The sequence below is a fragment of the Trichoplusia ni genome (assembly GCF_003590095.1).
Source record: "Trichoplusia ni isolate ovarian cell line Hi5 chromosome 9 unlocalized genomic scaffold, tn1 tig00003240_group8, whole genome shotgun sequence".
Classification (NCBI taxonomy): Eukaryota; Metazoa; Arthropoda; class Insecta; order Lepidoptera; family Noctuidae; genus Trichoplusia; species Trichoplusia ni.
Genome location: NW_020799671.1, coordinates 1 through 57693, shown reverse-complemented (window position 1 = coordinate 57693; position 57693 = coordinate 1). Strand labels below are relative to the sequence as shown.

General features: G+C 41.6%; 6 protein-coding genes across 7 annotated transcripts; 3 read left to right on the top strand and 3 right to left on the bottom strand.

Moving 5' to 3' along the window:
• Positions 1 to 9: 9 nt before the first annotated feature.
• On the bottom strand, positions 10 to 1956 carry LOC113506312. The gene is made up of 2 exons (XM_026889151.1): positions 1564 to 1956; positions 10 to 674 (listed from the first exon to the last, which is right to left on the bottom strand). The coding sequence occupies exon 2, from the start codon at positions 378 to 380 to the stop codon at positions 75 to 77; it is 306 nt and encodes a 101-aa protein (XP_026744952.1). The 5' UTR covers positions 381 to 674; positions 1564 to 1956; the 3' UTR covers positions 10 to 74.
• Positions 1957 to 7780: 5824 nt separating this feature from the next.
• On the top strand, positions 7781 to 17511 carry LOC113506310 (protein phosphatase 1 regulatory subunit 14B-like). The gene is made up of 6 exons (XM_026889150.1): positions 7781 to 8073; positions 12232 to 12384; positions 13736 to 13861; positions 14118 to 14246; positions 14338 to 14379; positions 15929 to 17511. The coding sequence occupies exons 2-6, from the start codon at positions 12265 to 12267 to the stop codon at positions 15968 to 15970; spliced, it is 459 nt and encodes a 152-aa protein (XP_026744951.1). The 5' UTR covers positions 7781 to 8073; positions 12232 to 12264; the 3' UTR covers positions 15971 to 17511.
• Positions 17512 to 25022: 7511 nt separating this feature from the next.
• Positions 25023 to 31259, bottom strand: LOC113506314 (serine/threonine-protein kinase grp). Its single transcript, XM_026889153.1, has 6 exons — positions 31133 to 31259; positions 30505 to 30596; positions 28445 to 28858; positions 27745 to 27896; positions 27351 to 27539; positions 25023 to 25453 (listed from the first exon to the last, which is right to left on the bottom strand). The coding sequence occupies exons 1-6, from the start codon at positions 31133 to 31135 to the stop codon at positions 25023 to 25025; spliced, it is 1281 nt and encodes a 426-aa protein (XP_026744954.1). The 5' UTR covers positions 31136 to 31259.
• A 1011-nt stretch (positions 31260 to 32270) lies between these two features.
• Positions 32271 to 37225, top strand: LOC113506308 (myosin-2 essential light chain). 2 transcript variants are annotated; one of them, XM_026889148.1, is made up of 5 exons: positions 32271 to 32447; positions 32516 to 32543; positions 32999 to 33180; positions 34177 to 34323; positions 36890 to 37225. In XM_026889148.1, the coding sequence occupies exons 1-5, from the start codon at positions 32445 to 32447 to the stop codon at positions 36971 to 36973; spliced, it is 444 nt and encodes a 147-aa protein (XP_026744949.1). In that variant the 5' UTR covers positions 32271 to 32444; the 3' UTR covers positions 36974 to 37225. The 2 variants fall into 2 exon arrangements, with proteins under 2 accessions (XP_026744949.1, XP_026744948.1); XM_026889147.1 differs by lacking the exons at positions 32271 to 32447; positions 32516 to 32543 and adding an exon at positions 32800 to 32912.
• Positions 37226 to 42255: 5030 nt separating this feature from the next.
• LOC113506313 (protein borderless-like) lies at positions 42256 to 52804 on the top strand. The gene is made up of 9 exons (XM_026889152.1): positions 42256 to 43260; positions 46998 to 47229; positions 48203 to 48484; positions 50796 to 50986; positions 51094 to 51312; positions 51395 to 51623; positions 51713 to 51919; positions 52234 to 52500; positions 52572 to 52804. The coding sequence occupies exons 1-9, from the start codon at positions 42835 to 42837 to the stop codon at positions 52802 to 52804; spliced, it is 2286 nt and encodes a 761-aa protein (XP_026744953.1). The 5' UTR covers positions 42256 to 42834.
• Positions 52805 to 53681: 877 nt separating this feature from the next.
• Positions 53682 to 54994, bottom strand: LOC113506309. The gene is made up of 2 exons (XM_026889149.1): positions 54830 to 54994; positions 53682 to 54788 (listed from the first exon to the last, which is right to left on the bottom strand). The coding sequence occupies exons 1-2, from the start codon at positions 54992 to 54994 to the stop codon at positions 53682 to 53684; spliced, it is 1272 nt and encodes a 423-aa protein (XP_026744950.1).
• Between the last annotated feature and the right edge of the window lie 2699 nt (positions 54995 to 57693).

Genomic DNA, 57693 nt, shown 5'->3' with positions numbered 1-57693 from the left:
TGTACGATTGTACCTCACACGTACTACGCCGCAGAATTAACGAAACACTCAGCGATTCTTTAGACGTCATCCGACTAGCGGATAAGCTGTCGGTACTGTACAGCTACCGTTAACAGCGGGAACCAGCGGAGACCGACCTTCTCCTCGTAGACGAACACGTCGCAGGAGTCCGTCTCGCAGCACAGGCGCAGGCACTCGTGGCGCGCGCCCACGTCCAGCTCGGAGAGGTACCGCGCGCCCATCTCGCGCGACTCCTCCGTGCGGATAATCTTATCGTGCTGTACATCGAAGCGCGGCGCACACGCGGCGGGGTCCAGCTCGCGCGCGCCCACCGCGCCCAGCAGCAGCGCCGCCCACCAGGACCAGGCTCGCGCCCGCATGCCCGCGGCTGGCTGGCCGCGCTCGCTCTAGCTCTCGCTCGGGGCTGGGGAGGCGCGGCGCTAGCGGTGCGCGCGGCCATGTACATGCAGCTGCCGGCTGCTCGCGTCGCCGGGGTGCGACGTGCGGCTGTCCAGGTTCCTCACTGCTCAGCTCACTAATTGTTTACGGTTACATTAGCGGCTGCAGATTGTGCGACGCGTGGCGGCCTGCTCGTCGACGATCGATAACTCCGCGCTTGCGCACTGCGAGCCCGACCTCGACCTACGATATGAACCTTTGCACGATGTGGCAAACTTCAACAATAAAAAATACACATTTGCATTCAAACAACACAATCTTGTTCATCAGAAAACTACTTAAAACTATACGGAATGACAAGATAATTACATTAATTACTTATTTACGACCTTATTTATATAACTAGCTTTTCGCCCGCGGCTACGCCCGCGTCGAGGTCGGTTATATCGCGTTTCTGTGAGAACTCTTCAAAAGTCCGGGTTAAAAACTATCCTATGTTCTTTCTTAAGGTCAACTCTATCTCTGTACCAAATTTCATTAAAATCAGTTCCGGTTTAGACGTAACAGACAAACAGACAGAGTTACTTACTTTCGCATTTATAATATTAGTAGGGATTGTTGGACTAATTTCCACTAAAACGATGTTTTTTCAGAGTATATACATATAAAGTGAATAAAACTAACATCTTATAATATCTTTTGTCCTTCAAATAGGATTAATGTTATCACTTGTACTAAAAAAATATATTATAAACTGTATGGTGTCCTTTCTTAGCAAAAGCTTTTGTCAGGTTGTTAAACTGTCCAAAGAGTGACAGGCAATAGGAAAGATTCGACTTTATGTACAGTTTGATTTATAATTTTATTTAAATGAATACTGCTCGGTCTTAGAGTTCTGTACTCAAAGAAAGTAACTTATAACTGAGGCACCTCCGTCTGTACCCAAGCTGATCTCATGAACAATTACCTAAATGCCTATCAATAGTTATATAATGTTAGTAAATAACTAAATACTAATATATCGCTGTAAAGCATAATCCTGTTTCCGTTTAGTAAAACAACCCTACGTTACTTCTAATCCATCCAAGGACATGTGTGCGAAGTTTCATGATTATCGGTTAAGTATTTTTTGCGTGAAAGCGTAACAAACAAAATTACATTCACCTTTATAATATTTTATGTAGGATAGTAATAGTTATTGAAGTGTTTAAGTTATGTAAATATTTACAAAAACGTTCTGAACTCTACCAGTTGCTTAGACTTTTTTGATGCGTGCATATAATGTTTAATTAAAACACCCATGAATTTTCTAGCGTCAACAAACCTCTCAGGTCTCGAGCAGCCGACCAGCAAGACAGAGTTCCGGCTCCAGTTTCCCAATTCCCCAACTGAATTAATAAAAAAATACGAAGAGTGTCAATCCTATTTCCATTCATTCATCGACCATATTTTGGTTGACCAGACGTAATGTGCTGAATGATCATTCCATTGAGCAGGTCTTACAAGGCTGGGCAAGAAAAATAGCAAGCGCAGTTTTTACGCTGGGATAAAATTACTTTTCCGAAATCTGACCAGGGCCCCAATTCTGCTATTTACAGCGACCGATGAATGAATGAAATTTCGCTTAAAATGTCAATTTTCGTATTCTCTTAAAAAAAATCTACACAATAATTAGAAATTCAGTGCAGGACGGTATACTCAAGGTCAATACAATTAACTTCCAATTCTTGTATTGGCAAAATGCTTAAGAGAATAGGAATAATAGTAAATTTAATCCAATTGCCATTCATTCAGCGGCCATTGTAAAATAGCAGAATCGGGGCCCAGATCCGCCATTTCCATCTCCTTTTTTTGTAACTTTCTCACAAATATTATGATTGTTATCAGCAAGCTCCTTTGAGGTCAGGGCCAGGTGCAAGCCTCCCAGCTTGCCCCAGTGTAGCTATCCGGTAGTACCATGCCAGTTCTCTTGCTTGAACTTGGCTGGACCGTGTTCACATTTAATTTAATTGTTACACAGGTAGTATTTTTAACACTGAGGAAGCTTTAACGGGCGGCCGATAGGTGGTGCTGTTTACAATCGTATTTTAAGTTTTTTTAGTACTACTCCGTCTCACATTCACGACAAAACTACTGAACCCAATAGTCTGAGCATGAAAGCTTTTTAACTGGAAAAAGGGTTGTCAAGTGTACACTTTTTTGGAATGACTTTGATATTTGGCTAAAATATTGTTTATGTAATATAATTAAATACGAGCACTTCGGTTCTTGGGTATTTCGTTTTTAAGGGGGAAAACAGGAACTATTACAACAGGAACACGCGGACGGGAGTACCAGGCAACAGATAGTTTTGAATAAATGAAATTTGATTATGATAAAATTACTTTCAAGGTGTTTAAAAAAAAACGCCTCTCGCAGTTTAGAAGTTAATCCCTCGCGGGGGTTTCAGGCGCCCAGACTCAGGATAAGCATTTGTGGATCACTAGGTTTGGCGTGGTAACTTTAACCTCTCGGCTATCCGTGCATAGCTACCTCAATAACAGCTGACCGCAAATATTCGATTCCGCTTTTTGTTAAATCCTCTTAAAGTAAGTATTAGTCCTCTGGTTGACGTCGCTTCATAGTTTTAAAAAGCGGAATTGATTTTCAAGTACTAATATAAGTATAGGGTGATGGTCTGAGGTAGTGGAAGTCGAAAATAGCTCTCGTTGCTGGACATTTCCCGTTTTTATAGAATGAGTTTATTGAACCCTTGAGATTGGACTATTGAAGGAAATTGACCAGCGTTCTCTTCTGTGATTACTCTGTCCCAAGCCATGAGGTCCGAAGATTCGCACTGTTTTGTTGAGTAATCCCACTTTAGCACTGCAGTCCCTCATAACAAGTCTTAGTCGTCCCATTGACAGTGCTATCAGTGTCTTCGTACATATGAAGCCATGTACGAAGACACCGATAGCACTGTCACGGTTACAGATATACATGTCGCGGTCGGCGCATATACATAACTACAATATTTATCAAATACTTCTGACTGAGTTTCAGTACCAGGTAATGTACAGGTACAATGTTTATTATCAGTCTAGAAATGAGAAGGTCATTGTAAGCTCAAAGTTTTCTCAGTGGCGATTCATGGCAGGTCACGGGCCGCGCCGCTCCGGAGGCTGCGAGCCGGTGCCGGGCGGGGCGCAGGCGCGCTCGAGGCTCGCCCTCCGGCCTGCGCGCTCTCTGCCTCACAACAGCGAGCCACAGAAGGGTCACTAGTGCTGCTGCACTTGTCTCAAACATTCAAGCTTCCTATACTGCTCATCAAATAGTGTCGAGTCAGGTACATTCGTAAGTAGGCGACAGATTTTTTTTTTTGCTAAAATTTTGTTGTACCGCTTTATAATAATGTAAATTTGTTGTATGTATGGCGCGGAGGGGTAGTACGGCCCACTACTTGAGGAGTTGGAAGGTCTGCTGCCGCAGCTGAGCCTGAGGCTGAGGTCAACCGAATGTGCGGTGGGGAATGTTCTAACAATATGCTTGCAATTAAAACGCAGCCCAAACCCTGCAGCCTAGGGGCCGTGACGGAAAAAAGTAGCAACTTGGTACTAGTTGGGACCCCTGCAGTTTATAATAATGACTAAGGACGGGACTTAGAAGTACTCACATTCGATCAAACTTTTTTGGCCTTATAATAGGTAACCCCTTCAGGGAGGTCCGTACCCTGGTGAAAAGATATGAGGTGCATTGTTTGTTATTGTGATGGTTCTATATAAACCAATGTTGTTATTGATTTGCGAACTGAATGGAAAGCTTCACCCCTTTTTTCCGTGATGTAACGCATATTACATCAACCAACAATATCCGAAAACACCGCGGGCCCCGAGACCTAGAGTCACAGGATCGCTCGCTCGTTAGAGGGGGCTTGGGCTGTCAGCTTATCAGGTTCCAGGGTGCATTCCCTGCCACCCGAAAATTCGGACTTACGGTGATCGCAGGTCGTTTTGTCGTCCTTGACGTAAAGAAAAATGCTTTTCCCAAGCGGCAAGTGAAAGCACGGGGCAGGTTACCGCCAGCCAAGTCAAATATTTGGCCGCCTGCTCACTTACATTTACGACGATATTGTTGTTGTTGGCATGTTTAGAGCTGAGCCAAGATTCTTGCTCAAAATTTCCAGCAACGTTTATATACGGATTATTGCCGCGTACCCAGAGATCGTGTGGTACCCCCGTATAATTCTAACGGCCAATGCGCGCTGTGGTAGTTGCAGCTAAACAGCTCCGCAATATCTTGACGATCCGTCAAGATTGAAGAAGTGCCTCGAACCATAACAATTTTAACCCGAACCTAATATATCGGAGTAGGCCTTCTGATGGCGGATGCGTGGTTTGGTAGAGGTGCGCGGCGGTCGGCGGCGGGCGCGGCTGCGTGGCGGCGCGGCAGTGTCGGCGCGACCCGGCCGCAGCCCGACGCGCCGCCTTCATGTCGCTGTTCTTCAAGTTCAGGAGCGGCGTGAGTACCGCGGTTGAGCCCGGGCGGGCGACGTCGCACGACTCGCTTTGTTCTCGCGGTCGCCCGCTCCACGGCTCGACCTAGCCCAGTTCATACATCTCACCTCAACGCTTCCTATGACATCGCCGCGCTGCCATCGAAGCCAAACCGTTTGTTGTGTTCTAGTTACGTGAGTATGCAAACGCTGCTCGAAGTAATTATGACATTGTCAACATTTTTCCAAAGCAATATATAAGTACTGTCGACTCGCTATTATGTCGCGGTAGTCAAACTTATTTAAGGTATATCTCACAACATTTAGAGTGCTTCATAGTATTCATACGGCTCTGGCTCGATGCGCAGCCCGGCCGGGTCGCCCCGCGCGCTCCCTAGGTGTAGCCCGGTGCAGGGCAAGCGCCTCGCAGTTGCTACTCTCGGCTTTGCTGGGGCTCGGCACGCCCGCTGTGGTTTACGTGACTCCACCACCACCAAAATCGAATTGCAACTACGAATGTGTCGATATCACAAGTAGATTAGTTGTAATCCGGTAGCCGTAAATTCTAAGACGGCGCGGTTGCAGCGCGCGGCGGGGTGGACTCTACAACCAGACAGCCGACAGACAAACAGACTATTTCCACTTCCGTTGTCAGAATCCTAGATTTTTAAGTAATTTGTTTTTAAATCTTAATTCCAACGATTCTAAGAAAGGGTATCTTATTGCTGCGTTAGTGAACTTTCGCCGGGATTGTCGGCGATTTGTAGAAAACTTAACGTATAAGTTATAACTTACCAACACACACTAGCTACCTCACAAATATGGCAGTAATTCGGTCGCCCCGCGCCCGTGCGCCCTGGAGGGCAGGCCCTTGGCCCTTGGCACTTTAAGTCCTTTAGAAGTGGTGTTAGACCCTCTGATTTCATGAAGGTATTTGAGAGTTATGGGATCCTAAGAGAGTTATGGCTCGCTAAGCATATTTACTGTAAATAGCGAAGTTATCTTCTAAAAGAAAGATGGTCGCCTTATGTACAAATACTATACGACTTCTTTAACTAGTTCAAATAAAATTCCATACTAGTACGTGATCGTTGAAGCTCGACAAATGAATTGCCCATTCATTTCCAGAGCTATATTTGTACTTTTTCTTATTTTGAAATAAACTTAGCGTGCATGTTGACTGAATTACTGTGGCCAACAGGAGTAAGAAGTTATTATTAAATGATGTAACAGTTTACTCACGCGTCTTTATCGGGGTAGCCCGACTAGTTTCGGACCCAACCGGAGTCCTTAATCTACTCGAGTTGAGCAGTTCGACTCGCGACCCCGCCGGTCAGCCTACCCCGATAAATACGCGTGAATAAACCGTTACATCATTTAATAATGAATCAGTCTCACGATAGTTATTATAAGAAGTTATTTCTTTCTATTTTATTTTTTAAAACGTTTCATACACTTTATGCCTCAAAAATATTTGTATCGCAAGGTGTTTGAGTCAGACTCGACTTTTGACGACCTCCGTGGTCGAGTGGCGTACGCACCGGTTACAAGGTGTCGCTAGCTCTGAGGTCCCGGGTTCGACCCCGGTCGGGTCAATATAAAAAATCACATTTCTGCATTGTCTCGGGTCTGGGTGTATGTGGTACCTTTGTTATATCTGAATTCCATAACACAAGTGCTTTAGCAACTTACTTTGGGTTCAGAACAATTTATGTGATGTTGTTCGCATTTATAATTGCAAGGTTTCATAATGTTAATGTTTAAGACTCAGTGCAAGCATTCCTAGATCACACAAATACAGTTTGTCCTGCGTGGGGATGAAACCTGCGACACCTTGTTCACAGTGGGTTTGGCGTGTAGGGTATTTTTATACATACATATAAAATAGGTACTTTTTACGTCTAATTACATCAGACCGGGTTTGTATGCGAATAAATTAAGATTCCTCTTACTCAAAGCTCACTCATTTAAAGACAAAAGGTGCAAACATATTTTGGGGCTCCGTATTAGATTAAACGATTCTTTATAAAATGTTGACTCGATGCCGATTGAGCTTGGATTCTACATTGCTAATGCTTCTGAGTACGTGTTCCTAAGGGCGGAGATTAACTTGTATCATTTTGGTGTACATAATGTAGCATTATATTCGAAGCGATCTTGTTTCAATACGGCGATTTTCGACTGACTTGTAACGTGTGTCTGTAATGTATCATTTAAACCCATAATTTCAGGCGTAAAGGTTGTGTGTACTTCATTAATTTTAGTAATCTACTGTTATTTGAAAAAGAAAAATGTCTATTTATAAAATGGTTCTGTCGTGGTCCCATTGCATTTTCAATTAGTGATAATCATAAGTTATTTAGAAATGAGGTGGATTGACTTCACTGATTTGTAAAGTAACACTCAAAGGGAATAAGGGTTCGCGAGAAAACCGACAGCTGAGTTGAGCACGCGAATGATACATTACAAATAAAACCAGTCTTTGAATTGCGCTACACAAGCTCGATACATTACCAGTCAATCTCCAGCTAGTTCTGTCACTTCAGGCGAGGAAAAAGTAGCGCGGACAGATCCCTAGTTATATCATTAGTGGACGGCGCAGCGTCCTCAGAAGGCGCTGGGCTATGCTGAAACATGATAGGTAATACGCGTAGGTGTACAAATATTAATGCTTGCGTCACCTGTTTAAATATAAAGAAAAAAGTAAACATTATATCCGAGTCATGATTTTTTGTATTCGGCCTGGATTGTTTTTAGAAGTTAACAGACAAGATCTGACAGAAATGTGAATGACTAATGTAGTAATGTGTCGGAGCCGCGAGTGGGGCCCGTATCAGCTGAGCGGCGGCGCGCGGGGAGGGCGCGGGGCGTCGCGGTCGCGCCCGCGCGCCGGGCCCCGCGCACCGCTACTCGCCACTCGGCTGATCTTGGCGTGCAGTTGAATTGGACGGTCCAAACTACACAGTCGAAGCTCGCGAGTCGCGTGGCTTCTGGCGCAACCGTGTGTTACCGCTCGTTACGCTGTTCTAAACTAAACGCATACGCATGTCAGTATGTTTTGCTGAATCGAATGGTGAAGTGTTAAAGTGTTCGTCAAGCACAAGTAGTTTGTGGTCTGGTGGTCTTAGTCATTGTAAGACTGTAAGGTGGTTCCGCCAACCGGCTGAGCTTCTCGGAGGGCAGTGACCGCAGACGCGATCTCGGTACGAACTTGAGATGATTGCTTGCGAGTGGCGAGCGACACACTCGCGCGTAACGACTTGGCGCTTTTGTTTCAAACTCATATGAACCCTGAATAACGGTGACCGAATCGATTTTACATAGGTGTACTTAGTTACCAAATGCACAATACCTTCTATGGTGTACACGGTATGGTGCTCGTAAATATAGAGCTCTAAATGTTTTCTATTTCTGTATCCGCGTTGCCAAAGCCATCATTCTGTATAGGATTAAGTAATAATGGCCTCGTGATCACATCCGTGACGTGTGTTTAGTTTTAATCAAACAGTGGCTCACGGCTCACGCTACATGCACGCTCATACGTAAGTGTTACTGTGCTATGCTTTCCGTGTTTACACTATTAGTGTCCGTCCCTACCTGATGTACATCTTGAGCTCAGCTTATATTCACAGATCAAGTGATCAATATTTTTGTAACGCTAGGTATCGTCTGCATGTAAGTTTCCCGATCTTTAGATAGTAGGTAGGTATAAGTGGCTCTTCAAGTCAAAGTCAAAAACCCTTATCGAATTAGTCCAAACGGAAAATTCGATACCTATTGGAATTGTGAAGAACGGGTCAGACATTATAGTGCTAGGTTTTCGGAGACTAAAATATCTATAATACGTAGGTATTTCAGCCTCAGTACCTATAAAAGCTCAGTATAAACTTCACAAAGTACACTATGCTTTTACTTTTTATGCAATAGTTCGAAGTCATTATAATACTTTTAGTAAATAGGTGTTTTAGGTACCTACTTACCTATACTACAAATAAATTTATACCTTACGAATAAATATCGAGCAAAACTTACTGAGTACTATTGGTGGTTGGTACACCTACATTAAAATGGCAACAAGCACCGGTAAACCAATTAAATGTATACTTATAATAATCTAATTAGGTGGGAGTCCAGTGTGTGAGCAGTCCGGCGTCGGTAGTCGGTCAGTACTCAGTAGACACAGAGATTTGTCAGTGAGCCACAATTAGGTATGTAGCTGTGTATGGGAAGAATATACAGAATCGTAAAAGTACTTAGTCTCAGGATTAGTTTATCCTTGTAATCAAGGATTCGGTTTTCTGGTGAAAACATTTTCGATCAATTCAATACATCGAATTTGTGATTTGTGAGCCAGAACATTTAGATTTAGATATCAAAACAGACTTAGTTTACAATAAACGTTGTAGCGAGACGGTAGTATATCCTGTAACCTTCTCCATATGTGGGCTTTCTGCCGATTAAATATAGTCAAATCGGACCAGGGCCCCGATTCCGCATTTCCAATGGCCGAAGAATTAATGAAAATTCTATAAAATTTGAAACTATTCCTATTCTCTTAAGCATTTAGCCAAAACAATTCCGCCCCGTATTGAATTTTCAAATATAATGTTGGAAAAATGCTTATAGATATACTTAGATAGAGAATAGAGCCAATTTCTTGACTTTGACTTTCATCCAATTTCCAGTCATTCATTGGTCATTGTAAATAGCAGAATCGGGGCCATGGCCCCTCTGAATTCATTTCTCAATGCTGCTCTGCTCCTATTGATTAAAGTGCGACGATAGTATAGGCTTAATAAATAAACTATCTGAAATTTAAATATCAAATCTGTTGAAGATAAGCACCTGCAGCGTTATAATATTCATTATGAGTATTTGTACCAGAAGGCCAGCGGGGACTCAGTGACACCATTTTTACCTTCTGGTACGGAACAATAGTAACAGGCCCCTGCTTCACTTGGGCCGCACAACACCATTCTGTAGTGGCGCTGCCGCCGCGACTAGCGCTAGCCAACAGCTGTGATATCTTAAATTGATTACGATAACGGTGTTTGGCTTATCAATGCTAACACAATTATCATAAGTAAACATACATATATTGTCCTGACGTATACACAGGTTTAATATATCGACAAGTATCCAGTCACGGATCCAGTCCTTAAAGAACTTATGGGAAATAGGCCAAACAAAAAATTGGAACGTTAGGAATTTCAAGCTAGCTTTCATAAAAATAAGTTTAGATTTCAAAATAATATCTGTGATCTGAATGATCTTTTTACCGGGTGTTTCAATTCACGGGTTAACTGTATGTGAAGAGGCCCGGACCTTTTAGGCGTGCACGGTGACACAGGTCCGACGTGCAGAGGCCTTGTTGAGAACCTTAATGTAAAATTTGATGGGGCGATCTATTAGGGATCGTGTGCCCTTAGTAGCTTAGTGTGCCCAATGTTTTTCTCTACCTCAGGATTTAAAAAGATTCTCTCGATGCAAATAAGCCTTCTCGTGGAATCGATCATCCGATATATTGAGGATTGTTCATAAGTAGCTATGTGTACCTAATATCCATCAACTGCAATGAATAAGAGATAAAACAACGTAATCAATGATAACTTGGACCTATCAATTGACTCCATGATTGTGCGATATGATTCATATGATTAGTATCAATACTTTGCTTAGGTGCCTCTTGCGATTAATGAAAATCATTAGCTTCACCACATTGTGTAGTGGTGCAAACATTTTATTTATCGCTTTTACACCTATAGACGACATTAGATAAGAACCAAAAGTACTTTACCAATGCGGAGAAGGCAGCTAAAGATTTCCCTAAGTGGTAACTTTACCTAGAGGTGCGCGCGCTCTGCAGCCGCGCGCCGGCCCAGCCCGGCCCTCAGTCGTACTTTGTGTAGATGCCTCGTTTGTGCTGAGGACTCGGCAAAATATGAATTTGCTTATTTTCTGTTGGTGTAAATTTCAATTCAACGACTGACTCGTTGTTGTGTGGTCGTAAGCCCATCTGTCCTCCACGTCTCGGGCTTGCATTAGTAACAATAACAATAACAATAGCGGTAACAATAGTAATAGTAATAATAACGTTTATTTATCTCCACAAATTACATAAAGTTTTAACATCATGTCGGCAAGCAATTGACAAAAGAACGCAATTTATGGGAGATCTGGAGTCTAAACTAAGCCTAGGCCTGTACTATAGAACTCCAGGCCCCCCTTAACATTAAATAGTGTAATTAATTAATTGATTTAGCAGTAATACAAATTGTCTTCTTTATTATCTACTGAATAATTTCAATCTCTGTGATCGAAATTCTAGATCTAAGAGTGTTTGTCGCCTCCCTTAGCTCGGTCACAGACGTCTGCACCCAGTGGGTGGCGTGCGCCCTCGCTCCGCGCCCCGCGCCGTCTGCCAGCTCCTCCAAGCCGCTAGGGACGCTCAAAAGCTGTTTTGTTATTCAAAAACCTCTTTCAACGGTCGTTGGCGTGACAAGTAAGCGGTGCCACCGTCTTTGTTTCCTCACAATATGAAAGTCTGCACATTAGTGAGAAAACGTCGCCTCAGTGAATTGCTTCAACTAGTTCAGGGGAACTAGTTGCCACTGCGGGACTACACTGAATTTTGAATACCTACTCAACAACACGATGTCATGAGTTACTGGTATGAGTTGGAAGTATAGACAGTGAAAAAACACCTTGGTCTGTGGTTAATTTCCGTAAATATTAGTCTAATATGAACCCACAGTTGTACCTGTTTTAAAAATATAATTTTACCTATGAACAGCTGTACGTCGGTGATCAGTAGTCAGAGTTGAGACGAAGTAAGTGTAGTGGATATTGTTTTATCAACATCGGCGTTCATCACGGGCAATCACGGCCGCCTCGTTTGTTGACACGCGCGCTATTGGAGCGACCGCAGCAAGCGCCTTGGTGCGAGCAGCTCGCGGCGCGCCCTGCCTCACAAGACCTGCCGCATTTAGTTTTCTGTGTTGGCTGTGAGGGCTTAGCAGCATTTTGCCCACGAAGACTGTCAATTAGTTCTCACTAACTAATCTTGACATAGGTACCCTTGTTACCCGTGTTGGTTTTTAAGATTTAGAGGGTCTGTGAATGCTAAGATACCTATCGGTTTTCGCGTCGGGTGCAATTTGGTTAGGTACTTAATTGCACATGTCATCAATAAATAAATTATTGCCTGCAATACGATTAAAAAATCAAATGATTTGGTAATCGTATTAGTTGTTTAGAGTTCCATAACTCGAAAGGAAGAAATAGAACCCTTATAGGAATACGTGTGCGAGTGCCGTCTGGTGGACAACAAGGTGTTTTGACGTGCGCGCTTGTCGTTGCAGAACCGCGGCAGCGCGAGCTCGGCGCCGTGCGGCATGGAGTGCGGCGTGGCGGCCGGCGGCTACCCCGCGCCCCCCGCGCACCCCGCGCTCTCGCCCACCGAGCGCTCGCCCGCCAAGTCCGGCCTGCACGTCAACTTCAGCGACAAGGGAGAGGTATGAAACTATGAACCCCTCTAGCCTGCTTCCTCAATACTGTGTAGGCATATTTATCATCGACATTATAGTACTTACATTTAATGTTATTTCCATATTGTACCTTGTTTCGTAGTAAGTAGTTCTTTCAAAAATAATTTTAATCAGGAGGAGGTTATAATAACGTTTCCCTTAGTACTGGGTAGGAAAACACAGACTACGTACATGCTGATATTTTTATGTTCACCCTTTCTCCGCCTATTTACATGTTATGTTTTAAGCTGGCTTAGTAGGTAATACCTGCCAGTTCCATGATAATATTGAGGTTAACCCTTACATTTGATAGTTCAATTCGTTTTCGTAATACTTTCTTAGGCTGGTCACTTTTACGTACTTTGCCAATCTGGGGAATAATTCCTAGTGAGCTGAATTTTTGTATACACCTTTATTATGAAAAGTTGTGAAAAATCGACATTGATATCGTGCCGGCTAAAAAAATTACATACGTCAAAAGGTCACGAAAATCAGTTTTCTGCAAATATTAGGTATTAATGCAATAAAATATAATAAAATAAATTATTGGGAAGTCGTAGTTCCCAATAATTTATTTTGTGGCGTATAATGTAATTTATATAATGGCGACCGAATGTTGCAAGTTGAAGCCGCCGGCGGCTTTCAACATTCGGTCGCCATTGAAACAAACGGATAGACCGCCTGAACGTTCCTGAACGTTTTGTTTTACGCATGTGCAGTAAAAGTACTTCAGAGCCGTTTATAATCACTAGAAATTGCACAAAATAAATTATTGGGAACTACGACTTCCCAATAATTTATTTTATTATATTTTATTGCATTAATACCTAATATTTGCAGAAAACTGATTTTCGTGACCTTTTGAATTATGTAATTTTTTTAGCCGGCACGATATCAATGTCGATTTTTCACAACTTCATAATAAAGGTGTATACAAAAATTCAGCTCACCAGATTTAAAGAATAAAAAATTAATAGATTTATAGCATCTAAAAGCCCACGTTTTTAAATGTCACTCAATTCAAATTTGATCAAAATCGGTCCAGCCGTTTTTATAGTTGTAAATTGCGTTGTCATCGAGTTTGAAGCTACTCTGAAAAGCCATCCTGCTAGCTTATCAGGGAAGAACCTCAAAATTGAGTTGCAAAAATTCAACCGGAAGGACACAAAAAAGAAAAGTGGGTTTATAAAAACTTGGGAAAAAGGATATATACGTGCTTTTACCATGTTACTTTAGAATTTATTTAGTTAATGCTACTGAATAATGTTTTCAGCGAATACGCGATGTGACCTTATAAGTTGATAACAGTTTGCGTAAATATATTAATATGATTTGTCAGGTAAAGGAGCGCCGCGAGAAGTTCCTCACGGCCAAATATGGCAGTCACCAGATGGCGCTGATACGGAAGAGGCTCGCCGTGGAGATGTGGCTCTACGACGAGCTGCAGAAGTTATATGAGACGCCGGTAAGCTATTTAATACTTGCATCTTCTTAAAGTCATAGTGCACCAACTAGCCTGTATGCTAAAAGCGATGGACTGACTCAGGCTTATCAGCTTCACATTTTTTGGTAAGATGACCATCAATGATAGTTCCGGGGCACAGCTCTACATACTTTTACCGATACAACCAAAGTTTAGTCAGTACTCTAAATAGAATGTAAATTGCCTGAAGATGAAAAATGAAATATATGATTTGAGTAAGGTCTTCGTTTGTTTGCAGAAGGAGGGCGGCGGCACGGGCGCGGGCGGCGGCCCGGGGGGCGCGGCGAACAGCTCGCAGGAGGTGGAGGTGGACATCGACGAGCTGCTAGACATGGACAGCGACGAGCTGCGGCGCCGGCACCTCACGGTACGTGCGACCGGACGCTCCTCTGCGACTTACACGACTACTGCAAACTGCTCTCATTTGTGATTACCCTTTTGTTTTATTACTCTTACAGGTTTTACTAGCTGATGCCAAAAAACCACAGAAAGATATACATGTAAGTAAACTTGTGTGATGCTAACAAACGAAACGGGCGTTGGGCGGGACCTCGCGAGCTTATCGCTGCATGTTTTTTGGTTCGTTGTTTTGTCAACACATTAAGTATGTATAAAAAGACCTTAACGAACCCTAACAATTTTGTTTATATTATTTTCATAAACGGAATATTATAAATGTCGCCCCAGAACAATTCAATCAACTTTCGCTCAGTAGTTTTTATTGGAAGTCGGTTGCTTTTGTTCTTATAAAAATATATTTAAATTCTGCAATATAACACCATGATTATTAACCGCAAAAGTTATTTCTCAGAATAACCTACTTTAACAGTTTAGTAAACACACCAATTGACACCAATAAAGTTATTAGCTTAAAAATTACCCATCACTCTGGTAATTTTAGTGCGAAAATGCTGTCACGGAAACATACAATCGGGATGAAAACTATTCTATGTGTTAATCCAGGTTATAAACTATCTACCTACGTACCAAATTTCGTTTAAATCCGTTCAGTGGTTTTTGCGTGAAGAGTAACAAACGTCCACCCTATAACATAAGTAGTACCCACATAATATAAGTAGGTAGGCTTAAAAAAAAAACTAAAAAAACAAAGACAGATTTCTGGATTCAAGTTGAGGAGCTGCACATCTGAGGTCGCGTCGGCCGCGGCGGGCCTTCAGTTCACCTGTTGCCTGCAACCCTCACACCTGCGCTCACTAGGACACGCTCTAGAGTTAGGACTGCCAAAATTGACTGAAACTGAAATCGGCATTGCGATTAATTTCTATCACAAAATTTTAAGGGTTCCATACCCAAAAGTCTGCAACCGGAACCCAATTACTGGGATATCGTTGACTGTCCGCTGGTCCTCATGCATCTTCATAGTTAAACTTTAGAAATTTTCTCAGATGATGTATTTCTGTTGCCGCTATAAGAACAAATAAATACGGATCTCTCGGTATCGCGAATCCGAATCACACTCGACCGGTTATTGTAGCACAGCAGATTTACTTTTAACAACATTACTTTTAGTTCATATTGAAAATATCACTTAGGATGAATTTAAAGTTCTTTAACATTGTTTTTTACAAAATTATACTCAATTCTCAATTATTTATTGCGTTCCATAATGTACATCAAGGTCTTAAAATCTAATAATACAGAACCATTATGGACCCTGTCGGGCACAGCAAAATCTTAGGAGAGAGGATCTATAGTGAATATCAAGTGCAATATTATTATGATACTTCGACGATCTAAAATTTAATATAATTTCCTTTAATTCATCGGCAATTGTAACATGCAGAATCGGCGCCCTGAAACCTTTCGGTTAATTGATTCCTGTCGATCCATAAGTATGTGGAAACAGTAGAAACATATTGTATCGTAACGCGTCTTGTGTAACAAATGTGTTACTTTGTCTGTTTATTTTATCCTCTTGCGGGAATGACGGGTTCGTGTACCCTGATCGATCTTGTCTATTTTTATCAAAAGTAAATCCAACAAGTGTTACTTAGCAATGCATTGTTAATGAGAACTCTATCTTTTCAGAAATTCATCAACGACTTGTTAGAAAAAGCAAAAACTCTTTAGGCTACGGAACCAAATCTCATGAATCGAAGGTGAGGAGCGGCCGCCTGCGAGCTGCACTCCCTCTAGCTATAGTATCTGTAATCATGTCCTTAGCTCGTAGTGTGTGTGTTGTGTGTATGTGTGCGAGCGTGCAAGCGTGCGAGACGTCACGCTGTGCGAGTGTGCGAGAGAGCGCGAGGGAGGCGCGCCGGGCGACAGCGCTGCTGTGCTGCCATACATATCACGGTCACTCACGTGAAGCCCCACACGAAACCAGCATCTGGATTCAGATCTCAAAGGCCCTAGTGCCCTACGTCATCGCGTCACCGAAACTCCTAACAAAGCTGGAAAGGTACCATCTACAAAATTTTATATTTGAAATTAAAATCGGTTAGATCATACTCGATATTATATGCTTTCATCAATTTTATATAACAGACACGATTTACGTCACATGCTGTGCATGTGGCTGTGTGTGTCGCATGCGACATAAACTAGTAGCTACTGAGAGTACTGGCTTGGTGTTTTAAACTTGTGTAGAAGGGCCGTTAGAGAAGTCACCCACCCTCTCGCTTATTAATAAAACGGCAACTTTAAACAGTCTGAATGTGGAAATGTCGCAGGTAGTTAATAATTAGGCAAAACGTACAAAATAAGTAAGGCTTCCTTCGTGCGTGTTGTCACCAACTCGCGATGCCTCACGGTGGGTGCCCCATTACCTGCCAGATTCTATAATGCTCGTAGGACGTCATTTTACATCGTTACACATCATTCTGCTGCAGGTAATATTGTAAGGATATTACTTTTAGATGTTATTGTAAAGTAAACTTAATATTATACACATTTCGTACGTATTTATAATAGTGCATATATTAATGATGAAAGTTGACGGTGGGAGCCATCACAGTAATCAGTAGTGCGAATTCTAACACAATTATAAAAAAAATGTCATAGAATAAATATCTAGGCTTTACTGAGTGTAAATAGTATATAGGTATGTATTCATCGATAGATTGATGCCTCCTGCCGGCACTTGACCGGGTCTGTGGTCTCCAGTCGTCCAGACAACATTTAAAGCTGCGACGACGCGGCAGTGCACACTGTTGACAAACCCGGAAAGCTTGCCATTGTTTTTTTTAATAAACGACTGTTTATAATATATCATTAATGTTAATAATAAGAACATTTCATCCACACGTAATATAATATCTTTCTATGTCGGTACCACCTGCTACATTGTCATGCAGACCTTAGACATCAAAAGGAAAAACAGACACCAAATCAACCATACAAGAACGCATCCTTGTTCGTAATTCGTCTAATAAAGTAAAAATAGTTGTGAGTGTTTAGTGATCTGTACTCAGTAGGTCGCCTTACGACTAGAGCGTTCGTGCTGCGCCATGCGCAAGGACTGTGTGGAGGCCGGTGCCGAGTGAGAGTGTGGTGCTCGGGGTCGGGCGGCACTCGCTCGATACGACCACAAACTATACCTATTTGAAGCTGAGCTAGTCTCGGTCCCGAGATCAACGCACTTTGTATTTGTAATAAATAATTTTACTAAATTATTGTTTTTATTTATTCCGCCGATGCCCTTTGACGTTGTATATTTATTGTTATACCTACGACCTGTCAATCGACAATCAGCTTGTAGAACCGTAACATACGGCCTGACTGGAGCGGAGGATTTCGTAACTATGAGGTTTCCCACCACCAATCCCAATAAATATATAGATATGAGTATCACTTTTTTGTCCATCTGTTCGTCAAGGTCAAAACCGTATATAATTATGGTACCTACCGAGTAATAACTGGTATGAGGCAATAAATACTTTAAGTCTGCACTCAAAGTAACTCAATTTGTATCTTTTATGACGTCCATAGGCAGACAGTATCAAGCGTAGCTTAGCCTGCGATCGATCCACTTATCTACCTGCATGACCTGTTACACTGGCCAGCGAAAGCTGTCTACGATTTTTTTTTGCATAACTACCTATTATTACTACAGTCCGTGTGGTGACGGACCTAAAGAATACGAAGGTCACCACCCCATCTCATCCCGCGGGTGTCGTAGAAGGCGACTAAGGGAAAATTGAGCAGAGCCAATAATCACTGCTTAGAGAAGGAAAACTCGAGACCAAACCCTATGCCAACCCGTCTGGCCAGCGTGGCATGAGTAGGCCGAAACCTCTTATGGAGCCACACCTCACAGAACGGCCCCCAGTTCCCGGTAGTCCCGCTATTCCCGGCCAAGGTAGCGGTCGCGGTAACGGCGGGACAGGGGTGCTAAGAATCTCCGGGCTACGGGAGGCTACCACCACCTCAAAAAACTGACACTGGCGACGTATAACGGACGAAGTCTACGGCTGGACCAACACCTCACCGAACTCGAAGTAGAATTAGGTCGCATAAAATGGCACATTTTGGGGTTATCTGAAGTCCGAAGACAGGGGGAGGACACGATAACCCTTGATTCAGGTGACCTGTTCTACTACCGAGAAGGTGATAGGCCCTCCCAGGGTGGTGTCGGTTTCTTGGTCAACAAGTGTCTCAGAAGCAGCGTTGTGGAAATCAGTAGTGTGTCGACAAGGGTAGCGTATCTCTTATTGAAAATCACCGACAGGAAGTTCCTGAAGGTGGTGCAGGTATATGCGCCGAAGTCGACATACTCTGATGAGATAGTCGAAACCATGTACGAAGACATAGCGAAGGCACTACATGGTACCAGGAAGGCTCACTACAACGTTGTTATGGGAGATTTTAATGCCAAGGTGGGAGTACAAGAACGCGGTGAAACGATAATCGGACCTAGCGGCGTGGGGCGCCGAAATCACAAGGGCCAAATGTTGGTAAACTTTCTAGAGTCCCAGGGGCTCTTCTTAATGAATTCCTTCTTTAAGAAGAAGCCTCACAGAAAGTGGACATGGCGAAGCCCCGATAATGTGACGAGGAACGAGATAGATTTCATTATCACGGACAAGCGGCATATTATATTTAGAGACGTCTCGGTGATCAATAGGTTTAATACCGGTAGTGATCATAGACTCGTCCGAGGCTCTCTAAATATCAACCTTAAGGCTGAAAGAGTTTAGATGATGAGACCTACTCTCCGACCCACGCTGCCCCAAATAGCTTTGGGTTCCGATAAGTTCCAGTTCAAGATAACTCCAAAATCGTTTCGCACTGCTGGAAACTACGGACAATGTTGACGAAAAAACCGACACAGTGGTCAAAACGCTACAGAGTCTCGAAGGTTGTTCCCCGGAAAACGCGGTAATAGGGAACTCTCACCAGAGACTCTCGAACTTATGAAGGAAAGACGAGAAACGCCAGATGCCCAGATGTCTTCGTCAGATAGACGGTCCCTAAACCTGAAAATCAGGAAACTGACGCGACGTGACCTCCGACGCTGCAGCACTCGTAAGATCGAGGCTGCGATTGAGCGAAATAGAGGCACCAAAGTCTTCGCTCAGCAATTAGGCAGACCCCATCTGGCGAAACTGAGGACCGGGGATGGCAGGACCGTCACCTCTAAGTTCGAGATTCTGGAGGAAATTGAGAGTTTCTATAGACACCTATACGCAACCACCGAGACAAGGCGTAGATGACCACAGAGCTCCACTCACGCGGCATTACACCGAGGACATCCCGGATGTCGACCCGGGCGAGGTAGAGGCAGCTCTCAGACAACTAAAGAACAACAAGGCGCCGGGTGATGACGGAATTACAACCGAGCTCCTTAAGGCTGGTGGGACCACAGTCCTGAAAGAGCTAGCGAGTCTCTTTAATTCCGTCATTCACCAAGGCTTAACACCACAAGCGTGGAGTGGGAGTGCGGTGGTTCTGTTCTTCAAGAAAGGAGACAAAACCTTGCTGAAGAATTACAGACCTATCTCACTCCTGAGCCACATTTACAAGTTGTTCTCGAGAGTAGTCACTAACCGCCTCGCTACAAGACTCGACGAGTTCCAGCCACCAGAACAAGCTGGGTTTCTGGGGGTCGAAAAGGCTTTAGCACCGTAGACCACATCCATACTGTTCGGCAGATTGTGCAGAAAACCAAAGAGTACAATCAGCCGCTGTGTTTGGCCTTTATGGACTACGAGAAAGCCTTCGACTCCATCGAAACTTGGGCGGTTCTGGATGCCCTGCAACGATGTCGTATTGACTGGCGCTACATCGAGGTGCTGAGATGCTTATATGACACCGCCACCATGACTGTCCAGCTCCATGACCGTAAGACGAATCCGATCGAGCTGCGTCGGGGGGTGAGACAGGGGGATGTTATATCCCCAAAGCTGTTCACCAACGCGCTCGAGGATGTCTTCAAAACTCTGGATTGGACTGGACGGGGTATAAATGTGAACGGTGAGCACATTTCGCACCTTCGATTTGCCGATGACATCGTCATAGTAGCAGAGTCGCTGGACCAGCTAAGCGAGATGCTGCATGGCCTAAATGAAGCTTCACGACTGGTCGGTCTTGGCATGAACTTGGATAAAACCAAGATCATGTTCAATGAACATGTCAGGCCGAGACCGATATATGTCGAAGGATCGTTGCTCGAAGTTGTTCAAGAGTATATCTACCTAGGGCAGGTCATTAAGCTTGGTAGAAACAACTTCGAGCGGGAAATTGATCGGAGAATTCAGTTGGGCTGGGCAGCGTTTAGCAAACTTCGTCGAGACTTTTCTTCGCCTATACCGCAATGCCTGAAGACGAAAGCATACAACCAGTGCGTCCTACTTGTTATATTATAACTTACGGTGCCGAAACGTGGACATTAACGGTTGGACTAGTCCACAAATTTAAAGTTGCACAGCGGGCTATGGAGCGAGCTATGCTCGGAGTCTCTTTGAAGGATAAAATTCGAAATGAGGTCATCCGACAAAGAACCAAGGTAACCGACATAGCTCGTAGAATTAGCTTGCTGAAGTGGCAATGGGCTGGCCATGTCTGTCGAAGGACCGATAGCCGTTGGAGTAGACGAGTCCTAGAATGGAGACCGCGGCTCGGCAACCGTAAGGTAGGACGCCCGCCGGCCAGGTGGACCGATGACCTGAGAAAGGTCGCTGGAGGGGACTGGATGCGGAAGGCGGAGGACCGGGTGTTGTGGCGTAAATTGGGAGAGGCCTATGTCCAGCAGTGGACTATGATTGGCTGATTGATTGACTTATTATGACAACACTTTACTTCCAACAGAATTGACATATAGACCAGGGTCGATAATTTTTAAAACCAAAAAAAATAATAGTAGGATGAAACCCATTAGAAAAGGAGGGGAATATTATAAAAATGAAAGGAAAAATAATTTACGGGCGATCTGAGGTCGGGAAAGGGGTGGGGGTGACGTTTGAAGGGTAAAAAACGGTTGTTCTCGATTTCCGGAAAAACAAAGACTAAAAGTCGTATCGAAAAAAGTCAAATGGCAAAGTTGTAGGTAATAAAAAGATCTAAAACTTTTGTATTTACACTTTTTTCACATAACCTCAAAATTTATGTGAAAAATCCAAAAACCAAGTTTTTGGTTTTTTATTTCTCTTTAACAATTTTTTTTTTAAAGAAATTTGGTGAAAACTTTTTGTGTCCCAAGTACACTGTAATTTATTTGATTAAAAATATTTATTTTTTCACCTTATTTTGAATTAATATAAAAAACACCCTTATTTTCAATCGAAAATTCACCCGTCCAAAATATCAGTTTTTTTCAAAAAGTTGGTATTGTTTCTGTTCGTTGAAATCTCTCCTTCTGATCGTGAAAAAAAAAATATGTTACTACTTCGAATATTACAATTTTTATGTTTGAGTTGATTGATACAGATAAAAATAGAGATAGTATTTACCTTCCTATGCAGATTCGAAAAGTTTTTTGTTTTTTTTTTAAGTAAACTTGTCACAATTATCTTCAAAAAACTCAGCGTGCACGTGTATTTATATAAAGATTTTGAGGACATGGTGCTTTTGAGCGCGTCAGTCAATGGTTTAAGATTATCTAGGTACATGTGAACAATACGCAGTAGAACATGGCCGAGATGATGTCAAGATGATGTCCAAATATCATCTTGACGTGCCGCCAATTCGTCTTAACGGGGTTCCTCTTGAGAGAGTAGAACAGTTTAAATACCTTGGCCAGTGCTTACCACTGATCTCAAAGGTAATGCAGATATTGGATCCTTCGAGCTCTTGTTGTCGTCGGCGTACCTGCTGTATTAGAACCTTATGGTTTGGTACGCGATGATAGACGACAGACCGGACGGTATGTCTTTGTTCCTTGGAAGATGGGTAGGCCTTTAGTGTGCGACGCCACTTGTGTCGATACTCTTGCGCCATCTCACCTTCCCGGTTCTTCGAGCTGCGCTGGCTCTGCTGCCGCGGCTGCTGAAAACCTCAAACGGCGCAAATATGGTAATCTAGTTGGTATTTACTTCTTTGAGCCGTATGGGGTTGAAACTTTTGGGCCGTGTGGGCCGAGTGCCAAAACGCTTTTTAAAGACCTAGCAAAGCGACCTTGTGCGGGCTGCATCTTTGGCCGCTAGTGTCTTGGCTAGCCCCAACAGAGTTCAGAAAATGATCGGTGATAGTTTTTCATACGTTTGTTGAAGGTCTATGCATGAGATAGGATAAGTGAGGCTCTCGATTCTCAAAGGATATGAAAGGAAATAACTATTTTATCTTTCCGTTAAGGTTCGTTCGTTAGGTTCCGGTAAGGAACATTGTCGGGGATTAAATCCGCGTATACTGGTAATCACGTGACAGGTACTTCAAAATTGTTTTTTTTTTTTTTAATTTTTGAGATGTTGTTTTTACTTAATTGGTACAAATCTTGTGTAATTGACCTTTTCCGATCTCTTGCTTTTATCACAGACGGATAGTTTAAAAATCAACGTTCACAATTATTTATCCATTTTATCTCTATTATCAACTTATATCAAATAACTTAAAACCATCAACCAATCTACAAAACAAAATATTTTCTTATATTTAATAAGAAAATAAAACAAAAGAGCATCGAAAAACATTGTGCGTCTTTCTTTCCGGTATGTACGGCTTTGTCAGGAAGCGACACATTTTTCTTTATCGGCTCAGTAGAAATTCATGGGATTTGCTTCGCCTTGCCACGATTTCCAGTATGTCAACCCAATGTGCATCTCTTCCCCACCACTGGTTCTACATTTTCATCTCCAATCCTCTGACTCCAAACTATGTTATTTCGGTCTCTGCCTCCTTGAGTCATGTTAAAGAGCGTGTATCATAAGAATAAAGATTACCATAAACGCGAAGCAATTCTCGAACAGTTTTTTGGGCGTCCAGTTTCAAAAGTGGAAATTCCACAACCAAATGGAATTTTCACAGGACACGTGTCTCATAAGACGGTAAACCACATTTTTGATTTAGTTAAATTTCTATAAAAAATTAAAAAATATATTTCGATGACTCGATTTAACGTATTATTTGAAATTTTACAAATGAGAACGATTTCATTACATATTAAGATCAATAAGATCCGATTATTTTCATTTAATGTAGAACAAGCAGCTTTACGAGGACGAAGCGGATCGGGATGATTTACGTACGGTCGGTAGATCTGGACGCAAGTATTGACGAACATGGTAATGACGTGGAAGGTAACCAATTCAACTCAAGCCTTACATATTTCCTCCATTATATTTATAATATATAATATAATATATCCTGGGGCAACTCACACACCGTTATCTGATCCCAAGCTAAGCAGAGCCTGTGTTATGGTAACCAGACAACTGATAAACTTTTACATATTCCTAAATACATACATATTATAGATAAATTACACCCAGACACCAGAACAAATGATCATGCTCATCACACAACATTTGTCCTAGGCGGGAATCGAACCCACGACTTCCGGTATAGCAGTCAGGGTCACTAACCACTAGACCAACGTGCCCGTCAAAATGTATTGAAGAGTTGTATTAAAGTTTGCAATTTATAATGATACCTCTTCTCCCTTCCCAGCTATGTGTCTATATGTTTCCTAATTATTCTTCTCCACTTCGCTCTATCCCCGACGTCGTTCTCAGAAAACTGGCACTCCTTCATGTCCTTCAATACTACATCCGTACATCTTGGGGTGTCCTCTAGACCTTCGACCGGGGGTGGAAAGTTGCAGCGCCATATTAAATAGCTAAAAAAAAATCCCACGTAATCTGATGGTCACCTCTTTACGTGGCCATACCAGCGTAGCCGGCTCTCCTGCATCTTATCTGCGACAACGTGTACACCTAGACTGCCTCGTACCTATTCATTACGAATTCGATCAAGCCTAGTGATGCCGTACATCCACCTCAGCAACTTGGATGGTAAGCGCCTTTTGGTTACATCCTCTGTCTTGCTGCCATACCTAAGGACTGGTATGATTGTCTTATAAATAAAAAAATATATTTATAGAGTACAACTTCAGTCAACTCAATAAACAAATTATTATACACAGTACTACATGAAGGATATATTTTATTTATTATGAATATTATTAGTTTGCCTTTGTAGTGTTGTGTAGGAGAACACACTATGCCACTCATTTTGGGTCTAAAATGGGTTCTGAATCGATTTTCGCGGCGTTTAGCCTTTAGTGAGGGGAAATCTCGCGTTTGTCGCTCATCCAACTGCAACTTTCAGAGCGAGTTAAAACAGTGTTTTTTAGAAGACTACTCAATATTATGAGTATGCATGATCTGAGATTGAGTGCTTAATTATTAGTTTTATAAAGATAAATTATAAATAAAGTTTATTGAAAATAGTTGTTTATTGATACACTTAAGCTAATCAAAATCACACATAACAATCACTGTCGCGTTTATAATTACGTAACTATAGATCAGACTTGATGAAAAAAGTATATTTTGAGCAGATCACGGTAAATCTATTGGAAACCCTGCTTATATACCGGCGAAGTGAAGACATTTCCTAGTAATCGTCAATATCACAGAAAGAGGAAATGTGTGACGAAAAACGTCAGACGCGTCAGACGCGCTAGAAGAATTATGGCATAGGTCGAGACGTTCCGGCCGGCGGGTCGGCCAACAGCGGCCGCAGGTCGTCACGCAGCTCGGCATAGCGACGCAAGAATTGAAGCCCGCAGCCGCGGGAGCGCCGGAACTCCAGCAGCGTGCGCGCCTCCGAGTCGCCGGGCGCCGCGGCCGCCTGCACGGCCCAGGCCCGCAGCGCCAGCTCGCCGCTCTCCACGCGCAGCACGCTGGCGCCCAGCCGCCGCCAGCCCAGGCCGCGCCAGCGCCGCAGCCAGCGCCGCCAGCGCGGCCGCCGGCTCGCCGCGCAGCCACAGGCGCGTGCGGCGCCGGCCCAGCGGCAGCGCGCCGGGCTCGGGCGGCGGCAGGTCGTCGGGCTGCGCGGGCTGCGAGTAGCAGATGAGCGCGTCCATGTCGGCGGCGGAGAGCTCGGCGGCACCCTCGCCGGCCGCCGCGCCGTCCTCACCGCCCGCCGGCTGCGACCGCCACGCGCGCGTCTCGCCCTCTGTCGATGGGAACGGTTGGGGAAATTTTCTCTCGTTGAAGTTACCGGCTTGACCTCGCCAACCGGTAATTGATAAATAACATGAAAAAGTTTACTAACTCTCGGTTTAAAATACAAGTGAATATAAGGAAAAATTCAGTTGAATAATTATTATCCTAAACAATGGGCTTTTTCAATTAGCTTTTACGAAATCTTAAGAATCGCCCAATTAGAAAAGAATTGAAACTCTCAACTATATTGTTTCCAATTCCATAAAACTGACAGAAAAATGGTGGCAACTCTTTAATGTGCGAGTGGTAATTTGTATTCGAATGCTAATAACAAAAACGAGCATTATATAAAAATATGCCCTTCAAATTTAACCTGCCAAGATTTCCTCTTTAAATGGACAAAGTAAGAAATATGAAGCAACGTGTGCGCTGCGCTGCTTGCTGAATGCTTTCTTATAGAATTTTATTTACTTGAATAGTCATTTACTGAGCGGGTCATGAACTTGAATTTGAACATGAATATTTTTTAATTACAAGTTCATTTAACACCACACAGACATTTTTTTTCTATAGCAATAACCCTTCACAGTACTCCGAATTTCGGAGAAAGAAAGGTTATTTTACACGATTTTAATTTAAAAAATCCAAATACCCACGTTCTTAAATGTCACTTCAAATTTTATCAAAAACGGTCCAGCCTTTTAAATAGTAGTAAATTGCATCGTCATTAAGTTTGAAGCTACCATGAAAATTTCAGCCTGCTAGCTTATCGGGAAGTGAAAACGTTTGTATACGACGTTTACTGGTGTTGCCCAACTTGCTGCGTATCGTGGCGGTATATAGGAATGTGTGACTATAAGAGATATAAAATATTGGACAGGGCGTTAGGTAGTAGTTGTTTGTTTTTCATTTTCATTTTTGTGTTGTGTTGTCGCTGAGCGACGAAGTTCTTAAATAAAGTAAAACTATTAGAAACGCGAAATCCTACCAATATTAAAAACGCAAAATATATGGCTGTTTATTTCTCTCACGCAAAAAACACTGAACGGATCTACAGGACACTTGGTAACCAGATAGTTTATAACAAGGATTAACAGCGCAGGTCAGTTTTTATGTTCCCGGAGATTATTCTCGAATTGAAGCAGCGGACCCGGGGGCAACAGCTAGTAATTATCGTGTATAAAAAAGCAAGATGCAGGTAGTAAAATAAATTATGACAAGCTACTCGTTACAATTAAAAAGATTGTGTATTAAGCCTTCACTATAATAACGGCATATGGTTATTCATAGATTAAACTAAGATTATCTCGAATCATTTTTACATATTTCGAATGCGTTTTAATTTACATATTCGATCTTCCATCTGTCTTTCTCTTAATGCCCCCTAGTTTACCTACAAGCAGCATTTAATTAAATTTTTTATAGCCCTCTAGACGAGTTACCATTAGAAAAAAAAAAACAAAAATTTTATAAACAGGAAAATTTAAGCTTCACCGACAGAACAACACGTTTACCATGGATTCTATATGTGAAACTTGAATTATTTATTCTTAACTAATAAATAACTTAAAGTATAACAGTTATGTACTTCACTATATAATTTGATAATTTGGTAATGTTTAAGATTAAGTAGGTACACAAACGTAAATTACATTGCACATACAAGACAAAATTAAGTTTGAAGACGAAGGCCAGTCACGAAGCCGGAGCGTAGACAGTGCTTCGACGCGGTGCTTTGGTAATCTAGCTTTATGAGCATTGCACACGTCACGGAGCTAAATCGCCAAAGAGCCGCGGCGAGCCTCCCGCAGGCGAAGCGTCGGCGGCGCGCCGTGATGAGGCACGAGGCGGCTCCGAGAGCGGCCACTCAGAGTCACCTAGTACCTGACCCGGTACGCCGCACTCACCGCGCAGCCACGCCGACGCCAGCAGCGCGTCCGCGCCCGGCCGCCGCGCCGCGTCCGCGCGCAGCAGCCGCGCCAGCAGCGCGCGAGCGCCCGCGCCCGCCCGCCGCCACGGCCCGGGCGCCGCCGGCCCCGCCGCCAGCCAGCCCGCGTAGCGCGCGTCCTCCGCCGCGGCCCGCTCCCACGGCAACTCTAGCACAGACACGACTTCAGTGAGGACGCGCTCCACTGCGCGCGACGACGCGGCTTACCGAGCGAAGACGGCGGCATCCGCTGCGGACGCCGCGACTCGTAACTTCGGTACCATAACTTTAGGGTCTGCGAACACGCCTACAGCTAGGATACCAAAGAGACGAGCCGCGACTCGAGGTGGCTCCGGCGACACTGCGACACTCACCGCCGGCCAGCATGGCGAGCAGCACGAGCGCGGCGGCCCACAGGTCGGCGGGCGCGGCGCGGTACGGGCGCGCGGCGGCCGCCAGCACCTCGGGCGCGGCGTACGGCACGGTGCCGCACACGCGCGACAGCAGGCGCTCGCGCGACCCGTGCCTGCAACACCCAGCCCACACCTCACGCACCCGCCGGGGAACCATTGTCCCAGTGGCGCCCCGAAACAAGGGCCAACATTGTCCGAATAAACGCAAACATCATCTCCGAAGTCTAGTCTGACTTGTTACCGATTGATTTGTCTAATGTTTTTTCTTATTATTATTAATAGTACAGTGCATGTTGTGCAGTGCAACACCGAGCATCGGAGAGACAAATTCGAAGAAGCCTAAATACATTCATGTTAAGAAGCTAGAAATATACTTCATATTTAAATATTTGGCGCAAAATAGTTTCCAAATAATCGAGTTTTAACTGATAATGTCAGTTTATTAAATTATGTCATTGTTTGTGACTTGGTCAAATGCGATTTCTATTGCAGGTGGTTTGGTTTAAGTTATCTCAAACAGCTGAGTCATTTTTCCGACTCTGTGTTGAGGGGTTAACAACCCCGTGTCATATTTTTACGAACTTGTAGTGTTTACATTTCGCTAGCGCTAATCTAAGCCGACCTTCCTACAATCTAATAAATACCTCTTAATAAACCTCACCTGAAGAGAGTCGCCATGCCGAAGTCAGAGATCTTTAGGTTGTCATGGTCGTCCAGCAGCAGATTTTCAGGCTTGATGTCGCGGTGCGCCACTCCGCGGCCGTGCAGGTACTGCAGGCCGCTCAGCAGTTGGCGCCAGTAGCGGCGCGCCTCGTCCTCGCGCATGCCCACGTCGGGCTCGATGCGGTCGAACAGCTCCCCGCCCGGCGCGTACTCCAGGAACATGTAGTGCAGGCCCTGGTGCGTGCGCTCGCCCAGACAGCGCAGCACGTGGCGGTGGCGCAGCGCGCGGTGCAGCGCGGCCTCGCGCGCGGCGTCGGCGGCGCGCCCCGCCCCGCCCGCGCCCGCCTCCCCGCCGCGGACCACCTTCAGCGCCACGGCGGCGCCGCTGCGGGCGTGCACCAGCAGCCGCACTCTGCGCGACACATCGACACTGTAGTGCACCGACGGCGACGTCCAGTCGGACCAGGTCGCTACATTTTCATTGTTTGAGATTACAAGTACAATCAATTTTACATCATTTATTCGGTGTACGAACAAGGTGTGCGCCGAAAACACAAGGTTATCATAGAACAACAAGCGGCGGAGGCGGCCCGGCGACGGCACTGACCGCGCGAGGTGGATAAACTTTCAAGGATGCGCCTAGCCGCCGTAGCTCGTACAAAACGACTAGGTTTTTTTCTCACAAATTGCAGTGCCGATCTAGTTCCGCGTTAGCCTAAAAACTTCGACCGATTTTGTAACCTAAAATGAATATTATTTATCTGCAGACTGGCACTTCTAATAGAATGTTGATTAAGAGTATTTCTGAGTCATTAATTCATAAATGTATAGAAACATTCATTTATATTATTTGAACTTAACAATTTTTTTATTGGTTATTTTTTACTTGAACTAACTCGAAGCAAATGAGAGTTTATTCGTAAGTTTGTTATTTCTAAACACTTAAACCACAATACCAATACAAAAAAAAATCAGCAAGTAACATATTTGTGTGTTTTACTCAAGAAATCCCAAGCATACCACAGCAGGACGCGGCTACTACTTAACATCTATTAATTAATGTAATTTATTTACATTTAAAAATATAATACTTTTTATTGGTGCTGGGGTTTCAGGAAGTCTACACAACTATTTCAATTAGTTCTAGCTACACTATGCTTATGCTTCATTAATGTCCCAAATTAGGCCATGTTATTGTTAAAATAGTTGAATTAATATAAATGGCATTTAATAAAATTCTAAGTGATTTTATGTACATACTTATTGACTAAAAACCATACTTCAATTGTCTACAGTTTCTTAGAAAATACACTAATAGCAAGTTATTGATGGCATTATTTTGTGTTAGATTCAAGAATTTAAGTAAAGCCCATACAATTATATTTACCGAAAATTAGTGATAATAATAATTAACAACATTGTATTTGTGTTTCTAAATCATCTTCAAAATAATGTTAACTACCAGTTTTGTAATGAGCTAGATCGTACCTAATTTAATTATAGATATCTTCATTAAATTGCATCTTGTATACACCAGAATCTATTATGTGGAATTTTAAAAATATGTTAGCGTTTGTGAGGTAAAACAGATGTTTTTTTTTTCAAATTAAACTATTGCCCACAGCTAGTTAGTCGAAAGGCGTATTGTTGTTCTTGAGAAAGAACACATCATTTATCATTCTTGTGTCAAGAAACATTTATTTCTGTTCTGCCTTCTTACAACTATGCACAAAATGTAACTAGAATATAGATTGTTTATTTTAATTACCATATTATTTCAAAAAATTTAGAACCTTTAAATAACACTTCTGTAGCTACAACTTAATGTATTATGCACTTTGAGCAATGTTGTTACTTTTATCACACCATTAATGTTTTTTTTTTTCAGTACGGTACTGATTTTTTGTAAAAAGAGACCTGAAGAAAATATTTCACATAAAACGGTAATTATTACGGCTTACCGGCACTTACAATTTATAAAATGGAAACACGAAGGTCGAAATCTTATAAAACATAACCATTGGAATTAACGTCCTTAAAATGATAAAAGTAACTTACTCTCCATATGCACCTTCCCCCAACACCTGGGCAACCAGCCAGCCTTCGACGAACTCAGCGCCCGCAGCCATCGCCCCGCCTCGCACTGTCACCTGTAATATCAGCGCACTGTGAGCTGTCAGCCAGCTATTGACCACGGCCGCCCCGCGACCAGAATCGCGCCCAATAACCACTGTATTATGTTATTGTTACTACACCAGTGACGCTTACACTTAAAACTGGTTAAGTCTATGTTGCCGCCACACGACCACGCCGCCGGGTCGAGGTGGTATTATATCTACACATTGATTTAATATACCTATAAGCAAAATATGGATTCCAGTATAACTATCTAAAATAATAATAGAATTTAATGTTGATAATTCCCAGGATTCACACCAATCTGTCGATAAAAGCACTCTAAATGGCGGAAGGCACGTGGAGATGAGTGAACAAAGCGAAAGCCGAACGGCGCCGTCGTCTGTCTGTCGAACGTCGCTACACAATGCGATAACGGTAATCGCTTACCAAAAATTGCAAAAAATTGCAGTATTTTTAAAAACTAAAAACTATTTCAATAGGGTTAAAAAACGATAAATATCTATTAAAGTACTAACCAGTTACGGATATCAAGATCAATGGAACACACCATTTTGCCATTTTCTTTTCTTCAACACCCGCCCGTAGCGCCCGTTCACCAATCGCCATTCGCTTGCTGATTCGCTGTTCGTCGCCGAGCTTGTCATAGACTATTCGCAACATTCGACCAGAGATTATAGTCTTGAAGCAAAAAAATAATATTTCGTTACGTTACGTACAAAAATAACAACATTAAAATGTGAATTTTACCTACGGGGAAGTTTACAGAAATAATTAAATTATTATTAGAGTAAGTATTCAAATAATGTAAGTTAACTAAAATTTTTAATGATAAAGCATTTAGGACAATTCTTTAATTATTTTTTTATCATAGTATAAAACACTTTGTGTTACCGTATAGGTCAAGTTTCAAGTCACATCAACTTTTTTATTAATTCAATACAAACTGAAAATAATAAAATGTTTCTTCGGGTTTTTAAATTTCGCGCCATTACATTGCCCTGTGGTCAAAACATCACATAACCATACAAAACGCAGAATTCGCATAATAATAGCATTTTAAACGTTGATTTAAGACCGGAATTTGTTTCATAATTTACAGTCACAGTATTATCTTGTTATAATCGCTGAATCTTTGACTGTGGCAGTATGCTCATGTTCTGTATGAAATAATTATAATGCAAAGTAATGCAAAAAAGGGCTTCGTCAGTGATGTTGCTTTGTAAAATTCACAAATTAACTATGTCAGGCTGCTGAATGTTGCCAATCTTGGTACTAAAGAAGCGCGCCGTAATATTACCAAATATATTACGTCATGACGTCGCGTTGACGTCGGTGCTGACTTATCTAAATGACAACACAAGCGTTAATTTAATAACATCAACAGCTATTTTCTAGAATATAATTATTAATTTTATTAATTATCATAGCACAAAATTTCGATGACGATGAAATGTAGATTCTTGTTTACGCATATTGAGATGAATGAAATTAAATGGTTTCGGACAATTTTGTATCCAAGACAAAAATGTGACGTCAACCTTCTTTCTGATGCAATAATGTCATTTTATTTTGAATTGTATTGTATTTCATTCAATTTTATGTTTACGTTTTTTGGACATAATATCATGTATTTTTTTAACCCACAGTCTTTCAATTATTTTAGTTTATCAGTATTGCCAGGTTTTCGTATTTGCTTTTGAACTTGAGTGTTGTATTACCAAGTTAGAGCAAAAATTTGTCATTGAATTGTTTTGTTGATAAAACCTGACGAGTGACTACTTGTGACTCATATTCGATAAGTGTATTCATTTTGTTCAATATCGTCTGTTAAAAAGGAAAAATTGAGAAGTGCCCAAAAAATGGTAATTGAGAAAAAAAGCAAATTATTTAGTTTCTTGTTATTTGTGTATAAATATTCAATTTGTTGCAGGCTGGATATTCAGAGGATCAACTAGCTGGTGAGTTGTCATTTTTTCTGATATTTTCCTACTAGTTGGCTGCCACGCAAGAAAACATACTTTGAACAAGGACAGAAAAGTAAAGCCGTGCATTACTTGAGCAACTGCTTATAGCATCGGGCGGGGAGCCGTGTGGCGCATAATCCGTGACTCATGCCTTGTCAATCAACGTCTTAACCGAAAGCGGTGGCTGTTACATGCGCCCTAGTTTCCTTATATGGTTAGTATTTTAAAGTGATCCAGGTGTGTGTGTCTGGGCCGGCGACCTCGCTGCGAGTAAGGCGTGGGGCCAGTGCGTTGCCACACGCCCTGTCCGCAACATGTTCATGTACGAGCCACCAACTAAACTTAAACTTACTTCTGTCGAAGGTACCGCATCTAGCCCTAAAGCTGTCTTCATTATGCGACCTTATTATGACTATATAAAAATACAAAACAAACTTTTTTTCTTGCAGAATTCCAGGAAGCTTTCCAGCTGTTTGACTCTCGTGGAGATGGCAAAATTCATGTAGCACAGATTGGAGATGCTCTGCGTGCACTTGGCCAGAATCCCACGGAATCAGATGTGAAGAAATGTACTCTTCACTTGAAGCCAGACGAAAGAATATCTTTTGAGGTGTTTCTTCCTATTTACCAGGTAAACTGTTTCACTGCCTTAAAGAGGAAAATAAACATAGAAATTTTGAAGTAAGAAATATATTATTGGATATTTGTGTTTGACAGTAACATTAACATTACACAGTGGCTTGATATTATACTTGTCAAAACTCTTAGTTAATAATAACAAAAACTTGTCTGTTTCTTCATCTTGACTACATGAAGAAATCTTCACAAATTTGTGACCTGCCACGGCTGCCACTGTTGCATTTATTTCATAGTTGTTGAATAAGACATAAGTTTTAAAATGAGTCATCAGAATCATGAAAGAAACTGCTGCTATCATAAAACTCATTAGAAAAAAAATTTATAGTTTTAAGTGTCCCTTCTGGTCTGTAGTAAATTTTATGTCATAATAAATTATAGAAAATGAAATTTTATCAAAAAGCATCCCTCAAACTGGTGGCCTGTAATATGTTGGTATCATGCTTTACAGTTTTCATCAAACATAAATTAATTATTATGATTACCTGTTACTTACCAACTTTTACCATTTTAAAGTGTACCATGAGAAAGCAGTTTTTATGAAAACTGTATTCCTCATCATCCTCCCACAACCAAGTTTAGTGTATTTTAAAATGTATTACATAGAAAAGAAATAACCTTTTCTTATTATGACTCACATTTGTAGCTTTACTAAAATATGCTGCATTGTTTTCATTCAAATGGTTGCCGTGCATATAATATATTTCTGGAAACTAAAAAAATATATAATCTATTGAATTTGTGATGCTTAAAACCAGTTTAAAGCATCACAAATTAAAAAATATTATAAACCTCTGGGGGCATTGGGGTTTTAAAATTTATAAATAATAATTTTTAAACTGCTTTTAAGCACACTTGATTTATTGCACAACTAGGTGCTGTGCTATCAGGGATCGGCGGCATTCATGGTGCCTCCTATGGTCTGTTTACTCCCCTGTTGCATACAAAGCCAACTTATTATGATATGCATTGACTATGTGCTGTTTGGCAGGCTATCTCCAAAGCGCGCAGTGGTGACACAGCCAACGACTTCATCGAGGGCTTGCGGCACTTCGACAAAGACGGCAATGGTTTCATCTCGTCGGCGGAGCTGCGCCACCTGCTGTCCACGCTCGGAGAGAAACTTAGTGATGATGAGGTAATATACTTAGGCCGACACTTCAAGCGAGACTTGTTAAATCGATTCTTGACTCTCATATATTTCAAAATCAAGATCAACAGTTTTTATTTGAAATAGGCCGTTTTAGAACACCACGCCACTTTTAGAACATTATAGTTATTAGTAGTGACTCTAGTTGCATGGTACCAAAGTGTCATTCTTATGCAGAAGAACCGGCAAGAAACTCCATAACTCTTTTTAAAATAAAATATTACAAAAAACAGCGTAAAAAGGCAAACCTTGTATCATATAGCAAAATGGTAAGGTTTTCAATATAATGTGACATGCAATCATAGAAGAGAAAACATTACAATGAAGCAAGTTTTGCTGAGGTTTAAACTGTTGATGCACAAAGCGTACTTTCCATCCCGGCAACTATTCCAGTCCGGCCACATTCAAATTGCGCCACTTCGTCTCTTCATTTTGCCGTGAAAGGACAAACAGATACATACGTGTATGTATGTTGCTCATTCCTTATAATTTGAATTAGTTTGGATTGTGATTGCCATATTCCATATTTTCAAACTGTTACAAAATTTTCTCATGGTATGTGGTTTACAGTATTACACTTCGTATTTTAATTGTTACCTCCTATTGTGAATGCCATATAGTTTTTCCTCTGGCAGCAGTAAGTGACACGCAAACTTTTCGTAGCCGATAACTTCGGCTTGCTGGCCGGGTACGCCCCGCCAAGCCTCAACCACTTCGGTCCTTCAGACCTCCTGCTCGTCATAGTGCGGGCCGCCCTAATCCTCCACGCTGATGCGATTATTTTAGACTAGCTGTTGCCCGCGACTTGGTCCCCGTGGGTAGAAGATATAAGTTATGATTTATGCCTGCCCTGTTTTTTTTCACATTTTCCGTTGTATCTTCGCTCCTATTAGTCGCAGCGTGATTATTTATAGCCTAAAGCCTTCCTCGATAAATGATCTATTCAACACAAAAAGATTTTTTCAATTTGGACCAGTAGTTCCTGAGATAAGCGCGTTCAAACAATCAAACAAACAAACAAACTCTTCAGCTTTAGGGGAAGGTGGGGTAAGACGGGGACCTTAAGGTATTTCATAAATAAAACCCATCTTTTTTAATTGCACAACGTAGGAACTTTTATTAATTAAATAATCAGTCTTTCTTCTTTTAATAACAATCAGTCAAAACAAAAAAAAATAAGTTCTTCTCATAAAAATATAAACTTTTAAAAAATAACTGAATCACCCCATCTTACCCCACCTATAGGGTAAGATGGGGTATACCCCTGGGGTAAGATGGGGTATAGACTATTTAAGCGCCGTCATCTTCACAAACCGGGCAGATATGTTCAGCTTCGTCATCGCTGTCTTCCACTCCTGCACAGACACAATGCGCTCACTTGCCTCAAGTACGATAAGTGATACAAGTATGATAATCGGAATACAAGCCGCGACAGTATAGACATTCTGTATCTTCTTCTTCTGTGCCTTTTCGCTTTTTCGGTTTTTCAAGTTCTCTTTATTGTTATTTTTGTCATTTACTTTTTGTTTGTTACATGTGGTTTTAGTTTCTACCTATTTTAGTTTTCCTCTCATTCTTTTTTATATAGAAAAGCAGTAATAATAGCTGCTTTTCCCCTTCTTCGAACTTGTCTTGGTCTTTTTTCGGCGAATCGCGAATAAGGCATTAACTTTTTCGGGCTAACCAGATGGAATGCATCATTATCTATATAATCATTTACTGTTGCCTGCTTGAGACATGAGGTTGAAGCAGTTGGTGGAGGTGGAGAGTTTGCTAAATGATTTACGGCGGTGTAGCCATTTAAGCATCAGGAAATGACAACATTACTGTTTTTGGAACTGTACTATAAAAAAATAGTTAATGTTGAATGCAATCTCAATACAAACTGAATAACAACTCAGCGGATAAGATCGGGTACCTACCCCGTCTTGCCCCACATAAGTGTCCCATCTTTCCCAAACTGGACTTAAAAGTTGTATTGAATTTTTAGAGGTTATAAATCAAAAGAAACCGGCATGAATTAATGAGTTTACAATAGTAAAATAAATACAAATTAACAAAAAAAATATGTCACACATTATGTTTATCATACATTATAACAGTCATGCACTTTATATGCTTCAATAATTAGATAAAACCACTTCAAATTTTAAAAATGTACTTACCATGAAGAATCGTGCGCTCCTTCGAACAAACTTTTTGCGACTCTAACAAGTACTGATAAATACGACTAGATGGCGTCAAAATAACTTTTCAATTAATACTGTATTATATATTTTTGGAGGGTCCCCATCTTACCTCGCTACCCCGTCTTACCCCACCTTCCCATATATATTAGTATAGATTTTTGTTGAAATTGCTACTTTATCAAATTATATTCAGTAAAATGTCGTTTCAGTGTGGTTTCGATTTCAATCAAATAAAAATATGATAATTAGTTAAAAACAAAATGTCCCTACGAAATTTACATTGCTGTCTGCATGGGGTGATCTTCTATGTATGTTTTCCATATTAGGGTTCTGGTAGCTGGATCTCAGTGTGCCCCGTGTTGCAGGTCGAGCAGCTGCTGCAGGGCCAGGAGGACTCTCAGGGCAACATCAACTATGAGAACTTCGTGCACCTCATCATGCAGGGCTGAGCGCGATCCGCTATGTATCTATCACAATCATTAAGTAGTCATTAATCATCAAGCGTCACGAGGGGCGCCCGGGGGCCGCTCCTTCGCATTTACGGTGGCTGTACGCACCGCTCATTACACACGTAGACTTTTATGTCGAAACTTATGATTCCGTACATGTATTCCCGTTCTATGATATTCCAAAAAACTAATTATGTAATATTATACTATGTTTGTACAAAAATAAATAAACGTAATCTCTAACTTTTCATATTGAACCCTTATCATAATATCCATATCATAAATCGATCCGTGAAAGAAGTGTTCAGAAATCATAATAGTGTAAACAATAACAAAATACTGCAACATATTTATACATGTTTAGAAAGAAAAGACTACCAGGAATAAAAACTTTCGTAATAATATGTTCTGAAACGGAGGGCGGATATTGCTTTAATTGAGATGACAATATGCTTCGGTCTTTTGCAAATAATTGTTCATGTTTTCGGATATTGTAAGTATAAAAATATGTATAGAAATATGGCTGCCTTTTGATTCAATAGATTCGATTCACACTAGCTTCTAAATGCCACAATGCCCATCGGGACTGCCTGACGTGTTCTGGAACCAACCGGAGTCCTTAATCAGGTGACGCGGTACTAATACGCCTAAACAAAACATGTTTTGTTGAGATGGAATATTATTGTTTTAACAACAACAACAACATACAACCGACTTCAAACAAATCCTTGACAGCGATTTCGCGTATAATGATAAAATAATCGTCAAAATCGGTTCAACCATTCCGAAGTTTTGAGATAGCAAAAATAAAGAAAAAACAAGTCTAGACGAATTGATAACCTCTTCCTTCCTGAAGTCGGTTGAAAATGGTTGCAGTAGTAGTAATAAAACCGCTCAACAGGGAGTCGCTATTTTACTTCACTCAGTGTAAAAAAAACCAAATATTGACGAATCGAGAACTGGTTCGTGCCTGACTTCGTGGTTTATCAACCGAATCTGATGCTTCTTCGTTTTTGTTGGAAAGAAGATAGTTTAAAGGAATTACCATGTTAAGGAAGTCAGGTATTGATTATGGCAGACCAGAGCAATCGAGGGGAACTTTCAATAATCGTAGGGCGATCAGTGCGTTTTAAAGTTTTTTCATTAGGTATTTTAAATCACTATAATTGAATAATAGCCTGGAGTAGACTTGATGATGGAGCCGAGATACAGTCGAGGGAACTCCTCAACGGTTTACAGTACCTACCTGGTTTGAACTTAACTTTGTAGTACCCATCGTAGTAAGACTGTTGCATTTACTTGTAGTTTATTTACATCTAATTTTCTGGTTTTAGTTTGCGTTGTGAAGTCGTTTTTTTGTTAAACATTGTTTTATTTAATTCTATGTTGCGGAAAAGCTCCTTCGCGTTTTTAAGAAAATTCTTCTCTGTTGAAATACGGAAAAGAAGTCATTGGCATCAGTGCCGGGCAAGGTTGCCCACAAGGCTGGCGGAATTGGCACGTTGAATAGCAATGCTAATATAATCCTCTGTGCGAGTTTAAAGCCAGCTTTTGGGTCACTGGGCAGTGTCTAAAAGTCGCTTTGCAATTTATTTAAAAACCGTTTTGGCAAAAGTTTCCACACACGGACCACAAACGGCTATCAATATCATCTCTTGTTTGCAGTAGATTTCAGAATCGATGGTACTGCCTGGTGGTAACAGCTCATAATTAATAATGCCCTTCCAATCCCACCATATTCACAGCATCACCTTGTTGCGAGTTAGCCCGGGTTTCGCCACAGTGTGTGAAGCATGACCGGCTTTTGACCACGACGTTTTTCGCACGTTCTTGTCAGTTACCCAGTTATTTTCAAAGGCGCCAAAACTGTTCAGTGGTCTATTACCAGTTCTTCAGCTACGTCGTAAGTAGCCACATATTATAGCGATCTTGCTCCACTTTAAAAAAATGTTTATAGAAGGGCGAAGAAATGATACAAAAAATAATAATTTAAAAAACAAAAAACCCGCCTGCATGGATAACTACAATTAAAAATCAACTGAAAAGACTGAAACAAGATAAAAATTCAATGATAAGGATGAATAAACAGAATTGCAGTCGGAGGCATGAAATTAAGTGCTTCTATATGATAAATTATTATCTCATTGCGCGGGTTTTTTGTTTTTTATATTATTATTTTATTTATGTCTTTTTAGTTAAGAAAGATTACGTAACCAGATTATTTATTTATCGTTCCATTTAATATTAAAAATGCAAGTTATGTACATACTTAGAATCAGTGTTTAAAATCCTTCATTTTGATACCCCACTTCATACGCCTGGTAGATTTATTTTTATTTCCTCACATTATGGCTTCAAACAGTCGCTATATTGTTTTTTTTTTATATGTCACTACCTAAGAACACTCGGGCTATTAAGACAAATCTAACGATACCTCAAATGTGAAAATCCATTCAACGGTTCTAGAGATACAAGGTAATAAAGAATATTACGTACATACAAGATACGCGCTAATATAGCAAGAGCCCGTGAACCCCAGACCTTCGTTATTTTATAAAAGCTGAAAGTTTGTCAGCGCATACTCCCAACCCAGGTAAGAACGATGGACCATTATGAAGTTTGGGTTATAGTGGCTTAGGCAGGTAAACGGTACTAAAGGTGTGTAAAATACCGATCTAAATTCGTCAAATAATAAAGTGCGATTTTTTGATATTATCTTCAGAATATTATAAAAAAACCCCCTTTTTCATTGCCAGACACTTCACATCGTGGCAACCCCTTGCCAGACACCCTTAATGTTCATGAAATTATAGTTTAACTTACGTTATAGTATAAAAGCTGATTTTTATATATAATACTTGGGTAATAAGTAGATGATGTTTCGTCATTAGCCAGACATTTTTTATAGTTCCAACCCCTTGCCAGACAAGCATGTAGGGTAGCTGTAGGAGCGAGCGCGAGGCAGTATGTATATGAGTGAGTGCGAGTGAGATGGCGAGTTAAGTCTACCGCGATACCTCACTGCGCAGTTGTTATTTCTACTTTTTTTTTATTTATTTATTCAGTTAACACAGGTACACGTTATACTTATGACATAGTACAGTGTCTCACAAAACAGTACACACTGTTTGTCTGCGAGATCAAAAGTATATAAACTTATAAAAAAACTTAAATTATACGTATTATTATATAAACTTATAAAAAAACTTAAATTATACATATTATTATATAAACTTATACTGCGCATGTATTGTTTAGTACTCAGTACATGTTTACATCAGCTAAAATAATATAATATAGTATGATACGTAGATTATATGTTTACAATTTGTTTATGTGACTTTTTAAATAAAAGTGATTTTGTATTAAAAATAAGTCATGGGTGATACATTAATTTGTGTTATTTGCAACAAAAGTAGTGGCAAAATAACATTATTTTCTGACGAGACATTGAAAAAATGTGAATTAATTTTAAAATTGCGAAAAAAACATAACCTTAAGTACAATGACATCATTTTTCCACGTGAATACACAGAGGGTGGCTATCACAGGGAATGTTACAAATCATTCACAGGGCTAATGAAAAAATATTTTACCTCAGAACCAAAAAATTCTCAAATTTTTAACAATTTAAGGTAATTGTAGCATCGAATGTCTTTCCTTAAGATGTTTTTAAAATTTACATAGATTATTAGTTAAATAAATCTGCGCCAAAAAGTTTATTTGCATGAGTCATTCTAATCACAAATCTCTTCTTAAGACATACAATGTTTGTCTGGCAAGGGGTTAGAACTATAAAAAATGTCTGGCTAATAAGGAAACATCATCTAATTATTACCCAAATATTATATATAGAAATCAGCTATTACACTTTAACGTAAGTAATGATATAATTAATATCATTCTTATCATTTATAACGAATATTTAATTAATAATAATTGAAGATAGCACATATTATTGTTTTAGTTGATGTAAGCATGTATTAAATACTAAACAATACAAACGCATCTCACTCGCACCCACTTATATACATACTGCCTCGCGCTCGCTCCTACAGCTACCCTACATGCTTGTCTGGCAAGGGGTTGGAACTATAAAAAATGTCTGGCTAATGACGAAACATCATCTACTTATTACCCAAGTATTATATATAAAAATCAGCTTTTATACTATAACGTAAGTTAAACTATAATTTCATGAACATTAAGGGTGTCTGGCAAGGGGTTGCCACGATGTGAAGTGTCTGGCAATGAAAAAGGGGGTTTTTTTATAATATTCTGAAGATAATATCAAAAAATCGCACTTTATTATTTGACGAATTTAGATCGGTATTTTACACACCTTTAGTACCGTTTACCTGCCTAAGCCACTATAACCCAAACTTCATAATGGTCCATCGTTCTTACCTGGGTTGGGAGTATGCGCTGACAAACTTTCAGCTTTTATAAAATAACGAAAGTCTGGGGTTCACGGGCTCTTAGACCATAAACACATAACCCTCCTGGCAGTCGGGTAAAAAGCAGCCACATACAAATAGTACCTGTAGCCAAAGAGCCAAACAAGTTCATACATAATATGAATAATGCGAAAAGCCCTTTTCCTAAACCTAAATGCTTTTTATGAGATGTTTTTTTAGTTTTTCTTCGCTAGGTAGGGCAGCATATCGGATATCTACTAATTTAAAAGTTCTTACATGAATAACAAATGGAACAGAAAATTTTGTCTATTAAGGTTGTCACAACAAAAAGGGTTTTGTAATTATAAAGTTTATTTATTTATCCAAAAAACACAAAAAAACAAACCTAGCCAAACGGTAAAACAGTTTGTTGGCGAAATTGGCGTTCTTAAAACTAAAAACTTTTTACAAACTTAATATCCAGGGAGATCTGTTATATGTTACTCTATTAGATCTATTAAAATATCTTTGATTTTTTTCTTTGTAGCTGCTGTTCTGCTGTCTTTGGAAATTTGCGTATTACGTCTAATTTGTATTTTGATAGTAACTATCGTGAGAATGATTCATTATTCAATGATGTAACGGTTTACTCACGCGTATTTATTGGAGTAGCCCGATGCAATTCGTAGTTTTTTAGAAACAGCCCTGTTGCGAGCGCGGTCCGAGCCTTGTAACAATGGTGAGGGGCGAAGGCGGCAGCGTTTTTATCATTTTTAAGAGTATATTTCAGATTTCTCTTGTTTAATTGTTCTTCGTACTTATTATCTTAGTTGATGATAAAAATAATAATCGCGCCTAGAGGTATTTTACGTCGGATACATCAGCTGGGCTACTTTTGTAAGACGACTAAAAAATCACGGATTTTTTAAACGATTCCTCATAGTTTGGTTTGCACAGTAATTTTACTTTTTTACTTACTCAGAATTGAAGTATTCTAATTTGAAACTGCTTTATTCGATCTAATTGTGTTTTAAATGTGAGCCCTAACTGCTTAAACCATAACTAATTAAAGACTCGACTAACGCGTAGTACAGCACATAATAATATGTATAATACCTTCCGGTTAACAAATCTACTGAGGTGAAAGAGTTTTCCCAGAATTGCCTGTAATTTATTGCATACGTCATTGGCGTGAAGTTTCCAACTCAGGTCACAGTTAGCTGTCAAGCCTAGGTAACGATATTTATCTACCACTTCAATCTTTGTACATTCTACTACTTCGATTTTGTTGAGGTGCAGGCACTCGTAAGTGTGTCCAGTTATAGTTGTCTGTTGGTTGGTCGTGGTATTTGATTTTCCTGTTTAATAGGCATTCAATTTGGTAAGCCATAAGCAGGTAGCTTTTAACTGTCCTGGAAAAATAGGAATGATTTAAACAATAACAACCTGTGCCTAACTAGTGGAATGAAGAAGTTAAAAGTAGCGGAGCGGGAATTAGCGGCGCTTCCTGCTTGTGGGCGCGCGCCTTTGTTCGTCGCGGCGCTTGCGGCGAGCGCAGGTGCGGCGCGCGGGCGCGAGGTCGCCTCGCGGACGTTACTCACGCCTGAGGTTATCTCCATTACGGCTAGGAGCGGTCAATTGGTCCCGCGGCCGGCGCTCAGTCGCTCGCCTGCGCCGAGTGTTCAGTGTCGCGTCATGTCGGGGCGAGCGTGGGTGTCACGCGCTGCGAGCGCTGCGTGGGTGCTGAGCGCGGCGCTGGCCGCCGCCTCGCTGTTGCCGCTGGACGCCGAGCAGCTGCACGCCAGCGTCGGAGGGTTCGCCGTCATGAACTGCCATCTAGACTTCCCCTTCGGCAACGAAATACCCTATCATCTGCAGTGGGATAAAGATGTGAGATCATACACTTAGTAAACAAGACTTTCATCAGAATTCTCATGTAGGTGTTCTCTAGCTTGGCAAGAAGCGCCTACACACTCCAATTGCCGCTGATTACCGATTGTACGTATGTGCACCATTCGATGCAAATTGTTTGTTTGTTTCTAGACATTCCTAGTTCTACCTACTCCATGGTGCTCTAAGTTTCATAAAGAACGATTGCGATAGGACGACGAACAGGCATAATTATGCTGGTTTATCATTCCTCCTCTATCAAAGAGGATTAGAACTACATAGCTTCATAGGTACTAGAAATTTAAATGATCTACTGAAGAAAATAATTATTAAAATCCAAAATGATTAAGTTGATATGGTGATTCACTAGTGCATCTTTGTTTACGGTCAGATTTTATTTCAGATTCATCATCAGACTTTTTAGGGTACCGTATCAAAAGAGTAGAAGGGAAGCCCTGTTATTGAGGCTCCCTTCTCTGTCCATCCCTCGAGCACTAAGCTGTATCTCATGAATTGCAATAGTAGATACTTGAAATTTCCCGATGATGTATTTCTCTAATCCGGCTAAACAACGGTTGTTACGGTCATAAATTTGTCACCCAACCGATTTGTTTATCATAAGCCCATTTGTACGGAACCATCAGTGTCGCAATTCCAACTGGCACTTGATCGGTCTTCATCTTCTACTAATGGAAGGTCCAATACTAAAACGGAATAGTGAAAATCTATACTAATATGACAGAGCTGAAGAGTTAGTTGGTTTCCTTGAACGCGCTAATGTCATTAACGGATTGCTGGTCTGATTTGAAAAAATATTTCAGTGTTACATGAGCAGTTAAAGATCTTGATATATTATATGGATTCTTTAAGATATCATGATTGACGATATCATATCAGTAGGAGCAGAGAAGCGATGAGAAATGTTACAAACACGGAGAGAAGTTATCATTTTTCTGCGTGCGCTTCGTTAACGATTAGGCGTTAAGTAGGTACGTAAAAATGTAAAAATTATGTTTGGCGGAATTGTTTAGTTAAATATTATTATTTTGTCATATTTAAACAAGGGTGCTTACCTGAATTCAGTGAAATTCAAACCTAGCCCTCGCCAAGCACGAGAAAAGTCAAGGCAAACACAATGTAGGAATGTAGGAACTGTGGCAGGCAAAAGGTTTGTCTGATATTCCAGATAATTAAAACGTAGGCATACAGGAGTCTTCGAAATGTGCATTAGAAGCAAGCGCACTTTGAAAGCGGTCAACGACCTCCTGTATTTAGAGTTTGTCGCCACCTCGGTCCAGAGGTCCACTCCCGTGTGATGTGAGTGCGCTCTGTGCTTGGAAGGCACAATGCCAAGCATTATGGTATTGTGGTGTTTAATGACAACGACAATGCACAAGTACTTGATTATCACAATGGTGCGGCCCGCACGGTAGCAACTCCATTCTCTAAATGACAAGTCGCCATTGCTGTGCCTGAAAACTGCTTACTAAGTAGCAGGTAAGTTTCCACCGACTAACACTACGAAAGTTCCAAACTGCTTTATTAGGTGGAAACACTGCGCTGCTCGAGATTGTTACCGCATCTTAAAGTTTTGTGGCTCTCCGTATTGCCCACTAGGTATTACGCATATCATATAATTATGTACACTTGACAGTGCCTTCAGGAATAAAAAAACCTAATAAATTCTTATGGCGCTCCTAATTAATGATTTTCTATTGGTATGGGTACCTAAGACCTATTTAACATCGGTTCAGTAAATCCACTGATCCTCTATAACTTTACAACCTACCCTGTATTTAGGAGTAGAATAAAGATAGTCGTTATTTTAATTTATTAATTTTTATATTAACTGATGAAATCAGCACATAGCTTAGGAAAAACTTAAAATTATATCTATGGCTGTTTTTTATGATGGGAATCATGGAAACACTAGCTAATACCAAAAGGGCATAAAGAATTATAGTAAAATTGCTCTAGTATTTTGAGTGTATGGAATATTTACATGAGTGTTATACGACCTGAAGCGTCGTTATTTTACTGTGATAGCATGATTTGCTGGCTTTGGCTGTTGTATGACAAACAGTGAAACAAGAAAAGTTTGTGCGGAATAACTTCATAGGAAGATACCTTTTTAAAGGAGTAGGTACACGGGGACACAGGTGCAGCATACAGAGGCCTTGTTGAGAACATTATTATAATTATTACAATTCAAATATGAAATTTGAAATCGCCAATCCAACATCCATCAAAGCAGACATCCTGGACCCGCGAGTGACGCAGCTTTCATTTACACAACCTCAGGAAAACTTCAGGAGTTAGGAACTTGGGACGATAAATCTCTGAAAATGTACACCACCGGTTAATTAATCATTTTTAGCTGTGAGTTTCAGATAAACCGCAGGTAACAACACACACAGGCAGCGCCGAACAGCTGGTAGATTAATATAATGATCGATTTAATAAAATCAGTTTTCACGTCGCCTCAAATGATGCCAAGTACTTTTTGTCAATTTACCACTTGAATAATTTTTATATGCATTTTATAGTAATATGCAATTACTATTGCTAGCACCTGCACTTTTTGCGACTATCCTATAAAGTTAACGAATATTTTTATATTATTTAAATGTTTATTTCAAATACAATAATGCATGTGATTTATATTATGTTTTCACAAACATAATATAAATCACATGCACAATTACACGCAGATTTAGAATAGGTAAGTATTCGTAGTTCACACGAATACTTGTCCTACGCGGGGATCGAACCCGCGAGACGACGCATTGATAGTAATTGTCGGTTATATTATGTATCTGCAAAAACAATTCTACTCCTTTAATGCAATCGCATAAAACAGTATTTGGTAAAAGGCAATCCGACACCAATTTAGCGCGTTCAAACAAACAAACAACCAAACAAACTCTTCAGTTTTATATATTAGTAGATTATATTAGTAGTTATAGAAGCATATATTAGTGTAATGTTTAACTTAAGGCTTTTGGTTAAGACAATCGCGATTAGTGGATGAGATGTCGCTGCCGCGCGTGGCTTGCGCCGCCCCTCAGGTGACCTCGTTACGTTATCCTTATTTATTCATCTTCATCCAGCAAGTAGTACACTCGCTAACTAGCTTAATGAAGCTACCTACTTCCAAGTGCGGTCAATTGGGATCTATGCGTTATGTTCTCCTCCTACTTGATAAAGGTGTGCGTGTGCCGGTGTGCGCGAACATATCGGCCGAGCCGTGATGTTCAGAAAGAGTTGTGACGATGATGACGCGATGACGGCATTGGCGGCGAGGGTGGCACGCGTGTCGCGTGGGATGTGTGCCACTGGGGCGCAGACTTGGCTGTCAGCCGTTGAGAGCCCGCAGACGTGCGAACTGCGCGTGGGAGCGGTAATTGTCTCGTCGCGGGCACTCGGCGCTCCCCGCTACCGGCGCGGCGCCCGCAGGCTGTGCGAGCGCGTGCACGTGCACGTGGCGCGTTCAAACATTTTGTCGTGCTCTTGATTTATGCCCGCGTACCGAGCATTGCACGTCATTGCGTCGGCGTCGTTCAAATAATATTCATTAAAGGCGTGTGTACATTAGTAACCGAGTTAGAAGAAGTTTAATGTAAGAATGTTAACTAACACTGGTGGGTGTGTTTGAATCAGGCGACAGTCAATAGAATAAGTCTTGTTTTTGTGATTTAGTAGTGGTGTAGCAAGATGTTGTGGGTTGTCGGTTGCAGGGCGACGTGATCTTCTCGTGGTACAGCGGGGAGGGCGCGGCGCGCGTGGCGGACCGCTGGGGCGGGCGCGTGCGGCGCGTGCTGGACGGCCGCCTCGGGCTCGGCCGCGGCTCCATCAACGTGAGCGCCGTGCGCGAGACCGACGCCGGCCTCTACCGCTGCCGAGTCACCTTCCCCAACCGCACGCCGCCGGCGCGCAACAACGGCACTTACTACCAGCTGCAAGTCGACGGTCAGCCTCCCCATACACTGTGTGCCTTACTGCCTTAACGTCTGAATAACATGAAATTAACGAAATTTTTCAGGCACTAATTTTTGAGGTTAGGTTAATGATAGGAATAATTTAGGAGAGCGTTCCTACTAAAATGTTTTATTACGTGTATAATTTTCGTTATGTTGCCTATGGATAGAGTAACTGAAAAATAATTTTGTATGTGTGACTCATTCATATCTCGTTTAAATTGGAATACCTACCGTGCGAATTTTTAAATATTATTTTTTACCTTGGTTTTGGTTTTCTTAGGTAGAGGTTTTAATTTGTATTTACGTACTTTCAACTACTCTTATAGTTCGTAGTAAAATTGCCTTGCGGTAGATACCTACTATGTATGGATTTGTAGGCGCAAACTGAAAGTTCGTTCCGAAAAGTGCCAATGCAATGAAACCTTTTCAAAAGTTATGTGTATCTTTAAATCATTATTTTAAGCCATCACTGATAATCAGAGAACGAAAAATCGTGAGAAAATCTTATTTTTATTTGAAAGCGACTGGCGCGTAGAGTTAGCGATTAAACGTATTTAATCGCTAACTCTACGCGCCAGTCGCTTTACCTAATTATATATAATATGATCATGGGATAGTATTTGCAATTAAATACATATAATGCAATAAACAAATTCAAATTCTTGATCAGTGACCTACGTAGCTTAATAGGTAAAGCGGCTGGCACTTGTAGCCAATAGTCGTGAAAGATAGGTAGAGTCGAAAAAAAGGGGCAGGCATTTAACCAGCAGTGGTATCTGACACAGGCTATAAAAAAGAAAACACATTGTACTCGCGTCTGTTGTAAACTCAAGTTTAAGGGTATCATTTTCATTTTGCTTTAAACAGCCAATAAAATGTCAAATCCAGCCCCAGCAGCTAATTTTATTTTTTCAATTAATTATGCCAGAATTCAGAGATTAATTTTTAAGCGGTAATTTCAGGAGGTAATTTAATAGTTACGCCTCCGATGAACGTGACGGTGCTGGAAGGCGAGCGCGCCGAGCTGGAGTGCCTGCCGAAGAACCCGTCGTCCGTGGTGGAGTGGTTCCGCGACGGCGCGCCGCTGAGCGCGCTGCCCGAGCTGGCGCTGCGCAGCGAGCGGCCCGCCAACGGCTCGCTCGTGCTGCGCCGCGCCGCCTCCAGCGACCCCGGCGAGTACGAGTGCCGCGTTCAGGACCCCGACCACGCCTCGCAGAGCGCCAGCGCCTTCTTGGACGTGCAGTGTGAGTGTCTTCTACCGATACCGAACCAATTCAGAATAAGGGGCGACTGCACTTGACATAAAAGCAGATTGAAAAGTTAAAAGTTTTGGGGGAAGAATAACCAAATTAAGAAATCTACTTGAGTGTGGACTCAACTGAAAGCTCACTCATTTAGAATATGGATGACCTAATTAAGAGAGCTAAATTTTAACTGCATAAGTAGATCGATCCCAGGTTAAGCTACTCTCGCTTCGCGGTCGGTCCGTAGATGGGTGACCATATTAGCATAACGAGTGCCACCGCGTTTTGGAAGACACATTAAATTGTTATTCATACGTTTTTAATAGTCGTTACGTGTAAGGTGACAACCAGTCTAACAAACCTCGGGGTATCGTGTTGCCCTTCTAAAACACTGGTACTTGGCTGCATCCAGTCAGACTGGGAGCGCAACACGGAACACGGGAACCGAACACTCTAGGACGATGATGGTAATAGTGGGAAAATGGGTTATGGAAATCCGAATGTCAAGTGAGAGTTTAGCAAAATGGCAATGTTACTTTTTAAAAGTAATATGTATGTACTTATTCCATTATTGTCCACACTATTGACTAATGGTGACGGACAACATCGTAAAGAAACCAGGATTCCAAATATTGGAATCTAAAATCGCCAACCCGCAGTTAGCTAGCGTGGCGTGGTAATCTGTCTTCAATAATTCCTTTATGGAGAAGCCTGTGCCCCTGGAGGTTCATTCTTCTCCTGCACAGATGTAACGGCACAAACACGCACACAATGGTGACACACTTCACTCAGATAGGCCGAAACTGCTGATCCTGGTTGCGTTTCAGCTTGGGTGCGACATCGTCGGAAAGCGCGGGGCTTGATGGCTGGCTTGCGTGCGTGTTCTTTATGTTACGTATTGTTTGGTTTATGCAGTACGGTTTTTATTTCGTTCTAATTATCATTTTGAAGTCACCACGTCTAACCCTCTGAGTGCGACGAGTCGCGGGTTTGATCCCCGCGTAGGACTAGCATTTGTTTGATCCACAACTGCTTGTCTTTTTGCATCCCGCCAAGACAAAGTATTACTCCCTTATAAGGAATAAATAACTTGCAGGGGTTGTCATTTAAAAAAATATTTACTGGGCTGATACGACACTGGGGCGAATCTTTCAACTACCAATACAAGGTACTATTTTCAAGCTCGGTGCCAAAAATCAATAAAATTTGAGCAGTAGTTTAGTCGCAAATGATTTTTTTTAAGTTTTTGCAACTTTTGAACACGATGTATCTTTCCTAACAGCTGATTATGTCTACATGCATAGGTCATTCGACTTGCAACGATAAATCTGAGTAAAAGCTACAATGCGTTGTTGCCGCTCTGACGCAAGTCAAAAAACGGCCGCCAGCAGCCGCCTTTATACCTACGAGATAGCGTATCATACGCCGCGTTCGGCGCGCGTGCGACGTTGCCGCTTTGTTCCCTAACTATCTAAGGTCAACTAACTATCACCTACAAAGGGTGGTTGCGTTTCACTCTGATTTGTTAGCTATTTAATTTGTTTGAAAACAAAAAAATGACATTTTTGTTGCTTTTAATTTTTAACCCCTGTCGAATTAATACTAAATCCCTATAGTATACGTGGTGAAATTAACGCCCCACCGTCATATCAACCCTGTATAATAATGTATGTGTGTTTTCGTTACGCAACTAAAACTTAAAACAACAGGTCAAGATTTCAATGGCATGTGGGATTGTACTTTCTCACATTTATAAAACTGAAATTCACTTAACTATTTGAAAAAAAATCCCTGGCTGTTTTTCGACAGTGGTTGATAACAATTCATAAGTTTTGTAATTAATTAGACCTTTTCTATACTAGTAATCAACCACTACTCGTTTTAGGCTGAGTTTATGGACTATTGCCTCGTCTTAAAGTAATAGCCGATCTAGGCCGTTAAAGTCGTACTGGTAGACTCTCTGGTCTACAGCACTCGCATCTCTAAAGTTGAGATCATTTCAATAGATTGCACGATTTTATGTCGGTTATGGATTTTGAGGCAGAGCATCGACACAGGGGTGCGACACGTCGCGCGTCAATACCGATGGATCATAGTAAACACGTGGGAGATAACAATCAAATACTACCCTAATCTTGTGTAAAATATCGAGGTGAACTCGTAAATAGTCACTTGCTTGTGTAAATGAAATGTATTTTTTATGTTGTAGACAACTTAGATTTAAATATTCTGATTACATATGCACATTTAATATGGGCATGTGATTGCTACAATATGCATGTGGTTTTCACTCGCTCGCTTGTGCTTGCAGACAAAGCAAAAGTGGTGTATGCTCCGAAGGAACGCTACTTGCCGTATGGCAAGCCGGCCAGCCTCGACTGCCACTTCAGCGCGAACCCTCCGCTCACTAACCTGCGGTGGGAAAAAGACGGCTTCCTGTTTGACCCCTACAATGTCCCGGGAGTTTTCTACAGCAGAAATGGGAGTCTGCTATTTAATCAGGTATTTAGTTTTATTTATGAATTTAAATATCTTCTTAAACCCGTGGCTAAGCCGTGTTATCAAACATGTAATATTATCTGAAATCTGTTTCTCTATAAATTGCGAAGGTGGACGAATCGCACGAAGGAGAATACTCTTGCACCCCCTACAACACCTTGGGATCCGAAGGCCCGTCGCCTGGCGTGCGTGTGCGCGTGCAGCGCCCTCCGGCACTGGCGGCGCGCCCGCAACCCCTATACGTAGCTCGGCTCGGGGCGACGCTGACTCTGCCCTGTGCCTCCACCGCGCGCAACCACCACGATCAGCCGCTCGTGCACTGGGCCAGGGTGAGTCGTTAAAAATATTCACACGCGCGAAACCGCGAATCACGATTCATGTGATTATTAATATATTCAATGAATCTTACAGAAAGACGGAAGTGAGCTTCCAGCGGGAAGACACAACCTCGACGACGGTAACTTGACGATCGTGGACGTGACGGAGGACGACCGCGGCGTGTACGTGTGCACCGTGAGCAACGAGGCGGCCACCGTCGACGTCGAGACCGAGCTGCTGGTGGAGAACATGCCGCCGCGCGCCCCCTACAACCTCACCGTCAGGCCCGCCGCTGACTCGCTCCATCTAACCTGGGTGCCCGGTAACCTATTTCATAAAACATGCTACTAAATTAATGTCCTATATTTTTAATAAGCCAAACTGGAATTATGAATAAACAATCTAATTCAGGACACAACGGACTCGAAGTAGACTACAACGTCTGGTACCGCGAGCGAACTGTTAGTGAATGGCGCACCATGAAAATATTGACTAGAGGTGTGACCGAAGCTACTTTAGTCGGACTGCGGCCCGGCACCGAGTACGAGCTGCGAGTTCTGTCGCAAGACTTGATCGGCGATGGACTCTTCAGCAAGCCGGTATTCACGAGGACACTCGGTAAACGTCTGTTTTCTAAATGTTCTCGCGACTTGGTCCGCGTAGAGCTTTTTGCAGTATTTATTTAAAGCGTTTGTTCCCAAAAACAAATTCATCCCTATGTGTAAATTGTTACATATCAAATACGTATCAGTGGTCTCGCTAAAGCCCGGCTACTCTAAAAGGGCACTTAAGTAATTATTGACATATTTATCATTCTGTAGAAACTTCCCTTAGATAAAGTCGATTTGCAGCTATGGTGGAAGAGCAATCCATTTGGCTTGACTGCTGTCACAGTATTTAAGCAAGTTTATTACGTTTGTTGTTAATTTTAGGGTCTTTAGAAGAAGAAGAGTTAGTCGATGCAGTAGAGGGAGAACAAGTTGCATTTGCCTCCGCCACGACGGAAGAGAACGACATTCCCATATCTAGCGAGGGTGGCGAGCTGGAGGTAACGGTGCGGCTGATCGACGAGGGCGCGCTCGTTCGCTGGCGCCGCGAGCCGCGGGACTCTTCGCGCTGCACCGTGCGCTGGTACGAGGGCGCCGCGCCCGGCGAGCGCCTGCTGGCCACCGGCCACACGCTGCACGACTACATGCTCGGTGCGTAGTGCTCGCGAGCCCAGCCGCGCCCCCGTGAGCCGCGCCCTTCTAACCCCGGCTTGTATGTGCAGTGAGCGGCGCGGAGGAAGGTGCGCGTTACTGGGCGCGCGTGCAGTGCGCGAGCGGCGCGGGCGGCGCGGGGCTGCGCGTGCCGGAGTACGCGCGCCTGCGCGGCGTGGCGGCGGGCTGCGCGGCCGCGGCGCTGCTGCTGGCGGCGCTGGCGGGCGCGCTGTTCGCGGCGCGGCGCCGGCTGTGCGCGCGCCGCCTGCCGCCCGCGCCGCGCTGCGACAAGCGTCTGCGCTGACGCCGCGCCGCCGTCCGCCTCACACATGTGCACTCTGAGACATTGCGTGGCGTGTTTGGATGTTTGTTGGAAATTGATGTTGTTATTTATTAAGTACGCATGTAAGGAAAATCCACAACTTCTATTTATTGATTAAGTAAAAAAGAGACGGTAGTAAGTAAATATACGTTTACAAAAAAGTGCGCAGTTTTATTATTAAAAAAAAAATACAATGTTACACGAACCTTCACATAATATGTTAACCCGATCCGGAGAGGTCTGGCGTAAATGCGTAAACGCACTAGGCAGCGTTTGCGCTCCTTCCACGCTACCTACCCAATTTTACGAAATAAGCACATCTACTTTTAAATAAATAATAAATAAATGCGGACAGCATCACATACATTGTTCTAAACGCAGGCACCGCAACCACCCAGACCCGAGAGAAACCAGGGAATATAAAAGCTAAAAGTGCTAATCTGCCAAAAAACGATTTCGTTCTTCTACAAATTGGCACTGCGGTGTCATTCTTCGGTTGAAAATCTTAACACCACGATACAGAAAGATGACGTCACTGGCATATCGCCATCTATTAAATTAAGACAAAACTACAACTACAAATATTTCCGCCCACCAAGGACATTATGGCGAATGTCCTTCATCTGCCTCGCTTATCTATCACATTCTCATGCAGGTATAGTACAACCAAAAAAAATAAAACTAACAATTTTGTTTCTTAATACTAAATACAACTACACACTAAACCGTTACATTATTACCTTATTTTAAAATCCTTAAAACTACTTAAATAAATCTTAGTATTAATTGGCTACAGGTAATACCCTTGATGTAGGTCTTGTTATGGTGGACAATTTTGTCCTTATTGTGACCACACGTGTTAACCCATATCATCAACTACTCTAAGGTATACAACCGCCGCGTATGCTAACTTAGAAGCATCTGAAAACCCGTATAATTCTCGTTTTAATTTCTTTCCCGTGTTCAACCAACGTGGCATTTTTATATCAACTAAAGAAGCTAAGTTTTCATGGTAAGTAACCCATTCTTTTAATAAATTCTTTGGAACTTCTTCATGCCACTGCAGCCCTGCTAACCACAATTTTTGAATCAATGTTTTTGCTACTATTATGCTTGCTATTTTTATTTTTGTTACAGGTCCAGCTATTGGCTTAAGCTCCAGGGAGTATTGGAAGCAATCGTCGCGCGCATTCCAGGTAAGTCCTAAGATTTTTGTTAATTCATCTATTTTAATCTGTAACGCTTCATCATTTCCATCTCTAATTTTATTTAATAATCCTTGACAATTTCTTTTCCATTTTTGTAATTCAAATCCGCCTTTACCTAGAATTTTGGTTATATCCGTATAAATTTTAAATGCATCTTCTTCAGTTTCAGCTCCTGACATTAAATCATCCATATAGAAATCGCTTACTATTATTTTGGCCAGATCTAAATTGTCCCCGCATTCATCAGCTGCAAGCTGTTGAAGAGCCTTCACAGCTAAGTATGGTGCCGAGGCTGTACCGAAGGTAACCGTTATCAATTCATAAGCCTTTATTTCCTTTTCAGGATCATCCCGCCAAAGTATTCGTTGTAATGGAGTATCTTGCCTATTAACTAAAACTTGTCGGTACATTTTCACTATATCAGCCACTATACAAATTCGATGTACTCTCCAGCGCATAATGATATGACGAAGATCGTCTTGCAAAGCTGGGCCAACCATTAAATCATCGTTCAGTGACCGCCCGTTATTGTACTTACAGGAAGCATCAAATACAACACGCACCTTTGTTGTTTCCCTATCCTCACGGACTACAGCGTGATGAGGTAAGTAAACTCCCCTTATACTATCCCTATCTGATACTTCTACCATGTGATTGAGACTTAAATATTCTTGTATCACCTTAGCGTACTCAACCTTTAATTTATCATTTCTCGCTAACCTTACTTCTAACCCTTTCAGTCTTTTTTCAGCGATCCCCTGGATTCAACGCCTTGATCGACCCGGTTTGTATCCCGTACCGGCAACTTTACGACATATCTGCCGTCCTTATTCCTTGTCGTCGTTGTCTTGAATAGTTCTTCACATTTGGTTTCTTCCTCCGTGAGCATCCTTTTTGTTCCAGATGGTTCTTCTAATTCCCAGAATTTCCTCAACAATTCATCATCCTGGACACTGGAGTGCATCACGGTAATGTGTGAATGAAAAATAGACTCAGGATCGACTGCACAAGCTCCCGATAATATCCACCCAAAGGTGGTATCTTGCGCTAATAAATTTCCATTTAGATTTCTTTTAATTCCCTCCTGGATAATTTGACTGTAAACCTCAGCACCCAATAAAATGTCAATTTTATTGGGTCTGTGGTATTCAGGGTCAGCCAATTCATTATCGGTCAAGTCTACCCACTCTATCCTAGCTACTTTCGTACCTGGGAGAAGGGCAGTGACTGACTTCAAGACGTAAACATTACCTTTATTTGGAAATGTGGGTCTATTCTTGACCTCAAATTAATATCAACCGTATACTTAGACGTTAAGCTTTCACCCCCTACACCTGACACAGTGTGCCTTGATGGCTTTTTCTTTAAACCTAGATATTGAACCAGAGATTCCGTAACAAAAGAACCCTGAGATCCCTGATCCAATAACGCCCTTGCCGTATAATAAGTCCCATTCCTCGACTCAGCCTTACTAAAGCTGTTGCCAACAAGACAGTTTTACTGTTTCCCGTTGCGAGACATGAGACTACCTGTGTTTTTGATCCTTCCGCTTTACAAGCGTCCTTATTTTCCTCGTAAATTCCCGATAAGGTTTCCGCGCGAGCAGCACTACCACCTTCACAAATTTCCGACCCTACAACACCTTGTTGGTGTAACAATGAATGGTGGCGTCTTTTGCACACCTGGCACCTGAGAGTGTTTTTACAATACCTAACAGAGTGGTTGCTAAGCAGGCAGATAAAACATATCTGTTCTTAAGAACAAAGTTCCTCCGAGATTCCGTACTTTCCTTAATAAATTTTGGACATGAACTTATTTTGTGTTCACCTGCACAAAAGGCACAAGATTCACTTTTATCGTTAACTACGTGTAATACCCCTGTAGTTTTTGGGACCCTCTCTACTTTCGTTCCTAAATTCTCTAAAGCCCTAAAACGGTTAACGAGGAATTCTTTCAGTTCCTCGAAAGTAGGAAGGTTGTCCTTAGGATCAGATGCTACCTTCAACTCCCATGCCCTTCTAGTTACCTTATCAAGCTTCTCAGTGATAATATGTATAATCAAAGTTGAGGCAAGATCTATATCTAAATTTTTTATGGATTCTAAACAATCAGTTGTGGTATTCAGAAGCTTTTTAATATCCGTTGCGGACTCTTCAATTATGGCCTTTTGATTAAATAAAGTTTTAACCATCCCGTTTGCCAAAAATCTTTTATTATTATACATGGACTCTAGTTTTGTCCAACTAGTACTATAATTATCTGCAGTCACCTGTATATTCCTTAATAAGAGTTCCGCCTCCCCAGTTAAATACCCTTTCAAATAATATAATTTCTGAGCATCATTCAATTTATTATTTTTATGAATTAACCCCAAAAACAAATCTCTAAAGGTCAACCACTCCTGATATTTACCAGAAAACATTGGTATTTTAACCTCCGGCAACCGAAAATTATTTTCTTCTTTACAACTACTACTAAGACCCGGGCTACTATCATTACTAGATACACATTTATTTTTTCTTAGAATCTCTTTCAAAGTACTTTTGAATTGCACATATAATTCCTCTACTTCATCGTAAACACAATCTTTATGGTAAGTAGAGCTGGATAATTCAGATTTTTTAACTTCGCTTATTATTTTAACATGAGTATTATAGAAAAGTTGCCATAGTTGTTCTAAACTCTCTAAGCGTGTTTCAATGTACGATACAGTAAGTAGATCTTTTGGGCATTTTTTAAAGTTAATCATAGCCTTATTAATTTTGACTTTTACGTCTTCTTGGATATCCATTAACGAATCCATTTTATAAATACAATATTAGACGTAGACTCAAACACAAATAAGACAAAAAACACAACAATAAATCTAATACTACAACACAAATAACACAAACTAATACGCTAAACTTAATGTCCACTAAGTAGTTATATTCTTCTCGCACTTGATCCGAACACAAACTTAAATTCCCGAAAATTTTACAAGTCTTTTTGAGTTCAATTTCTATACCAAATCGGGCATAGGTTCCCCGTCCCAACCACTTTTTCTTTAAAACTATTACAAGTCCAAATTACTATTGTTGAAAGTACTCACGGTTTTTTCACCATACACTCACTGACACTGCTGCGGTGGCGCCCTCTGTGCTACGGCGTTCACCTTCCTGCTTGCCTCCCTCGCTTCGCCCTCCGGCTGCTGCTATCACCAGTAGTGCTGCTCCACGCTCCACTGGATCCTCCCTGCACCAAACCGGTCTTCCACCTCCAGCTCCTGGCACCTCTCACCTGGTACCCACTGAAGGCTGATCTGGACAGCAATCCGCTGCCCAGTATCGAAGCGTAGGATGGTAGATTCTACCACCTCTGGAACCCGCCACAACACTCCCGACCAATCCGACTCCGAAGGACCATGAACGAAGGTCGACTTGGAGAGGGTGGATAATTAAAACACTTGGAAACTAATATTAAGCGCGTATAATATAGTAAACCACAGTGCTTGCTGCTCACAACAAAAAAATTATTCTCCGACATTTATAATATCCCGTGTAACGAAACATAGCGCGATCTAAATCGATTCCAACGCCATCTATCGAGGTATCGTGTAAACTTTTACGTTTTATATTCCCTTTGATCGCGCTATGATTCCGTTGACCTATAATTACGTCGACA

Bases quoted from the DNA above. Each gene is read 5' to 3' on its own strand.
- LOC113506312 (XM_026889151.1), bottom strand. From the start codon at position 380: ATGCGGGCGCGAGCCTGGTCCTGGTGGGCGGCGCTGCTGCTGGGCGCG.
- LOC113506310 (XM_026889150.1), top strand. From the start codon at position 12,265: ATGGAGTGCGGCGTGGCGGCCGGCGGCTACCCCGCGCCCCCCGCGCAC. The intron at 12,385-13,735 runs GTATGAAACTAT...ATGATTTGTCAG, and splicing joins ACTTCAGCGACAAGGGAGAG to GTAAAGGAGCGCCGCGAGAA. The intron at 13,862-14,117 runs GTAAGCTATTTA...GTTTGTTTGCAG, and splicing joins AGAAGTTATATGAGACGCCG to AAGGAGGGCGGCGGCACGGG.
- LOC113506314 (XM_026889153.1), bottom strand. The intron at 28,859-30,504 runs GTAAGTTACTTT...TGTGTCGCGCAG, and splicing joins GGGGAAGGTGCATATGGAGA to AGTGCGGCTGCTGGTGCACG. The intron at 25,454-27,350 runs GTGAGTGCGGCG...TCCCATCGACAG, and splicing joins GGCGTCGGCGTGGCTGCGCG to AGGGCGAGACGCGCGCGTGG.
- LOC113506308 (XM_026889147.1), top strand. From the start codon at position 32,864: ATGTTCATGTACGAGCCACCAACTAAACTTAAACTTACTTCTGTCGAA. The intron at 33,181-34,176 runs GTAAACTGTTTC...GCTGTTTGGCAG, and splicing joins TGTTTCTTCCTATTTACCAG to GCTATCTCCAAAGCGCGCAG. The intron at 34,324-36,889 runs GTAATATACTTA...CCCGTGTTGCAG, and splicing joins AGAAACTTAGTGATGATGAG to GTCGAGCAGCTGCTGCAGGG.
- LOC113506313 (XM_026889152.1), top strand. From the start codon at position 42,835: ATGAAGAAGTTAAAAGTAGCGGAGCGGGAATTAGCGGCGCTTCCTGCT. The intron at 51,313-51,394 runs GTGAGTCGTTAA...TGAATCTTACAG, and splicing joins CGCTCGTGCACTGGGCCAGG to AAAGACGGAAGTGAGCTTCC. The intron at 51,920-52,233 runs GTAAACGTCTGT...TGTTAATTTTAG, and splicing joins GGTATTCACGAGGACACTCG to GGTCTTTAGAAGAAGAAGAG.
- LOC113506309 (XM_026889149.1), bottom strand. From the start codon at position 54,994: ATGCACTCCAGTGTCCAGGATGATGAATTGTTGAGGAAATTCTGGGAA. The intron at 54,789-54,829 runs GTACGGGATACA...CGTTGAATCCAG, and splicing joins GATATGTCGTAAAGTTGCCG to GGGATCGCTGAAAAAAGACT.